Source organism: Schistosoma mansoni, chromosome 4 (assembly GCF_000237925.1).
Source record: "Schistosoma mansoni strain Puerto Rico chromosome 4, complete genome".
NCBI lineage: Eukaryota > Metazoa > Platyhelminthes > Trematoda > Strigeidida > Schistosomatidae > Schistosoma > Schistosoma mansoni.
The window spans coordinates 17,616,300-17,675,685 of record NC_031498.1 but is presented as its reverse complement, the minus strand read 5'-3'; the positions used below and the strand labels follow the sequence as shown (position 1 = coordinate 17,675,685).

Below are 59,386 nucleotides of genomic sequence, written 5' to 3'. Positions count from 1 at the left end.
TAAAAGAGAGCACTCAAAATATTCACTAAACAGTGAGACGTTTAGTACAGCAGCCCGTGATCCGGTTTATAGTTTAAGAAAATGCTTACCTCAAGGTTACTTAAAGTCGTCAAGGTCAAGCTATTGATTTGCTTCACTGAAATAAGCGTAAATTACAAAAATAAAATTTTTACGACCCACCTACATTCTGTATGACTGAAGATTCGGATACATTATCATTATTTTATTCTTAAATCATGTAAATAGAGTTAGCAAGGTAGCATGCTTCGGGTGGTAGAACACAAAGTTTACATACTTTTCACAAGCTAGTATAAACCAGTTCATTTCTTTCCGCTGCCTTTATGTTGTTTTGCAATGATTCCCGGCATTTAAAACTGTCGGATGGGTGACAGTTCAACTTGCTGACTGTGTTAATTTTAGTAACTTTGGTGTTTACTCGTGGATTTGCATATTTTCGAGCTTGAGTGACTGTGTAGGATTTCTAGATACCACTGTAGAGGAAAATAAATCCCCAAAATCAATAGCTCTGTATGTGTTCGACATTCAATGCTCACCAATTTTGTTTTGATGGACTCGCCTAGCTGAAGGCGCTCGGTCATGCATCCGCACCAGATCGTAAGTGGGAACGCCGTGCTCAACGTCTCCTGTGATCACTATCCAGTTTACATTAGTCACTTCTCGATATATCGATAATCTATCACATATATCTTCTGACTTTTTATTTCACTATGTGAACACGATTCAATTGTAGAAGGTGTTGCTGGTAAAGTGTTGTCAAACTGCCGAATACCTGTAGCGCCTTCACCACCAACTACCAAGTTTTCTAACAGAAAGTTTTTTGTTTTAATGAGAAACTTATACAGTGATGCTTGGAGTGCTAATAAAAGACAATTTGTTCAAGAATATCAAATGAGTTAATTACCCAGTAATGTGTAAGTAGAACTCCGCCTGTAGCTCCTCCAGGGGCTACTGCCGGTCCCAAGCCCGGGTAAAGGAGGAGGGTTGGGCATGGGGTTAGCGACCCCATCCCGTAGAAAATCAACTCGCTAAAAAAACGCTAACCAGAAAAAATCATTCAAACCATTCAAACTCTGCCCTGGGAGTAGAAGGAAAAATGACGTCTCATGATGAAAGCCGAGTTCCTTCGGAAGTCATGAGGCCGATGCACCTTCTTACATCCAGAGCGACAATTTTTATAGGTACATGGAATGTACGGACAATGTGGGAGACCGGCAGAGTCTTCCAAATTTCTGCGGAAATGAGGAAATACAACCTGGAAGTGCTTGGAATCAGTGAAACACATTGGACGCAGGTTGGACAACAACGACTGTCTTCAGGAGAACTTCTGTTATACTCCGGTCATGAAGAAGAAAATGCCCCACATACACAAGGAGTGGCACTGATGCTGTCTAGAAAAGCACAAAATGCACTTATAGGATGGGAATCTCATAGACCGAGGATCATCAAAGCCTCCTTCAAAACAAAGAGAGAGGGCATTACAATGAACATCATCCAATGCTATGCGCCGACCAACGACTACGATGAAGACGCTAAAAACCAATTCTACGATAGGCTGCAGTCAATCTTCGAGAAGTGCCCAACCAAGGACCTGACCATTCTAATGGGAGATTTCAATGCCAAGGTTGGAAAGGACAACACTGGATACGAAGACGTCATGGGACAACATGGACTGGGAGGAAGGAACGAAAACGGTGAGAGATTTGCAAACCTATGTGCCTTCAATAAACTGGTCATAGGTGGCACCATATTCCCACACAAAAACATACACAAAGCCACTTGGATTTCACCGGATCACACTACACAAAATCAAATCGACCATATCTGCATCAACAAAAAGTTCAGGAGGACGATGGAGGATGTGAGAACCAGAAGAGGAGCTGATATAGCATCCGATCACCATTTGCTGGTCGCCAAGATGAAACTAAAACTCAAGAAGCACTGGACAATGGCGCGGACAACATCACAAAAGTTTAACACGGCCTTTCTTCGAGATGCTGACAAACTCAACGAATTTAACATAGCCCTCAGCAACAGGTTCGAGGCCTTTCATGACCTACTCAATGGAGAGGGAACCACCATAGAGAACAGCTGGAAAGGTATCAAGGAGGCAATCGTTTCAACATGTCAGGAGGTTCTGGGCCAAAAGAAGCACCATCACAAGGAATGGATCACTGTTGATACACTGGATAAAATTGAAGCAAGGAGGAACAAGAAGGTAGCAATCAATATCAGCCGAACAAGAGCAGAAAAAGCCAAGGCACAAGCCGAATACACAGAGGCAAACAAGCAAGTGAAGAGGAGCATCAGGACCGACAAACGTAAATATGTGGAAGATTTAGCGATGACAGCGGAAAAGGCTGCAAGAGAGGGAAACATGAGACAACTGTATGATACAACAAAGAAACTTGCTGGAAATTACCGTCAACCAGAAAGACCAGTGAAAAACAAGGAAGGCAAAGTAGTCACCGACATTGAAGAACAACGAAACAGGTGGGTAGAACACTTCAAAGAACTCTTGAATCGACCAGCTCCACTGAACCCACCCAACATCGAAGCAGCACCCACAGACCTCCCAATCGATGTTGGCTCACCAACAATTGAAGAGATCAGCATGGCCATCAGACAAATCAAGAGCGGCAAAGCAGCGGGACCAGACAACATCCCGGCAGAGGCACTGAAAGCAAATGTAGCAGCAACTGCCAAGATACTCCACACTCTCTTCAGCAAGATTTGGGATGAAGAACAAGTACCAATAGACTGGAAAAAACGACTTCTGATCAAGATACCAAAGAAAGGCGATCTGAGCAAGTGCGACAACTACAGGGGCATCACTCTTCTCTCAATACCAGGAAAAGTCTTCAACAGAGTATTGTTAAACAGGATGAAGGATTCCGTGGACGCTCAACTTCGAGATCAACAAGCTGGATTTCGTAAGGATAGATCGTGCACAGATCAAATCGCAACTCTACGTATCATTGTGGAACAATCAATCGAATGGAATTCATCACTGTACATCAACTTCATCGACTACGAGAAGGCATTTGATAGCGTGGACAGGACGACACTATGGAAGCTTCTTCGACACTACGGCGTGCCTGAGAAGATAGTCAACATCATACGGAACTCCTATGATGGACTAAACTGCCAAATCGTCCACGGAGGACAACTCACCGACTCGTTCGAGGTAAAGACTGGTGTCAGGCAAGGTTGCCTACTCTCACCCTTTCTCTTTCTCCTGGTGATCGACTGGATTATGAAGACGTCAACATCTGGAGGAATGCACGGGATACAGTGGACAGGCAGGATGCAGCTTGACGATTTAGACTTCGCGGATGATCTGGCTCTTCTATCACAAACGCAACAACAAATGCAGGAGAAAACGACCAGCGTAGCAGCAGCCTCAGCAGCAGTAGGTCTCAATATAAACAAAGGGAAAGGCAAGACTCTCCGATACAATACAATATGCACCAATCCAATTACACTTGACGGAGAAGCTTTGGAGGATGTGGAAATCTTTACATATCTGGGCAGCATCATTGATGAACACAGTGGATCAGATGCAGATGTGAGGGCGCGGATCGGCAAAGCAAGAGCAGCATACCTACAGCTGAAAAACATCTGGAGCTCAAAACAATTGTCAACCAACACCAAGGTTAGAATTTTCAATACAAATGTGAAGACAGTTCTTCTGTATGGGGCAGAGACGTGGAGAACTACGAAAGCCATTATCCAGAAGATACAAGTGTTTATTAACAGCTGTCTACGCAAGATACTTCGGATCCGATGGCCAGACACTATCAGCAACAAGTTACTGTGGGAGACAACAAACCAGATTCCAGCGGAGGAAGAAATCAGGAAGAAGCGCTGGAAGTGGATTGGGCACACTTTGAGGAAATCACCCAATTGTGTCACAAGACAAGCCCTCACATGGAATCCTGAAGGTCAAAGGAGAAGAGGAAGACCAAAGAACACATTACGCCGAGAAATAGAGACAGACATGAAAAGAATGAACAAGAACTGGAAAGAACTAGAAAGGAAGGCCCAGGACAGAGTGGGTTGGAGAAAGCTGGTCGGCGGCCTATGCTCCATTGGGAGTAACAGGCGTAAGTAAAGTAAGTAAGTAATGTGTAAGTAGACAGAATTGAAAGAATTAGCGACATAGGAGGTAGTTACTGATAGTTGGTAACGAAAACTGTAGTAATTTAGGAACACGCATTAGGCACACCTGGTCAGAAAGTGATATAGTAATCAATAAGCGGGTATATGTCTGTCAATTCTCCTCTTGAACAGATCTACTGGTGTGGCTGTGACCACTTCGGTAGAGAGGATTCCGAATGGTATCAAATGTTGATGGGGGGAGTAAGAGCACACCTTAGTGTTTGCTCTTTGCTGTGAAAACTTTTGAGGGTTGTTTCAGGTAGCATTGTGTTGATTTTCTGGTTTTCGTGTTGCGGTTGCTTGGCATACTTAATGTGTTGTGTTCTATTATCGGATCACATTTTATTCTCCTGTGGCTTGGCGAGAAAATCTCAGGTTTTTAAGTTCGTCTTGGTAAGATTTTTAATTTGAGCTTGTCAACCACTTGGTCTCACGCCCCTGTACTTGGTCTAAGTGTTTTGCGTCTCTTTGAAGCAGACAGGACGGAACGACATTGCGGGCTTCAAGGTGGAATCGTGAGTGCGAAGACCAACTCAAAGGTGATTGCGTTAATTTATCCTTGCGTGAAGTAAAAGGTAGCGTTTGCCTTGGCTTAATAACCTACGTAGTTTGAGCCAGTATCTAAGCTTAACGTGGTTACGGGCACGAGATCATACTCTGAGGTGATGACCAGGAGGGAGTTTACTCAGAGAGTGTAAGTGGTTTGTCTCAAATGAGACAGGAAGTTCACTACAAGGCATTTCAAAAGTTCTAGTTTTCATCCGTAGCTTATTGTCTATTCTTTTATTAATATGTCACCCTTTAAAAGCTCATTTTAATCCTTTTCACGTTCTATGGATCTTCAGGTCATCACATCGGCTTCATAGATCAGTGTCATCGAATTATTTTTTTCAAACAAGTTGTTAATAAAGATTAAGAACAGGAGTGGAAACAAAATTGTAACTCGTGCGATCCTTGATGTTAGGACCTTCCGATCTATGTGAAATCTATCTGTTTTCGTAAAAAGAACATCAGGTAGTGTCAGTGCCAGGATAAAAGTGATCCTGTGAGACCCATCTTGCAGCCTTCTCTATGAGAAGTACATAAGAGACTATGTCATGGGCTTTTTTGAAATTAGGAAATTTTACATGCAATGGTATCTTATGACCCAAACAGTTGGTTTAGCTTTTCTATGCTAAAAGTAGGTTGAACACACGGGACCGCCATTTCCTGGACGTGTGTTGGGTTTCAATTATGTATATCCATAGAATTGTGGTCTAAGTTCGTTATTAGTTGTGCTGTGATAATAGACCCAATTCTAAAATTTTATATTTGTCAAGACTTAACCAACTAATCGACAAGATCATACATGAAAGCTTCATCATTGCTTACACTTTCTTGCTGTATCGTAGTAACCAGTAATATAATCTTTGACGTTTCCGAAGAACATATTTAAGCTAGTGATAGAACAATATGTTTGATGTGAATAAAAGAAATAGGTTATGACCAATATCACCAAATGTCATTTATTTACTACCCTTCCTTCAATCACCTTCGATAGTATAGGGATTGGCCCGTTTCGTCTGAAACGCGCTGGGTCTTTTCTATTTTTGTAGTGTCTTTTTTTTGGAGTTCAGTACGGCCTACGATAATGAGGAATAAGAAACCGAACCGACTGAGCTTCTCTAACACCATCAGTTCTCCTTGGAACTGACATTAGTTATTTATGCTCAACACGTCAAACCGCGACGGCCAAGACAGGAAGAAGACGGAATTGCAGGTACTTTGATATTTGTTGCGGAACATTTGACTCAATCGGAGTTGGTATAAAAGTGGTTACTGTAGTAGTAGAATATGACCTTCGAGCGTGTAGCAACTTAGCGGACTGAAAATCATGACAACCGATCAGTGGGCAAATGTCGTGCAGAAAATTGAATTGGTAGAAACTATGCAGGCGGTTATCGTTCCAGAAGAGATCTTAACCCTTCTTACAAAATCTGACTATTCCTGCGACCGCCTTATCAATTTTCCATTCTGATGATCTAAGCGAGTGCCTTGTTTCCGTTCTCTTGGGAGTTGGCAAGAATGTAATGAGTATTTACTGATGGCTTCCTTATACTGTTTCGGGATTATAGGTGGGGTGTTATCACATCCTGGTGATTTTCCTGAGGTCAGGAATTTCGGTCCATTTAATACTTAACTGGTATACTTTTACCTTTAAAACGTGATTCCTATGTTTGCAAACATAGGTTGTTAATCGATGTAGACCGATGCTTAAGTAAGTTTCACTGAGCTACTTTACTGTTGCTTTACCGATTTAAGCGTTCTTTCACTACTTTTTGTGTGAGTGAAGAAGCTGTTCATCGTGTGAAGTTCGCAGCCATTAAGCGCAGACTTATTGGTCGTGGGCTGCAATGGACGCGGTAGCCTGAACACGCTCATTAGAGTGGTGAGATGAAGGTATGTGCTATGTGATGGCAAATGTTACAGTTGCATATCGTGTTTACCTGCCCTATCCCGACTGCTAACAAAAAGCCCAGGAGCTCCTCAAACCACCACAACGATTTGTTACCAGGTATTTGGTAATGATCTAGTAGCATCTTTTATGACCAACTCTTCATCGCATCTAACTTAGATTTGAGTGAATCACTTAACTGATGGTCTCTAGAATTTCAGTACAATCCCTTCTACAACGTGTGATGAATCCAAGGCCACTTGTTGGATGGGTTCACTTTTACCTACGTTTCGGTCCTTTTGCAGGCGGCACGGCATGGCTGAAGTGACAATGTAGATTTATGGTGTATTTCTGTATGAGTACATTTATCTTCGTTACCATTATAATGAGCATACGGTTTCCTCTTACATAGGAATGCGTGAGAACACCATGGAGTTCACTATCATGCTAAACACAAAATCTATTTGTATTTTGAGTTTTAAAACACTTAAATAACCTATAGTTACGTTCGATGAATAAGCTTCATAATACAAAAATCTCTCAGGAGATGTTCCACAGATATGTAACATTAACACCCCTGATCATCACTGAAAATTAGATCGGATAACTGAACTGGAAGAACAGTAAATTTTGAAAACAAACACTTCCTGGGGTGTTTCAATTAACTCCATGGCAGTCTTTTGAGAAGAAGTATAACATTTCAACTTAATTAATTATGCCTTTTACTCCTCGTGGGGGAGCTTGGGCTGTCCATCAGCACTCTCAATCCAACCCTGTCTGAGTAACCCTTTCCAGTCCTTTGAAGTTGCTATTCATCCTCTTCATGTGTACTTCCGATTCCCAACAAATTATGTTCTTCGGCTCTCCACTTTTCCGTTTACTCCTAAGATTTCATGTTAGAGTTTGCCTCGGGATGCAGTTTGTTGATTTCCATAATGTATGTTCTATCAACTTCCAATATCTTTTCCTAAGTGCAATATTTTACCTACGAATCTATTATATTGTCATTCACTAAGTTAAATGTCTTCTTATCCTAGCGGTACAAATCTATTCACATCAGTGACTTGCAACCTTAATATAGTTTTCCTCGAATACAAAGTTCTTCCCTTCTGCTAATCATAATTTGAAAAATATATAGTAACAGACATTTCTGTTTTATCAAGAATAATAATATTGAAATATGTAATCGATAGTTATAGTGTTTTGCATTATCTCTATCACGTCATCGTCGTTAGTAATTGTAAAAATTGTAGGTATTACAAAATCATCGTGTTTTAGTGTTCTATAAAGAGTTACCTTTGCTAAGGTCACTCACATCGCTTTACTTGTTAGTGGCGGACGGATTATTAGAGAGGTTGGGCGTGGGATTCCTAGATTTATTGGTTTCATTCAAGCTATATGTATGGATTTCATCTTTTTCTTCCAATTCGCATAATTTTGTAATGTTAAGTGTTATTCATCCGTCATTAGTGAGCAACTTGAGTAGTATAAATTGCGCTACATTTTAAATCACGTGGCTGTTGTAGCTTATTATTTCACAAAACGTGCTGTCAATTCTAAATCAATTTCTTTCTCATTAAGCATAATTTTATGTCAGAAAGTATGTTTCATGTTTGATCGCGCTTTTCTGGTCGGTCTCCTGATTTGAGTTTTGTCAATAAATATAGACGGATTTCTCCAGTGTTGTTAGGTTCACTGATAATATTAGAGAAGATCCAAAATTCTTGGGGATCTCTCAAAATGAACTAATTTTTTCTCAAAATAAGATTGGGGTCCTTGCCTGATTGTCGTATACTTTTTTTGTTGACACGCGACGTTCATAAGTTTCGTACCACAATAAAAAGTGCATTATATAAGGCTATATAATGATTTCTGGCTTGACGAGACTATTATTTTTGGACAAACCGATCAGGTAGAAGACAACAGGTCTCGGATTTCGGTGCGCAATTCACTTACCCATTTGGCTAAATAAAGTTTAGACATTATAGCGGATATCAATTCGTGATGAAAACCCTAAATCTTATTCTTAACCTTAACCATAAACTGTGAATCATAATTTAAATTCATCACACAGGTTTTTATAACCCTCATTTGGTTGTAGATATTAGGTGGACATTCCCAAGGTCATTGTAGCGTCTCTTAAGGGTCTTCCACAAATTATAGTCACCCAGAATAATTCGACAGAAATTCTTTACTTTCACGTTGTTTGTATACTTTTCTTGGTTGCTCACAGGCTATCAACCGTTTTATTTTAGTGTTGAAATCGGGTTCAGTGGTAAGATAAAAATACAGCGTCAAAATAATTCTTAACACTAATACTCACTTAAATTCCTCGTCCTAATACCTGAAAATCTAATTCAAAGCTGTCAAAGAATGACGTGAAATGTCAATCCACCCAATTTGTGTTCATATATGTTCGTAATTATTTCTTTATTAGTCTCACAGTTAAGTGTTTTCTTGAATAATTCGACTTTTCGGGAATATTTTATACTACTAAATTTACTTATTCTGTAATCGACATCCTGGTTTAGTATACGCGCCATGACCCTGATGTCGCTTCCTCACTCGTAATCCATTCACAACTATACTTTAGCTGTATCGTCGTATCAGAAATTATATTCAACAATTATAAAGAACCTTTGCTGCTGAAATAATAATCACTTAAGTGATATCAAAAGGCATCTTCTTACAATTAATTAGTGCGTCATGTTAAATTGACTGACACTCAAGAATTGTTTTGGGGTCATACGCTGGGAGTTTCAAAGTTTGTCAATACTTTTTAAATGTCCGATTTAGTCTCGTCATTTGCGGCCATAACATGTCTGAGGTTGCTTCATATTATCCTTAGCATAAAGCTTTGATGTTTATTAAATACGACTATTCATATCAATTATTTCAGATTTCTCAAATACACGGGATATTTGCGAGAAGTTTACATGTCAACACTTTGCAGAATTTTGGGTCGATTTCCTTCTGTCTTTTGGAATTTCAAGCAAGACGTTAGGACGTTATGCAATCCTAAATTGCTTCGGCAAGAATCTTTGTCATATAGTACAAACTTTAAGACTGTTGAGGATGAAGGTCATAAGCACACCATCATTGATGATAATGAACGGAGTTGTGGTCCAAAGATAAAAGTAGGGTTTCAAGCTGAAACACAAAAGTTACTGGATATCGTCTCCAAGTCTTTGTACTCAGACAAAGAGGTTGGTGATGTATATAATTGTATTTCAGTGATTAAATACTAACTTTTTAAACTTATCCACGCTCTACAAGAAGTTTTGACTTAGTGTAACTACCTAGCCAAATAAAGGTTTATATACTCGGCTTTGAGCTACATTTTGGGTAGGGGCTAGTAATACTACCTAAACCACACAGAGTTGCAATAAAATTCGACCCTGCTATCGAATAGTTAAAAGACGATTCCTCTAACCACTATCACTTTCTTAAGTTGGTATTTATTTCATTTCATCTACTACATTATTTTTTACAGAATACATATAACAAATTAAATAAAGGCTTTATGTAGTTCGTTTATGCTCGTTTCGTTGTCTAGAATAGCCTCTAGGTATATAATTTTGGTATGTTTTGTAGCACTTCAAATATCACCACATTATGTGACATAATCGAGTATAATTGGAGTTCTGCTTTATGCTCATCAAAGCTCCGGATATTCAGCAACTCTGTTTGATCACCATCGTCTTAGAAAGATTGTGGTCGTCTAGTGGCTACACCATGTTAGTAAAGTGGTGTGGACCCCTAAGAAACCCATTTGCTTCGGTTCGGGCACCCGAGCAGTATGTCAGCCTTCACATAAATCGAATGATTTATCTGGCGCATATCTATTTGGTACTTCCTTGTAAGAATGTTTGTGTTTAAGTAAGTGAAATAAGGAATGTTAGTAATGCTGAGACTCAGCAGTGTGGTTGGGCACAGTGATAACTCAGCTGATGTTGTTTTACAATACTGACTTTTATTGCTTTTACATCTGTCATAAATGTCATCCTAGTGGGTCAAGCGTTCATTATTTGTCAATCCTGAGACTGGTTGTTAAAAGCGTACATGTGGTTAGTTCATGGCATGATGTCGGGGTATTAGAAAGATGTATAGGACTCATCTGTTTGTCCATCACTACTCCTTCGAGTTCTCTAAATAAGTTACCTTGTACATATTTGTGTACTTGGTTTCGAGCCACAGTATAGGTGTGAGGGTTAGTGCCACTGCTCGGTTGCCCAAGTCGAAATAGATGGAGCGTATGGAAGATAAAAGTTTGTTTTGATTTTTTTCATTTTCCGAATCTCGAACCGGTTATCGAACAAAACTTTAAAATTTTATTAAATTCTAGTTTCTGAGATTATTCACACAATTTTTACACATATCTTTTACGTACTAGGGACCAAAATTCTCGTCCAACTTCGTTCACATTTTGATGAGTGTTCATATAATGTGAATGAGAATTGTGAATAATTTTATGTCAACAACCTCATTTTGGATAATACGTAACATATATCTACTTGTGTAAATTATCATCCAAAAATTTCCAAGTCTGTAGATGGTTCCGAATGTATAACCTTGTCATTTGAACGAAATTATCCTGGTTCTTACTATTCTATGCCCAGTTCTACAGAGAGATGCATATAACCTATGAGATACTTCACCGTTTTTCTCAAATACATAGGGTTTATTCTTCACCAATATATAAGTTTCTCATACTATCTGGATATATTGCTCAAATATTTACTACTTGCAACATTTTCAGGTGCCACTAGAGAATAGTTGTACGCATTCTCAGGGTTTACATTACTGATTGATTTTAGCTAGATAAGCATCCGATTCTGGATATTGTCTACTTTGATAGGGTCGTCGAGTTGTATCATTAACTTCTCACCTGGAAACTGACTACAGGCCGAGAACAAACATTTGTTTGGTAAACAAGTTTAATCAAAAATTAATTTTAGAATTGCTACACAAGGATGCATTTAGTAATGGAAAGTAAACACTTATCGTTAAATTATTCCAATTGTGCTCAAAATGTTCACAATCTCCCTTTGAGATGGATCATTTATAGAATGTTTATTCTGTAGGTTTTGCAGTAAGCTGATATCACCGTCCATATTCATCCTGACGAAAGCAGTTTTATTGGTTTTTCCTTGTTAGTTTTCAAGCAGTTAAACATTCTGCGAATGAGTCTTAGTCATTTTAGCTTTATCCTCGTTGAAGTTCATTGGTTTAAAAAGTAATGTGTTTGTGCTCTGTGGTAATAATTTTGTTTACTATAAATGCCCTGGTACGGCCGAGAGTGGGGAGAGTCTGCTCTCCCCCTCGAAATGCTCTCACATGGCCACGCGAATATATAGCCTCTGCCAGGGAAGTCCTACTCACTGCCTTCTCGTGGCGGGGGTGTTGTTTACGAAATTGAGAGGACGAAAAGCAAATGTCCGGCGCTATAACCTGCTTCAGTTTGGGCACCTGAGCAGTATCACAGCCCTCTCGCAAATAAATGAAATGGAACATTCAGCTGACAATTATATTCTCGTTCATACTAGAAACAATTCAATTTGCATTATTACTATTATTATTATTATTAATACTATTATTATTATTATTTTTGTTTACCATATCGCTAATTCACCCCCTTTTATCCCCAATTTGTGTAACCTTACTTTTCAACTTATGCAGCAGCTCGCTCTTGGTGGAAAATCTGTCCTATCTAAACGATCTCCAGTCACTGTCTGGTTGAAAGTGAATGCTTCCACCGATTACGAATACTGAAGCAGTCTTTCTGAAACCACGTACGCCGTTCAAGCTGGCTTCCTTCAACGTTCGCACACTAATGCAGATTAGACAACAGATAGGGCTGGCTATGTCTTTGGAAGGTCTTAATGTTGACGTTTGTTGTCTATCCGAGACCCGTATTCAAGACTCTAGTGAAGTACTACAAATCCGCTCTCCATCTGTCGCCTCGAAAAGCTTGTTTCATGTGCGCTTATCCGGGGACCCTGTGGCATCTTCGTCTGGCCTTGCTGGCGTTGGTGTCGCACTAAGCGCTAGAGCTGAGGCAGCACTAATCGATTGGATCCCCATTAACAGTCGGTTATGTGCTGTTAGATTAGAAAGTTCCATCAAAGTGAGAAGAAATCGGCGTGAGAATCGGTGTCTTTTCGTCATCTCCGCCTATGCCCCGACAGATTGCAGCCCGGATGCAATCAAGGATGAGTTTTACCATCAGTTAACAGTTCTTCTCCAGAAAGCGTGTTCGACAGATATTGTAGTATTAGCCGGAGACTTGAATGCACAGGTCGGGCGTCTAGGCACAGAAGAGAGTCGTTTAGGTGGCCGATGGGGACTTGTTGGTCTCAGGACAGATAACGGGGACCGTTTGCTGCAACTGTGCACAGACCACAACCTGTTTCTGGCCAGCACTAACTTCCGGCACAGTCATCGCCGGTGTGCCGCCTGGCGTCCTCCCTCTGCATCCCAAGCCTGGACTCAGATTGATCACATCGCGATCAGCTACCGCTGGCGTGGTTGTGTACAAGACTGCCGCTCCTTTTGGAGTACCTATCTGGAGTCTGATCATGCCCTGGTCTGCGCCAATCTCACCTTACTTTTCAGTGGCCGAAGGATTGACCACCACCAACGGATCGATGTTAGTAAACTGGCTGCAACTTCTGTTGCAAGTAAGTATCGAGCAGAGCTAGCTTCTAGGCTAGCTACCATCCCACCGAAAAGTATAGGTGAGCATTGGTTGCATCTTCACAACGCCATGAAAATGGCGAGTAAAGCCGCTTGCGGCTTCGCGAAACGTCCCGCTTACAAGCACTGGGTTTCTTCTGGCTCCTTACAACTGATGGAAGCCCGTCGGTCTACTCCGGGTGACCGTGAGTTTGACCACAAACGAAGGCTGTTACGTAATGAAATTGGGCAAAGCTTGCGTAAGGACCGAGAAGCCTGGTGGTCGGAGCGTGCTAATGAGATGGAAGCAACAGCTGCATCTGGTAACTGCCGGAAGCTCTTCTAACTCATCTGAGCCACTGGCAGCAAGAAGTCTGGTGTGAGTGAAACAATCTACGAGGATGACGGGATGCCAATCACTAACATCTCTCGACGTCATGGACGATGAGCGGAATTTTTCTAAGGACAGTTCAACTGGCCTGCTGCTCCGGCAACATCAACCAGTTTGTCCTGCCCCCCATGGCCGGTGACGACTGAACCACCAAACGAGGCGGAAGTCCGCAAGGAACTCCAACTCTTGAAACGCTACAAATCACCGGGCCCAGATGACTTACCTCCGGCTCTTTTTAAAGATGATGGTGTCTTTCTGACTAAGGAATTGACTGTGTTGTTTGCAAAGGTTTGGGAGCAAAAAAGTGTCCCAACATCATGGAATGAGTCAATAGTCGTCCCTATCTTTAAAAAGGGTTCACGTTGTTCCTGTAACAACTATCGGGGGATAAGTCTACTTCCGATTGCGTCCAAACTATTGGCTTCTATCATTCTTCGTAGGTTGTTTAAAACCCGAGAACGATTGACTCGCGAGGAGCAGGCTGGTTTTCGTTCTGGTCGAGGATGCATTGATCACATCTTCACCCTCCGCCAAATGTTGGAACACCGTCATACTTATCGCAGGCCAACAATTGTAGTGTTTCTTGATATCAGGGCTGCCTTCGATTCGTTGGACAGGACTGTTCTCTGGGATTGTCTATTGAAGAAGGGTGTGCCTGAGAAGTTCATTGACATCTTAAAGGCCCTGTATACGAACACCTCAGGCAGAGTGAGGGCATACAACCACCTTTCTCCCTTGTTCCATTCGAGCAGCGGGGTTAGGCAGGGTTGCCCAATCTCACCATTCCTCTTCAACTTTGCCATCGACGACATTCTGGAAACAGCTCTGATGGATGTAAGTAATGGCGGTGTGGATATGTTGCCTGGAGAACGACTTCTCGATCTCGAGTATGCGGATGATATTGTCTTACTGTGCGATAATGCCCAAGGCATGCAATCCGCACTTAATCAGTTGGCAATCAGTGTCCGCAGGTACGGTATGTGCTTTGCACCCTCCAAGTGCAAGGTACTCCTACAAGACTGGCAGGATTCTCATCCTGTACTCACCCTAGATGGTGAGCAGATTGAAGTAGTTGAGAAGTTCGTGTATCCAGGTAGCTACATAAGTGCTGGTGGGGGCGTGAGTGATGAGATTGATGCACGTATAAGGAAAGCCAGAGCGGCTTATGCCAATCTGGGCCATCTTTAGCGCCTTCGTGATGTTAGTCTGGCTGTAAAAGGTCGAATCTACAACGCGTCCGTGAGAGCAGTTTTGCTCTATGCTTGTGAAACCTGGCCTCTCCGAGTTGAGGATGTTAGACAACTCTCTGTGTTCGATCATCGTTGTCTCCGAAGGATTGCTGACATTCAGTGGCAACACCATGTTAGTAACGCAGAGGTTCGGCATCGTGTGTTCGGGCGCAGAGACGATAATTCAATTGGTGTCGCCATCTTGAAACATCGACTTCAGTGGCTTGGACATGTTCTACGAATGTCGTCCCAGAGACTTCGACGCCGTGCATTATTTGCCGACTCTGGGACTGGTTGGAAAAAGCGGAGAGGAGGTCAGTGTATGACATGGTGTCGTGGCATGAAAGAGAGCTGCAAAGGGCTAGCTTCTGTTGGTCCTTCACGACTCCCTGGCTGGGGTCCGAGAGATGGTGCAACACAGTGGCTAGAGACGTTATCAGATATGGCTCAGAATAGAAGCCAGTGGCAGTCCTGCTGTAACCTTCTTCTACTTTCTTCATAAAGAGTGGCTATAACTTTCCTAACTGAGAGAGCTCTTCTGGTTGTACATTCAGTTCCCCCCATCACTACTCTTCTCCTTTTCTTTTTTTTCCTTCTTATATATATACGCATCTTCTTCCTTCTCCCTTTCTCATTATTTTGTGTGGCGCATATGTATCCGGTGCCCTTTGTACCAATATATATGTGATTAAATAAATAATAAAATAAACAAAACTATTGTTTCCTCTTTTCCCCCCTCACTAACGAGAGTAAAAATGCCAGTTTTGCAAATGAAGCTATTTGATGTTGACCCTGTGTACTCAATAAAAATACATTAGGTTGTCGATTATATATCACTGGAAAATGAATAGAATATTTAAGCTGAGTATTTGCCATTGACAAGAATCATCTTAAAATGTATTAAAATTCCATAAATGGTGTTCACACTAAATAATTTACTACTACAGAATTCCACCCTAATTATATGGACTTGTTTGAGATTGCACATTCCCAACAAAATTGTTTTTCAGATAACGGGAAACAATGCGGATTCATAAAATTCGAAAAAGGATCTGAACTAAAATACACTTAGTGTTTTTCTTGCACTAATCATTTTCTAAATTGTTTACTTTAAGACTTTGGGCATAACATGAAATATGCAACGTCATTTGAATGGAATTTCAGTTTAACAGTTTCAGCTTGTATGTTATAATAGTCCATGTATCATCAAATCGTACATTTCTCTTCAGTTTGATACAAATCTAGCTCCTGAAGTAAAAATAAGTATTTTTAGCACGATAGCTGTCCTCACTAAAATAATTCTAAGTGTTGTATATCTATCGAATCTATTACAATATGGCACATGATTCTATTATTCAACATCATGTTGATGTATATGAAGTACACACTTAATGAATAGATTCCTAGAAAATCTAAGATTTACAAAAAAACATGATTTGTGTTCCTGCGGCGCCTTTGGGACTAATGTGAATGTGAAGAATTTAATAATTAGTTAATATCAAAAAGTTAGAAATCTCGATTCAGTTTCATGATGAATTCTCTTTTAAACCTTTCCTTAAAACCGACTAAATTCTTTGAAAGTAGGTTATGTAATTAAAACTATCAAAGGATATGTTTTGCTTTTTTGTATCTTTATTCAGGTGTTCGTTCGTGAGTTGATTTCAAATGCAAGTGATGCTATTGAGCGTCTGAGATTTCAACGACTTTCTGGTCAAGTTTCACTAAGATTAAGTGATGAACCTTTAGAAATACACATAAAAACAGATGAAGCGAAGAAAATTCTCGTCATTCAAGACACAGGAATTGGAATGTCTAAAACTGAGTTGGAAAAAAATCTTGGAACTATAGCCCATTCTGGAAGTCGAGAATTTGTTTCTAGTATAACTGGTAACAAAGACAACCAAAAATCTATTGATATTATTGGTCAATTCGGAGTTGGTTTTTACGCTTGTTTTATGGTAGCTGATAAGGTAATCGATGCTCTATCCATTTAAGTCATGGATTTTAATTATTTTTTCTGAAATACCTCATACAAGATGGTTAGTAATAAATTTATTTTTAATCGAATGTAAGATATTAGCTTTAGTTGTTTTTAGTAACCAATATTACACTTTCCTGTCATTCGAGATCGAAAATAGTATTCTATCAGAACCGTTGAATTAATTAAGGGACAAACTTCCATTTTTGAGACAACCTCAGCATTGATATGAATATAAGCTTGGTATATTATTGTGCTACGCGGCAGTTCGTTCCGTTCTACTTTGCAGCTGCGGAATGTGGCCATTGGAGGTAGAAGTTACTAGTATTTGGTCACAGATGTCTTAGAATTATTGCCAGCATTTGCTGGAATCACCGGGTAAGTAATAGTGAGGTTAGACGCAGGAAATTAGGAAGTGATGGTAAATCAGTTGGTGAGGTTGTGAATCTTCACCAAGTGAGATGGTTGGGTGACGTGTTACGTATACCAGAACACTGATCACCACGACGCGCAATGCTGACTAGTGTTGGAGACAAATGGAAGAAAGTTAGCGGCGGCGAAACTAAAACGTGGCATCAGTCCATAAAGTCACCAACTTCTGGCCTGAGCCATGTTGATAGATGCAAACTACATGGTTGGGGTCCGCACGACTATCATAACCAGTGGTTGGAGACTGTGGGTGACACGGCCCAGAACCGATCACAATGGCGTAGGTGTATACACTCTCTGTCCTCCCTTAAACCGTGAGATCAAAATCACTTTATACCTTTCCTTTCTACAAACTAATTCTTTCTTTCTGTGTTATATTCTTATACACAATCTTTCTTTTATATATTAGTACCATTGAAGTAACCACTTCTATGAATTCAGTGTTCATCTTGTTGTGCTAATGAGGTGTGGCAACTTCGACCGATGCATATGTGTGCCTGGTCCTATGTTATAGCTGACTGACTGACCCTACCACACACTATTGTGAACTAAGGGCTTAAGGTTTCACATGAGCTGCCTACATAGGTATGGTGTAGTGAGCGAGAACGCAAGTGTAGACAATCGAATGTGAACACAAAATTACAAAACATCTTAGTAAAATCTGAGAAGCATAAGGTAAATACTTAATTTGCAAAATGCCAATCAATTGTCTCAAACTTGGCTGTTCCTTTTGTAAATGTCAATCAATCTTCTGAGACTTCATTGTTCTTTCGTTTGCACACCAATCATTCTTTGTCCTCTTTCTCTTTTCTTTGATCTTTTTAATCTTCTGCCTCCAGGCATTTCACTTTAGATTGATGACACATACTATTTATATCTGTCGGCATTCATATCGCACATCACAAATGGTATTGTGACTTAGTAGTTTTTAGCACCAACACCATTCTATCTAATTCGTTATATTTACAGTGTAGTGTGGTCTACTTATATCCATATAAGTAATATATGGCGATGGTCAGACATAGAATGTATTTTGGCAGAAGACCGATAAGGAAAGAACTGAAATGAAGCGCAATTGGTAGGAAAATACATGAACAATGGAATTAGAGAAGATGAACTGATATTTGCAGAAAGAACAGTTAGGATTGAGACAATGGATTGTTAATTTGCAAATCAACCGTTCACTGAATGGTTATCAGAATAGTCTGTAATTTGTGCTTAGATACATTCGATTGTCCCCAGTCGTGTTTTGTTCACTACAACAGGAATCCCGAATTTCATGAATCAATTAGTTATTTTGATAAAAATAGTTAAATATAGATTGATCATTGATTTTATTTGGTCCTCACGTTTGGATATGCTTTTATATACTATCTTTCTTTATATACTACCACCACTAAATTAATTACTTCTATGAATCCGGTGTTCATCTTGTTGTGCTAACGAGGTATGGCAACTTGGACCGATGCATATATGTGCCTGGTCCTACGTTATCGCTGACTGACTGACTGATGCTTTTTTATAACATTTTCCTGTTATCTGTTTGTGTAGGTTGATGTTTATTCCCGCAGTCACAGAGACACGAACCCTCAGGAAGTTGGGAGTCATTGGTCTTCTTCTGGCCTTAACGGAGAATATGAAATTTGTGATGCAGAAAATGTAAATCCTGGTACAAAAATTGTTCTCCATCTGAAGGATTCAGCTTCTGAATTTTCTAAAGAAGATGTAATGGAACGTATTCTCCGTAAATATAGCAATTTCGTTAGTACCCCTATTTATTTAAATGGCCGACGAATCAATGTAATTGAACCATTATGGACTAAAAATCAATCGGAAGTAAGCAGATACATATTAGGTTGATCCTTCTCCCCTTTTTTAATAACTGCTGTACTTTTTTCATCATTTTAAATAAAAGAAATTTATAATTCCAGACCTTCAAGAGTACACGTTCTGTTTCATAGTGCAGCGGATTTATTTTATACTGAACAATATGTTATAATAAATTCAAATTTTTTCGTAAATCTATCCTGATGGTTTTATTTATTTATTTAAACACATAAATATTGGTACAAAGAGGCACCAGATATATATGCGCCACACAAATCTCATTTGATTTGTGTGAGGGCTGTGATACTGCCTATGTGCCCAAACTGAAGCAGGTGGTTTTCTTAGGGGGCCACAACCGGAGCCTTTGACCTAAAGGTCTGATCCACGAGGCAATGGAGTATTGTGAGGAGATGCAGTCCGATTGTAGACGGTGACCAACGATTGATTCGTACGCCATTTGTCCCCTCAGGATCCTGTAGCCCATGTGCACCATTGGTTTGGAATCAGGGTTTTCCAACTCCCCTAGGTGGACCCTCCTTGTCCTGATGGTTACGCTTATAGCAGCTGACGTACAATTGAGTTCATATTTGATTTAGTTAAGCCCCTTTGTTAACTTATATAATGAACGGAGTCATTCGTACTATAACAACCTATCTATGCTATTGTACCTTTATTATCGTTGCACTTGTACGAATATGTATGCTTGAGCATGGCTTACTATCTACGCATATATTCATTTTTCTAGTCTTACTATTAATCGCTTAATTGATTCGATGACTCATTCATTTCACTATGTATATATATGTACATTTTAATCCTGTTCGCTAACTCACACACTCGTTCATTGACTCGATCACTCGCTTTCTCTTCGGCACTACTCTTTCATGCTTCCTTAAAGTGTCTGTAATTTTGGATATCTGTGCTTGGTTCAATAATAAACGTAATCAACACTTCGTATTCGCCGTTGGGGCGTTATCTAGTAATGGTTATCAGGCCGAACTGTATTTGAAGTTTAAGGATAATATCGAATACCGACCACCACACGTTTATACCTTAATTGACCGCTTTTAGGATGGTTCTACCAATGGATAAGAGCGATAACATATAGACTTTTCTTAGGCAGTCATAAGCATCGCAAAACCTAAACCATGTGCCCATTAGTTCAACTAGCAACGCCATAGCTCGGCGAAATAAAATATCAAGGTAAATGCCATAGCAGCAGAAAACGTTAGGCATTTGGGCATTTGGGGGCCATTCATTGTCGTTCCGTCTTGAGGCACGTCACTATTCATATTTAATTATTGGTTTTCCTGTTATTCTTTAATCCTCCAGGTATCTGATGAAGAACATAATTCATTTTACCAGTATCTTTGTGGTAACAAGTACGATAGTCCACGTTACACTTTTGCGTACAAAACGGATGCACCGATAAATTTGCGAGTACTTTTGTATGTTCCAAACTGGAAGCCTAGTATATTTGATATGGCGCGTGATTCGGACAATGGTGTGGCACTATACAGTCGGAAGGTATGTTATACTTATTATTCCCAAATTAATTTAAACCACCTAGTCAATATTAAATCTATGGAGTCACTGTAATTCGAATAATAGCCACTGCGTATAATATTCCAAAAATCAATTTCTCCACTCAGTAGGTCTTTTCTGAAGGTTTTTATGACTTAAAGCTAGTCACCATCACAGACTGACATGTGTTAATTATTTGGAAATTGTCAATTTTCTTTCTTTGAACTGATTTATTTTGCTTCCTTTGCTTAATAGGTTATGATCATGAATCGTACAGAAGTACTTTTACCGAAATGGCTACGTTTTCTGCGTGGTGTTGTTGATAGCGAGGACATCCCCTTAAACTTGAGTAGAGAATTGCTGCAAGATAATTCACTTATACGTCGCATTAACCGTCTGATAACTGTCAGGTTCCTTAAATTTTTATCTGTAAGTGGACCATAAATATTTTCTGTACATTTTGAAATTGTTTCTTAATTGTATGAAACAGGAAGAGGAAAGCGGGTTAATAGTGATCATGATCGACTAGGATCGTAATCGTAGGGCCAAAAAGATTGTCTCTTAAGCCCAGTCACGCATGGCCTTCATGTGAATTGTTTTGCCTGATACTTCTCAATCCTTGCCACCGCACCAGAAATCCATGGAGAAGATGAGGCGTGCCATTTTGGGGTCGACCTTTTCTACCTTGTTGTGGGAAGACACCATCACTCGAGATGCTGGTTATCTTACTACTACAACACTAGTATTTTTGAGATTTCGTCTTTACTTTTGAATTCTAGATATTGTGCTTTTGGTCCTACGGCTCTTCAACTGACCTGCTTAGCTCATTAGAATCTCAAAAACAAATGTTCTGGTCATTATTGCTTTACTGGTTTGTAATGACAGAGCATCCTGACAACCACTTCATGATAGTATATATGTTTTGTCTTAATCTTGAGGTGAAGTGACAAAAATGTATGTAACGTCGAGGTGTTAATTTAGATACTGACCAGATAGACATTCAAGGGATTTAATGAAGTCCATCCATCCATTAAATTCACATATGTGGAAGAAAATCGCCTTTCTAGATGTATCACTTACAAAGAGAATAGATGGGTCACTAAGAGGAAACTTAGGCAAGAAAATTACTTGAACTGGCCAATATACAAAGTTTCTTTGTTTTTTTCCTCTACAATATAAGAGGAACCTGATTAAGATGCTTCATTTTTAAAATCAAGACTATAGGCTCCCTAGATGCGGCTGAAGAAACAAAGGCATTCAGTCCTACTCCAAAAAATGGATGTCCGGAGAAAGTTATAAATAAACATCTACCTACGAAAACAAGCATAAGGAATGCCTGACTGTGAGCAAAACGTCTCTGTATATAAGCTTAAAATTTAGAGATGGTGCACCCAGCGAAATGCTAATACTAAGGTTGCAAAGAGCAACCCAAAGAACCTTTAATGCAAGTAAACTACGATAATGTTTTTAAAACACCCGATGGTCACTCTGAGATTAAAAGACAAATTACCTAGACTAATTACTTTCTGTATCTATCAGTTTAACTGCTCTTGTGGGGCAAGTTATATTGGCAGATAATCTAGAAGTTTGTATTTTTGTGCTCTAGAGCATCTCCCAGTGTCTTTAAGCAAAGGTGCAGTTAAAACTGCCAACAGCCCGATTTTAGCTCATTTAGTGCAAACACGGCATACAACCAATATGTAGCAATCATTTATAATAATACATGTTAACAGAAATCTGCCTAAACCATCAGAATAACAACCCTTCAGACGGCTAAAACAACAGCTATTTGAACCAAAATACGGAGCTTTGCGTCCAGAAAAAAATATGTCCAATCGAATCATTTACTTTGGCAAACTCCTAGCCTAATCAGTTGATTATCATTTTGACGTGATCCGATTACTGCTCATACAACCATTCTCTTTGCATTTTCATAGGTTTAATTTGTTTTAATCACACATTATATGTGAAAATTATATTTGAAATGATCTGATATACATTTTTTTTATAATTTTGGTTTGCTGGACGAAACGTTGGAATTATTTCAATTTCAATTGCTGAGATTATTTCAGATATAATTTTCACACATAATGTCTTCCTTATACTCGCCGCCAAATTTCTGTCAAACTATTCGTACCATTATTGACGAATATTCGTATAAACACCCGTTATTATTATTATTATTATTATTATGAATTATAGCTATTGTTGCCGTTATTATAAGACTTGGAACACTTTGTGGAATTCAGTATCCACCCCTATTTACTCACTCAATCAGTCGGCTATAACATAGGACCAGGCACACATATGCATCGGTCGAAGTTGCCACACCTCATTAGCACAACAAGATGAACACTGAATTCATAGAAGTGGTTACTTCAATGGTACTAATATATAAAAGAAAGATTGTGTATAAGAATATAACACAGAAAGAAAGAATTAGTTTGTAGAAAGGAAAGGTATAAAGTGATTTTGATCTCACGGTTTAAGGGAGGACAGAGAGTGTATACACCTACGCCATTGTGATCGGTTCTGGGCCGTGTCACCCACAGTCTCCAACCACTGGTTATGATAGTCGTGCGGACCCCAACCAATGCTAATGTGGGCCATCTTTGGCGCCTTCGTGATTCTAGTCTGGCTGTAGAAGGTCGGATCTACAACGCGTCGGTGATAGCAGTATTGCTCTATGCTTGTGAAACCTGGCCTCTCTGAGTTTAGGATTTTAGATGACTCTGTGTTTGATCATCGTTGTCTCCGAAGGATTGCTGACATCCAGTGGAAACATCATGTTAGTAATGCAGAGGTTCGGTATCGTGTGTTCGGGCGCAGAGACGATAATTCAATTGATGTCACCATCTTGAAACATCGACTTTGGTGGCTTGGACATTTCTCACAAATTCCACGTCGTGCATTATTTGCCGACACTGGAACTGGTTGAAAAAGCGGAGAGGTGGTCAGTGTATGACATAGTGTCGTGGTATGAAAGAAAACTGTATATGACTGGCTTCTGTTGTTCCTTCACAACTCCTTGGTTGGGGTCCTAGAGATGGTGCAACATAGTGGCTAGAGACGTTATCAGATATGGCTCAGTATAGAAGCCAGTGGCGATTCTGCTGTAACTTCTAATTTCTTACTAAAAGTGAATATGACTAATTCAACTGAAAGTATTCTTTCTTGTATCTTTGCCAACTGAACTGCTTCTCCCGTTATTATTATTATTATTATTTCACTCTCATATACTAATTTCTGTTCGTTGTTGTTCTTCTTTTTTACGCACTTTACATTCTCTATATTTTCATAATCTCAGAGTCATTGTGTGGCGCATATGTATTTGGTCCCTCCTTATACTAATGCTTATGTGTTCAAATAAATTTACATATTCTAAGTATTTCCTCATCGTAATTCCCATCTGCAGCATTACGAAATTGTTATAGCTTGTGTCTGTGTGCCCTATTTAATATATAACGTGACGATGCCGCCAATTAGAGAGCAGTGATTTATTGATCGAACCATTGACACATAAAACCCGTACGAGCAGTCTAAAACACTTGTCGGTCCTGCTTTCTGCCTAGCCCAGCCAGTTAAAGTCCGAAACACCAATAAAAGCCTCTGCAATATGAATCATTACTCTCAAACATACTAGGTTTATATACCAAACAAACTGACCACATCGTACCATAAAATAGAAAATAACATTTGTACAAGATTCAGCCTAGTGTGGCTGTGAATGTGGGAGGCAGTAATCAATAGACCGAGGATAACTCAAGAACGGCAAATCGTATAGTAATAGTCTATGGGTCAAAATAAAGCTTATAATAAAAGGAACATGAATATGAATAGTCAAGTTACTTAACATTTATACAATAGGAAATATGCGTATCATATTGGCCCATAAATAGTTCTCAAAAGTTACTATTCATAATCCTCTTCAGGATATAACACAAATCTTGAATTACTTTTTCGAATTGAAAAATAGAGTAGAACATCTCTGTGTCAAGTGCGAACATTGTAGTAAACTGAGGTGCATTTACATAGTGTTCTGTATATTCATTAAGCCTTATTTCATTACTTCGTTAAAATTATATAGTTCGCATGTACTAACAGTATCTCAAACAGTAGTCTACACAGTTATATAATAGGTTTCAAAGTTTTAAGTTATAGACTTTATATTTTATTCTTTACTACAGCAACAAGCATCGCGAGAAACAGACAAATTCATTAGCTTTCTGGATGACTATGGTGTTTATTTGAAAGAAGGCCTAGTAATTGAGGGAGATCAAGAAATACGCGAAGAAATAGCCAAGCTATTACGATGGGAATCTACTGCCTTACCTCCTGGTCAAACTACTTGTTTGGATGAATATGCTAACCGAATGCATCCAGGTCAGAGAAATATTTACTTTTTATCATCCCCCAACAGACAGTTGGCCGAGAGTTCTCCATACTTGGAAGCTGTCCGTAAGAAAAATCCAGATATTGAGGTAAGTACTGTATTGTATTAATTTTATGTGAATGTTAAAATAACGACCGTATATTATGTTATTATTGTCACCTAATTTCGATGAAAACCAACAGTTCATTCTTCCAATAAAAATTTTAAATTTATCTTCCCTTCTAATGATTAGAAGAATTATTTTGTTCTGGTATATCAGTTTTCCTTATTAATACTTTATCAATCGAATTGATTACAGACTGATACTATTGTTTGATAATAGCCACGGATTCCAAAATGTCCGTTCTGTCTTGTCAGATGTACATTGTTCCATCCTAAAAATGCTCTTCTGATAATTCATTCTAAGGATCACAGTGTTGTAGATTTCGTTGCACTAAATGTGGATCTTTCATGTTAAGAATCCCCATCTCTTGAATGTACTGTTAAGTGGTATGAACAGTTAGTTTTTCATCATGTAGATAGAGAATTATTATTATTATTATTATTATTATTATTATTATTATTAGCTTTATTCAATATTATATTTTTGGTACAATATAGAATTCTCAGCACAAAGTACTTCAACAAATTTCCGTTTCTTACTTCTTCGTCCTTCCTAACGATAAATATTGAGTGATCGCCAGTTAGAAGTTAGCAGCCCAGTCAATCGACATCTGGATAATGTACATTCTTCTCGCTGCATATTGCCAGCAACACGATATCTCTGATCAGGCCTTCTGTAACTTTTACAGCGGAATGTTTTACACTTTTCAGAAACGCACCTGAATAGGTTGTGCGATAAATAGGCATAATGATGTATTAAAACAAACGGAATTAGATAACTTGTTGAAATATCTAGATGACAGGAACAGGTAGCCCAGATGTTTAAACAGGCCGCCTTAGTGTGACTGTAAAGTGACTGTAAACTAACTTGTTTCTGAAGTTTGATCCTGGGTAGGTTAAAGTACTAACTATAATTTAATGTGAACAGTTAAACTGACTTTGTGGACAACTTGTTGTCAGTTTCATTTCATTAAACATTCCAAACGTCAAATAAAGCTTTCAGTGTTTGGTTTTTTCTGTAGTGTTTACATATAAATGTAGCTATATACCTAGTAAAGATTACAATAAATTACTAACACTCATGATATTTCATGCTTTTCAATAGAGCACAACATCTACGTTCAGAAGTTCATCAGTTGATACTCAAGTTTACTTGACTTTTTGATCACCTTGAACTTTCATTAATCGTTTTAGAACTCCAGGGCTATATAAATGACCAGCGAGCTACCATTTTGTACGCTTAAGCTTTATTAGTTGCTGATCATTCTATACAAATAATCATTTAGGTGTTGATGGATATAATTCAATCAGCACTAAGGATTTAAAAAAAACATGACATTGATTATCATTCACAAAATTGTGGAATAATTGTCATTAGTGTCCTTTCAATTTCAACCAAGTCATTCAGAATTCACTTTTTAATGTTTGCAGCAACTGTATACAGAAATCTTTTAAATGTATAAAAACAGGTCTATACATTTCTGTTTACACCAGTGAAGTGTATAAAATTTCCTTCAAAAATGATTTAAGTGACTTGCATCAATTCCGATCCCTCATGGTTATTGTTTCTTGAGTGTAAGTCTTTCGTCGATTAAAATAGTGAAGTCCTCGGAGATACTCTGAATTTTTTAAATAAACATTTATTTTCTCAATATGAATTGACTTAAGTAGATATCAAAATCTCACACTTTCAGTCGATGCATTAGACATTTTTCACTACGGATATATATATAAATTGTATTTTCTTCAAGTAATAATTCTTTACAATCACAGATCAGGAATTGTCTTTTGGTATTCCTACGATCTAGTGGGACGTTATATACTAGGGAGACTATTGTGGTTGTTTATTCACATTGTTCAGTACAATCCGTTTGTTAATATCGTTACTTTAGAGCCGGGTACAATACTACGAAATACCTACTGAGGAATATGTAAGACTAATTCACTAACTATTTACTCCATACTTCAGAAAGTGATAAGATAAAGAAGAAAGAAGTTTCATCTCCGTCATATTATCTGTTCACTCGGTAACATCAACTGTGTTGTCCTGTCGGGTTTCCATTCCTGTATTTAATAACCTCTGCAAAATATTGTAATATTCAACACCATTATTGTTAGAGAGTTTTTATAAACCATTATTGTTATCCTAAATAAAATCTGTTAAACTACAAATTTACCACATTAGTGTTGTTGTATTACTTAATTACAATGCCTGATTTGTTCGTTTTTAATTTCAGGTCCTGTTTTTGTACGAACCGTACGATGAACTTGTTCTTATGCAATTAAGTCAATACGACAAAAAAACGTTGACATCGATTGAGAGTATGATCGCTGATGATATGGCAAATACTGACTCAGTTGGATGTGAACGCCAAAATTGCTTAAAACAGGACGAGGCGTCGGAGTTGGTAGAATGGGCAGAAAAAGTCCTTGGTTCAAAAGTCAAGAAAGTGAAAGTAAGAAATAATGAGAATGTTGGTTTCGGTAAATTAAGTAATTCTCAGTTATCTGGTTGTTCATATTCCATAAGTAGTCTTGGTAAAAGTTTATTTGAATGAACAGGCTGCGGGTGTATTCATTTTTTAGAATATATTGCATAAGATAGATGCTTCATATTTTAATCACTTCACATTAAAAATGCACTTAGGTGAACTCTTAAAATATCACAAACACTTTTGTAACGCCTTATTGTAGTTAACGAGAACACAGGCGGGGACAACCAAATGTATTTGAACACAAAATTACAGAATCTCAGTAAAATCTGAGAACCATACGGTAAATAATTCATTTGCAAAATGTCAATCAATTATCTAAGACTTGATTATTCTTTCGTTTTCACACCAACCACTCTCTGTTCTCGTTCTCTTCTCTTCGATCTTCTTGACATTCTCCCATCAGGCATTTCACTTTAGATTGATGATACATACTATTTATATCTGTCGACATCAGTAGCGCACACCATATAAATATTTGTCCCCATATTTTATACACGATCCATATTAGAAGATTAGTTATTACCAATATTACCTACATTCATCAGTCGCAACATCTTGAATATATACATTTTTGTGTTAGGTTTGTAGTATCAGTTTATATGTTAAGCCCATATACTTTATTCTAGTTGCTGGCCAAGCCAATTCACCTGTACATTGAGTCATCTTTTGATCTTGTTCATCATTTGCTTATTAACCTTGAGTGCTTTTTATATGAGCGTATATGTGTACACTTCTTATCTTATTCATCATATGTCTGTCACTCATTTTTGCCTGACTATAAATGTTGACTAACGCTTGCTTAAATCGAGTTGGCTTCACAGCCAATCTCCAATACGCATTGTTTTCGCTTCGCTCTCGAGTTGGCTTCTCAGCCATCTCCACTGCATGTCATTTCCGCCTCGTTCGCTTCCTTCGCTTATTCGCCTGTTCACTCGCTCGTTATTATTCGCTCAGATGTTAACTTTGTGACCTGAGTTATTCGACAGTAAACTGTAGTTGCTGCTATCCTTTGTCTATTGATTTTACGCGCCGTTAAGATTAGAATTATATCGATTATCGAAACGAACGATTAACGAATCGCGGCACTACAGGTTCTTCTTTGATATTTCCCCTCTTGATGTCTGCCTCGAATTCCCTGCTCAGTGTGTTTTTCGATCTTCCTCTTTTCCTTTTCCCTTCAAGATTCCAAGTTACGGCTTGCATCGTGATTCAGTTTGATGGCTTCAACTATGTATGTCCTAACTACCTTCAGAGTCTTTTCTTAATTCCCTCTTCTAACGGAAGTTGGTTTGTTCTCTCCCACAGTAAGCTGTTGCTGATAGGATCTGCAGGACAGATACAGAGTATCTTGCGATGAAGATTGTTTATAAATACCTGTACCGTTTTGATAATAGTTCTAGTAGTTCTCTATTTTTCCGCTCCGTACAGTGGGGCCTTCCTGACGTTCACATTGAGAATTCAGACTTTGGTGTTGGCTGAGAGACAGTTGCTTTAAGTTCCAAATGTTCTTCAACTGTAATAATGCTGCCCTTGCTTTGCCAATCCTTGCCTTTACGTTTGCATCGGATCCTCCTTGTTCATCGATGATGCTGACCCAAAGCTTCTCCATCAATTGTCATTGGGTTGATGTTCTCCGTGTTGTATTTAATGATCTTGCTTTTTCCTTTGTGTATGTTGAGGCCTACTACTGCAGACAAAGGCTTCTGCTACACTGGTTGTCTTGACCTGCATTTATTGGTGTGTATGAGATAGAAGTGTCAAGTCACCTGTGATGTCCAAACTGTCCAGTTACACGCAAACTGTCCAGTTACATGCAAACCGTCCATAGTATTTTGTGCTTCTCATCAGATGTGGACGTCTTCATAATCCAGTCAAACACTGGAAGAAGGAAAAGGAGGAAGAATGAGCAGCCTTATATGACTTCAATCCTCACTTGGGATACAGCTGTCCTCCATACATCATGACCTTGCAACGTAATCCGTCGTACGAATTCCTGAGGGTGTTGAACATCTCAGGTACACCATAGTGTGGAAGAAGTTTCCATAATGTTCTCTTAGCCACACTGTCAAACGCATTTTCATAGTCGATGAAGTTGATGTACAGGGACGAGTTCCATTCAATAGACTGTTCAACGACTTTCCGTAATGTCGTGATTCGGTCTGTACACGACCGATCCTTACGGAATCCACTCTGTTGATCTCGAAGTTGGGCATCTACTGAGTCTTTCATCCGGTTCAGCAACACTCTGTTGTAAACTTTTCCTTGTACTGACAGTAATGTGATGTATTTGTAGTTCTCACATTTGCTTAGATCTTCTTTCTTTGGTATCTTGATGAGGTTTCCTTCTTTCCAGTCTGTCAGTGGCACTTGTTCTTCTCTCTGAAATATTCCTGAATAAAACGTGGAGCATGTTTGCAGTTGTTTTATGTATGACTTCAGTGCTTAAGCTGGTATATTGTCAGGTCCTGCTGCTTTCCCAATCTTGAATTGTCCACCTTGATTACCTCCGTCGTTTGTGAAGTTACGTCTACAGGAAGGTCTGTTCCTCTGTTCTTGAATCCCAGTGATTGGCTTGCCTTCTTTGTCCTTGACCGGTCTCTCTGGTTTACTATATTTCCCCTGCTAGTTGTCTCATATTTCCTTCCTTTGCAGCTTTTTCCTCTGTTATTGCTAAGTCTTCCACGTATTTTCGTTTGTCAGCTCTAATGATCTTCTCCACGTGCTTGTTTGCTTCTGCGTATTCGTCATGTCCCTTGACTTTTTCTGCTCCTGTTTGGTTCTTAATTGATGTCCTCTTGTTCTTCCTATGCTAAATCTTGTCCAAGGTTTTGATAAAGATCCATTCCTTATGATGATTCTTGCGGCCCAGTATCCCTTGGTACATTGACGTTAATGCTTCTTTGATCTCTTTCCAGTTGTCGTCCATAGTAGTTTCCCCATCTATGAGTAAATCTTGTGAGACTTGCAGCTTTTTGCAGAGAACCATTTCAAATTCGTTGACTTTATCGGTATCTTGTAGGAATCCTGTATTATACTTTTGTAATGCTGTTTCTCGAGTTGTCCAGTGTTTCTTCAGTTTCATCTTATCAACCACCAGCTAGTGGTGATCTGAAGCTGTATCGGCTCATCTCCTGGTTCTCACGTCTTCATTGATTGATCTTCTGAATCTTTCAGTGATACAAATATGATCGATCTGGTTGTCTGTATTGTGATCCTGTGAGACCCATGTAGCTTTGTGTCTGCGTTTGTGAGGGAATATTGTGTCACCCATAACCATCTTTTCGTATGCACATAAATTTGCGAATCTGTCACCATTCTCTTTCCTTTCTCCCATTCACTCCATGTCTTCCTATGATATCTTCATACCCGTTGTTGTCCATTCTGACATCGGGATTTAGGTCTCCCATCAAGATGGTTAGGTTCTTTCCGGGGCACCTTGCTATGATCGATTGCAGCCCTTCATTATTCTGATATTTATCGTCGTCGTTATTATCATTGGCAGACGCATTATACTGAATAACATTCATTGTAATCCCCTTTTTTGTTTTGAATAATACTTTGATGATTCGGGGACCTTGAGATTCCCGTTTTATAAGTGTTTTCATGCTTCTTTGAATAGCATCAGTGGAACTCTTTGGTGTGTGAAGCATTTTTTCATGACTAGAGAATAAAAGCACTTCCTTCAAATCTAATCATCCCCATCAAGCTTTTTTTCTCTTTTCAAATTCATTTCACCAGATTACACTCCTTCGATAACATCTTCAAACCATAATCTTTCCGATTACTGCTTATACTCTTACTGCTTCTACCACTATGGGATTTGAATCGACAACTACATCTCTGTGTTAATGTGGTATGGCAACTCGAACTGATGTACGTATGTACGAAGTTCTACGTTGTGACTGACTGACTGACATCTAGCTTGCATCCAGGGAGTATCATTCTAATTTCCGCAGCTATTTGACTGGTCCTCCCGGTCTTCCATGTTATCCGGACATTCAATATGCTTATGTTAATTGTTACTCTGATTACTAGAAGGGACATCGGCCTTGTGGCTTCCGAAGATATGTCGGCTTTCAATATGAGAGGCGTCATAATTCTTCTAAGGGAAGGTCCTTCAACCCCCAGGGTAGAGTTTAAATGGTTTAAGTGATTTTTTTCTGGTTAGCGTTTTTATTTAGCGTGGTTCTTTTTACGGGATGGAATTGCTAACCCTATGCCCAACCCTCTATTTTTATCCGGGCTTGGGATCGGAGAGGGCTACAAACGGAGCTAACTTTAGATCAAGGTTACTTTTTTCTAAGATGTTTTGCTATAGTAAGTGCATGTATCTATGACAAGTTTACTGTACCTGAAATAGGACTGCAATGGATATAAATCTCAAGCCCTAGCATAAATGTCATCAGTCATAGATTGTACCATATTTACTCACTCTTTTGGAAACCGTTCATTTGAGTCATTCTCTAACACAATGGTGAATAATTATGTATTTAAATCGCTGATTCTCGGCCACATATTGGTGTCATATTTTACTAAATGGTTTTTAGTCACTAACATTTGACAACGCATATATTTTGGTCACTCATTCTCTATATCACCAACTAACTATCTCTATTTATCTGTGTGCAAAATATTCTTTGTCGCCGTTTCTGTTACTCCACTTATAGGTTTATACACTCAGCTTTTTATGAAGTCTAGTGATACTACAAATTACTCAGATCAAGGAAAGGTAAATGATGTTTTAATCGACTACAAATTTGTTGGAAGCAAAGTGTTGTAACTACTAAGTCACTGCTGTATTTTGTGCTGAAAACACAGACCTGCCAACAAAAGTCTATTGTTATAACTTCTAGGTTTATAAAGGGTGATTATTAAATTATATTCTGGATCTCTTTATATTTTGCGCGCTAGAGAGTCGTTTAGGTGGTCAATCGGGACTTGTTGGTCGCAGGACAGATAACGGGGACCGTCTATTGAAACTGTGCGCAGACTACAACCTATTTCTGGTTAGCACTAACTAACGGCATAGTCATCGCCGATGCACTACCTGGAGTCCTCCCTCTGTATCTAAAGCCTGGACTCAGACTGATCATATCGCGATCAGCTACTACTTGGCGTGGTTGTGTACAAGACTGCCACTCCTTTCGGAGTACATACCTGGACTCTGATGATGCACTTGTTTGCGCTAATCTTACCTTACGTTTCAGTGGCCAACAAATCCATCGTCCTAAACAGATGGATGTCAATAAATTAGTTGTAGCTTCTGCTTCAATTTAATGTCGAACCGAGCTAGGTTCAAGGTTAGCTACCAGCCAACCAAAAACTATGAGTGAGCATTGGCTGGAGTTGCATGATGCCTTAAAAGTAGCGAGTAAAGTCGCTTGCGGCTTCGCGAAGCGTCCCGCTTATAAGCAATGGGTTTCTTCAAGCTCCTTACAACTCGTCGGTCTACTCTGGGTGACCGTGAGTTTGACTACAAACGAAGACTGTTACGAAATGAAATTGGGCAAAGCTTGCGTAAGGACCGAGAGGCCTGGTAATTGAAGCGTGCTAATGAGCTGAAAGCAGCAACTGTATCTGGTGGCTGCCGGAAGCTCTTCTAACTCATCCGAGCCACTGGCAGCAAGAAGTCTGGTGTGAGCGAAACAATGTATGAAGATGATGGGATGCCAATCACTAACATCCATCGACGTCTTGGACAATGAACAGAATTCTTTGAAGGGCAGTTCAACTGGCCTGCTGCTGCGGCAGCATCGGTCAGACTGTCATATCCACCATGACCTGGGACGACTGCCCCACAAAATGAGGCGAAAGTCCGCAAGGAACTCCAACTCTTGAAACGCTACAAATCACCGGGCCCAGATGACTTACCTCCGGCTCTTTTTAAAGATGGTGGTGACTTTCTGGTTAAGGAACCGACTGAGTTGTTTACAAAGGTCTGGCAATTAGTGAATGTTCCAACATCATGGAATGAGTCAATAGTTGTCCCTATTTTCAAAAAGGGTTCACGTCGTTCCTGTAACAACTATCGGGAGATATGTCTACTTCCGATTGCGTCCAAACTATTGGCTTCTGTCATGCTTCGTAGGTTGTTCGAAACCCGGTAAAGATTGACTCGCGGGGAGCAGGTTGGTTTTCTTTTTGGTTGAGGATATATTGATCATATTTTCACCCTCCGCCAAATGTTAGAACACCATCATACTTATCGCAGGCCAACAATCGTAGTGTTTCTTGACACTAGGGTCGCCTTCGATTCATTGGACAGGACAGTTCTCTGGGATTGTCTATTGAAGAGGGGTGTACCTGAGAAGTTTATTAACGTCTTAAAGGCCCTATATACAAACGCCCCAGGCAAAGTGAGGGCATACAACCACCTCTCTCCACTATTCCATTTATACAGTGGGGCTAGACAGGGTTGTCCAATCTTATCATTCCTCCTCAACTTTGCTATCGATGACGTTCTGGAAACAGCGTTGGTGGACTTAGGTAATGGTGGTGTGGATCTGTTGCCTGGAGAAAGACTTCTCGACCTTGAGTATGCGGATGATATTATCTTGCTGTGCGATGATATCCAAGCTATGCATTCCGCACTTAATCAGTTGGCAATCGGTGTCCGCAAGTACGGTATGTGCTTTGCACCTTCGAAGTGCAAAGTAGTTTTACAAGACTGGCAAGAACTCGAACCTGCACTCACCCTGTGTAATGAGCAGAATGAGGTAGTTGAGAAGTTCGTGTATCTGGGCAGCTGCTTAAGTGTTGGTGGTGGCTTAAATGATGAGATCAATTCACGTATAGTGAAAGCCAGAGCGGCTTATGCCAATGCGGGCCATCTTTGGCGCCTTCGTGATTCTAGTCTGGCTGTAGAAGGTCGGATCTACAACGCGTCGGTGATAGCAGTATTGCTCTATGCTTGTGAAACCTGGCCTCTCTGAGTTTAGGATTTTAGATGACTCTGTGTTTGATCATCGTTGTCTCCGAAAGATTGCTGACATCCAGTGGAAACATCATGTTAGTAATGCAGAGGTTCGGTATCGTGTGTTCGGGCGCAGAGACGATAATTCAATTGATGTCACCATCTTGAAACATCGACTTTGGTGGCTTGGACATTTCTCACAAATTCCACGTCGTGCATTATTTGCCGACACTGGAACTGGTTGAAAAAGCGGAGAGGTGGTCAGTGTATGACATAGTGCCGTGGTATGAAAGAAAACTGTATATGACTGGCTTCTGTTGTTCCTTCACAACTCCTTGGTTGGGGTCCTAGAGATGGTGCAACATAGTGGCTAGAGACGTTATCAGATATGGCTCAGAATAGAAGCTAGTGGCGATCTGGCTGTAACCTTCTTATACTTTCTTCATAAAGAGTGGTTATAACTTCCTTAACTGGAAAAGTTCTGGTTGTACATTTCTGTTTCCTCTACTATTATTCTTATTACTACACTAACATACACTAATCTGTTGTTATGGTTCTTTTTTTCTTATATTCATCTTACCCTCTTTTCCCTCTCTCCATCCTCATTGTTTTGTATTGCGCATATATATATCTGGTGCCCTCTTGTACATATGTTTGTGTCAAAATAATAAATAATAATAAATTGCGTGCTAGAAGAAAATCCTAATAGTTTCATGTGTTCTTGGAAGTTAATATTACAGATTTGTTCTTCGAAATCCGTTTGATTTGGTCACAAAAGATCAATAATCTTGTTTGTTCTTGAAGCGAGCAATAATAGAACGGCAGTTGCATCGTTAGGAGATCTTTTGTACTGACCATGATACCAGTTCATGATATAGGAGCGTCTCAGTGCCTTTTCGATTAAAAATAGGAAAATCACAAAGGTTAGCTTAATATATTTTCTATTGGTCATTCGGGTATTGCATTTTCAATTTACCCTACTGCTGTCATATAATGTATGGTTTTCCTACGGTTCTTATGTCACCAAATCTGAGACTCGTTATGGTTTATAAATATGCTGCTGTAGTTTCCTGTGTTTAAATCATTAGTTTTCATAAAAATCAAGTCATTCTGTCTACTATTTCTGTTTAATTATTTTATCTTTTTCTCTGACAAATAAATATCACATTCTTTCCCATTATTCAGGTTACACAGAGGTTGAGCACGCATCCATGCTTTGTTTCTGTTCGTGAAGCTGGAGCAATGAGACATTTTTTGAGGACATCTTTGGCTGACAGACCTGCTGAAGAAAGATACCGTGTTATTGAACCAATACTAGAACTTAATCCAGAACATGAACTCGTTCGATATCTGTATAATTTAGTTCATGCTTCCAAAGATTCTGAACAAAGCAAAGATTATTCTCTAGCAATTTCTGTCTTGAATCATTTGTATGATACGGCTATGGCTCAAGCAGGTCTCTTAGATGATATTCGTGGACTTGCGTCTCGAACGACAGATTTAGTCGAAAAATTAGTTGAAAGGACTAAATAAATACACTTTTTTTTCTCTAAATTTTAGCATTTTGTTCATATATTTATCCGTTTATCAAAATGTAAAGTGAACTTTTCTATCTACTACAATATATAATTATCTATATTTATTTCGTTTGTTTTCAGTATCTTTTTATATGGCATTAGTTATGCTGCAAAAGTGAAACTGTATTAAATGTTAGGCTTTCTAGAAAGATTACGAAAACGTAGTACCAGTAGTGATGTATATCGGTTAGCTTGATCTTATTTTAGAGTAATCATTTTTCCGAACATCAATTAGCATTTCGTAATATTCCTATTATTTTAACTGCTGAACGTATCATATATTTCTCGTTTCATTGGAAAGGTAAAATGCGACTACATACAATGTTTCTTTTAAGATCGGGAATAAACCTTCTACACATCAAGCTCTTCAGTACGTGGAAAGAGAATTGCTCTTATGTAATGTTTTAAATTTTTGAGAAATAATCCACCAGAATCATATTACTAATCAAAGTGGTTCTTTAGGTATCAATAGTTATAAATTATTATCTTTTATTTTTTCTGACTGTTTCTTCGGGTAAAACTCGTCTAACAATAATGAAGACTAAAAATTTCCAGTAAAACGTACCGCTCATAAATTGTGCGCATTGATAATATGTGATAACTTGTTATGAAATAGAATAAGCGAATCAAATTCATATTCAAAATATTCTGTCATTACAAGTCATAACAGAAGGAATATCACAATTTAATAATGTCGTTTTCGTGCTGATATACTACCTGATTATTTTTGACACAATCAATAAAATAATTGAATAAAATTGAACCAACTCAAGGTAAACAACTGCAAAAGTATGTACGTTAAATGATTGACACATTTCCGAATGCCCTAGTTAAGATAAATGGGAAATTCAAAAGATCCTTTTTAACTGGGGCTCTAACGGATCTTGATGTAGTAATTGTCTAAATTAACTTTAACCGGTGAAATAACTATGACTCAAACAAATAAGAGTAATAACCTAAATAAGTAGATGTCAGGAACTAGATAGGAAAACTTATCTTTCACTAAATTAACAAACTGATATTCAAGATAATGGAAAAATAAGAATTCTCAAATAATTTATCCGCCTGTTATTACACTAGTGTTTTTGTAGGCAAATCATCAACTAAGGAAGTCGAAATGTGGTCACTGAATTTATCCTCCATTCCATTATGATCTGACGTAGTCATTAAAATTTCCCATCTGTCCTCTCAAAGGAATCATTTGGTGTACATAGTGCAGCGTAAAATTTTAGACTTGAACTGACTTAATAAGTATTAATGAGTGGTTTACATCGTTTGAATTATCAGAATGTATTTTGGCGCAGTTACTAACTGACATGAAAACTGTAGTAAGGATTTTCAAACAAAAATACTGTAAGCTAGTTTTATGTTACTCATAAATATGCCCACTCATTTGACCGACTGAATATCTATGAGCTGATGGTGTAAACTGAGCTCTCACCAGAGAATTCATATTTAGTTAGTCTAAATATACTGATGCTTCACAACTTCTATTGGCTGGCCGTTATTATTTTCCAATTAACTCTTAAATAAAATATTAGTGTGAAATGTATTATTTAGGAAATATACAGTTCATAGATGTTCATCTGGTGAACTAGATTTCACTTCCCATCATATGTGTTAAAAATTGTTTATGAACTTATTGTTCTCAAGAAATCACTGTTGACAGTTATTTGACAAACTATGTTGTCCAGTGTTTACTCATCTGCTTATTTTCTAGTGGAAATAGGCCGAGTAATGTCACTGTGTTTATTAAGTCCATCAGTCAAGTTGCATAACACTTTAGAGAGAATAGATCTGTGATAACTGAATATACTGAGAAGTATTTTGCTGGAGAAAAAGGATCTTTAAATATCTACTTCATAACACCACTTCAAGTCCTTTGTGACTAAAGAAATAAAGCAAGTATCAGTAATTGGTGTGAAAACAATGATTATTCAAACGAACAACTTTAGGCTTATGACACTACTAAATAAACTAGTCACTCAAATAAAAATTGTAATTGCTTTATGTGTCAGAACTTGTATAACCTGTCGTATATTTGAAACTAATGTAATTTGAATAAGTTAATTGAAAGGATGATCTATATGCTGTGTTTCGCCTCAGATCGGCCTGTCGATATATTTTCATGTAATTGTTATTATTATTGACAAATAATTCTGACTGATCAATTATTTTTAAACCATAATACATGTATATGCAAATAATAAACAGATTGAAGGTAGGATAAAGCTAATAACGGTTGAATTCGACTTGTGGTACTAACTTTCATTTAATTGGCTATTCTTCACTACACTGTCTCTTCAGTATTCCTTCTTAAGTTTATTTAATGCCAATTCTATTCAAAATAAACAGTATGAAGGTAAGTTTATTCAAATTGTCAACAATTTCTGTAAAAATGTCATTGTCTTGTTATGATACCTATTCATCTTGCAATAAATATTTGTAGAATAACTGAATTCTACCTAACTGGTTTGATTATTCTCTTTGAATCAACAACACGTCGTAGAACTTAATATTTTTAAACCAGCTACTAATCAATACTATATCTAAAAATAACTTCATGGAATCTGTCACTTTAGATAACTTATTCATTACAAAACTTGACAAAATATAACAGGTTCCTCAAAAAATTGAGCCAATACATTAGGTTTTATGTGCTATATATTATGTGATATCTTGGTCCAGTTGTAATGTAACTAATCTGTGAAACAATCTAATGTGGTTATCAGTTGTAATCGCTTAAAATATACCAGATTCTTAGAATAAACTCAATTTAAGCCCAATCAATACTATTCATCGTTAAGAGGTATATCATCATTAACGTCAAATGAATAAACAAAATTAAAATTAATCTCATTAAACGTCATCATTGTATTCATTGATATTAATGTTTAAATAATTAGTGTATAGAGTATTTCTATACATCATACTGTTCGTGGTTTGTCCGAGCTTATATAGAAAGTAAGTATGAATGATGTTTCTTCTGACCTATACCCGAAGTTAAATTTCCAATACCTAGTAAACTTGGATGTTAAAACTCAGTGAAAACGTCGCTTATCTACACAATCAAACTCCTCACTCACTTGAGTAAGCTTCAATGATAAGAAACATCGGAATTTGTTCAAGTTGAATTATGTTCTCTTACAATTGCACTCTGGACAGTACTTGAGATAACGACTCTATGCTTCGTGTCTGTTTACTTCATATGGTTGTTTCCATTGTAATGGTTTAATTTGAGCCCAAAATTTTCTGTTATTAATTGTATAAATTATATTTGAAGTAACCTTAAAAAGTGAAATTTAAATTATTACAACGATTCATCTGCCAAATAATGTCTTCTACATGCTTTGCACCCAGTTTCGGTCATATTGTTCGTTCAGATTTTGATGAATATTCGTGTAGATTTCCATCTCTGTCATACAGACAATAATTTGAGTAATGATATTCATAAAATAAGCACATTTCAATACTAAAAATAAGCGTTTGGAATGAAGTTATTCTGTTTTATATCGAAAAGCAAATAAAAAGTCTCAACTGTGTCATAAACAGTCTTGATGGAGCGATACTTAGTAATGTAGGTTAATATGCCGTAGCACTGAAGACGAAGAAGAAACTGATTAACACGTGAAGGATTACATTTTTAATGGGATTCAATCGTTATTCATAAGCTAGTGTTGACGAATTGCATGTCACCTTATTAGTTACTTCTTTTGCTAATCTGATTTATTGTATGGAAAAGTCCACTATAGTTAACACATATGAAAACTGAGATAACTTATTTATTTGTCAATCATCACATAAGTAAACAAAGAAACGTACATATTAGAGAGTTCAGTAATTTTTTCAAATGTACATGAAATAAGACTTGTATACTTAGTTCTTATGAGATTATGAAATAAAGGAAAATTCCAAACATGCAAAAGAACTGACTAACAATGAAAATTTTAAGATATGGATTCACAATTTATCACGACAAAACTCAGGACTTTACACAAAAGGATATTATTGCTATGGAGAAAAAGGAACCACAGGTTCTCATGAATGAGAAAAAATCATGTCTGATTAATACTAAACGAATGTGATCACTACAATGTTTGCTTATATTAATGTGCAAGACTATGCGAAACAACTGGTAGTAAAAAACATTAGTTCAAAACAATGCAAAATGTTTTTAAAAAAGAAGAGTGTAAGAAATGGTCTCCAGCCTTTGTGACTACTTTGAAAATGATGAACAAGGTGATTTTGTGGATGGTCTAGCACAATCAAGAGTGAGACGATAAAAATGAAACTAATTGGTCTTCTAGTTTTTAAAATAGTTTCTAGTAGATGATAGTCTTTGACAACTCATAATTCTGATTTGAAAGTTACTTAAAAGCGAGCTAGATATTAAATCAACATCTCTGGGGATCGATATCGATCACTATTCTATTGTCAGTGTACTCGTATGTGAGTGTCAGATCATAAACCAACCCTGCGTAACTGAATACCGATAATAAACGCGACATTATCGTTCTGGGAAAGGGCTCTCTTAACGATGCATTTGAAAAACCGATTGCGCGCTTCGAATGACAACAATTAACCTTCAACAATGACGAGATAATCTTGATCCTCCAGAGGCACACTATTCCATATTATTATGTTTTCAGGCACTCAGACATATACATTGCCAAATCACATTATATAATAAATAAGAAATCATACTTTCTACACAAATAAGCCAGAAGTTAGAGAATAGAACAAGCTGTAAATGATTGGCAAAAATTGAAAGAATGGTTAAACGGATAGTAATAGTCAATGAATCTAATGGAAACTTAAAATAAAGGTAATGTAAAAATGCAACAAACCAGTTATACAATAAAAGCTTACATATTAGTAATCTGTAAAGGTAACCACTTCCTCAATATTCATCCAGTTAAAATAGTACAGATTATCTTGATCTTAACTTTTAGCTATTAAACTTCATGTGCATCGCAATTTTATACCGGACCATTTCATTTGGTTTCAAATCTACTGATGAAGCAGATGAATACTTTTATTCTAACATTCTATATGACATACCAATACAGTATCAATATCTAATGCGAGCTGGTTATTCACCTGGTCATTTTGGAACAGAACAAAATCCCATAATTATACCACCAGAAAGTCATGGAAAAAGTAAATTAATCGAATTGTATGCCAATATAAATGAATTTGCAAAATTCATTAACACTAATCATATAAGAACAAACAATTTTTATTATAAATTTTATCAAACTTTAATTAAACTTCATAAATTAAAATTACAAACTCATGAAATAAACAAACCATTTTATGACTATTTAATCCCTAATCGATCAAATACAAGAATACAATTTATAATGTATTACTGTACAGCGTTGTTGGACTTTAATACGCATTCAAATGAAGATTATACCAATAGTAGTACTAGTACTTCAGCTAGAAAATTTCAACTAATTGTTCGACAGGATATACATCAGTTTTGTCCTAAAGCATGTGCATATCGTGGAGGTCCAGGATTTAATGTTAAGCATAAAACTGAATTAAACCGTTATACCAGTTTATGTAATTTCCCAAAACATTTTATGACAGTTTCATCACAACGGTGTATTGAACAAAATAATGGTAATTTTATATTTATGCATAGAACTAAGCGAATTTTTTCTTCAGTTCAATGTGTAACTGAATTGGTAGGAAAAACTGATAGATTTAGGTTAGAAAATGAGAGCTAATGTAAGATTTCAAATATGCTTTTCATCTGATAAGATAGATTAAGCGGGCTGGGAAATGAAAACAGTGTTACAAAGGATTATTTTATGAATGTTTTAAGGTGTATAGACTATTTAGAATATCCCAAGTCAAATCAAAACCCCATAAGAAAAAAAAACTATTGCTAAGTATTTTTACCTAATAAAACTATCTTTGTTTAAATTACTTCATTGATAAATTCATCCTATTATATTGATAAACACATTGATTTAAACAAATGGAACATGTTATTCATGGAATGACATTCATGAGGACCATAAAGATAGCTATCCAATCTGAATCTAAATGTACATTTCCCATGCCTTTTGTTTTTAATAAAGTGTTTAATTTAATTATTTCTTCAGCTATTAAGATATTCATTAAGGAATGTGTTATAACTTGTGGACCGAGTGGATGTCCTGTTAACGTATAAAGTGATAAGACCGCCAATCAGAGAGTAGCGAATTATCGATTGGAACAGTGACACATGGAAACCGTACGAGCAGTCTCGATTACGTATTGGTCCTGTATCTGCCTAGTCCAACCAGTTAAGTCCAGAACACCATCAACAGCCTCTGCGGTATGAATCATTGTATTTCAAACATACTGAGTTTATATAACAAACAGACTGACCACATCATACCATATAATACATGTGTACAAGATTCGGCCAAATGTGGTTGTGAATATGGGAGGCAGCAATTAATAGACTAGGGATAGCTCAAGAACGGCAAATCGTATATTAATAATCTATGGGTCAAAATAAAGCTTATAATAAGGGGAACATGAATATGAAGTTTAGTTATTTAGCGATTATACGATAAAAAATGCATAATATCGGTTCATAAATGGATCCCAAAGTTACCATTCACTATTGTTATCGGGACATAACAGAATGTAAAGAGATTTGTATATATTTTCAAATGCAAACAATTACAGAGTACCCCATCAATATACAATTTGAAATAAGAAGTTGGATTCCATAAATAAAACGAGAGATTCCACAATAGAGCTTTTAACATGATCATGTATTTTTTATTGTTTGCAATCCACCTGATATATATGTGAAAATAATCGGTATTGATCTCCATCGTAAGGAACCTAACAGTACTATGGACTCATTTTTTTATTTTCATGATATAGGATGAATAATGAAACAGGCTATCACAAAATTGGTTCTTCTTATGTAAGAAATTAGTACACAGTGATCATAAGCTGGTTTATACTTTAGTTTCAGTTTGTAGAAGAATACTTATTATGAAACATTTATATAACAATTCAGTAAAGAATTCATTTTTGTATTGGTTGTTCGACTCTTCCCATTGATGTTTAGAACTGTAATCGATCACTCTCATATTGACATATGTGTACCCTGTGAAGATTGCCTCGATATTTAGTAAATATATATTAATCAGAAGGGGTTTTGTGGAGATTTCAGTACTTTCGTAGTTGAAATCATGAGTCAATTGAAGCTAGACCACCATGGAAAACCTGGAAGTACTGGACAGCCGTTTCGTCATATTGTGGGACTCCTCAGTAGTGCACATCCACGACCCTGCCCCGCAATATTCGAACCCAGGACCTACCAGTCTCGCGCCAGAGCACTTACCGACAGACCACTGAGCTGGCATCCTATTGTGTTAATGTCTAACTCCAACCAATCCACGAAGCTGAGCAACCGTTCACCAATTGTCTTCAGTGAGTCCCTATCTCACTACAGACGTCGTTGAACTCCACTGGTCACTGCTTCTCACTAGAACTCCAGGAAATATCTCTTGAAGTCAGCCACTAGTGAGCATATGGTTATAAGCAGAAGGGGTTTTGTGGAGATTACAAAATATTTGACATTGTAAATTAATTAGTCAGAAACCATTCAAAACATAGAACTTTATAAATGTTTAACTCATGTTATTTTGTTACATTTTATAATTTACATTAGTTGGTTTAGTAAATCTTCAAAGCTTTAAATGTGATTGTTCAAACGGTTTTATATGGAAAGAACAATTGAAAGCATGTTATTTACCATATGGTTGGAGTCAAAAAGCTGAAAGAACTAAACGGATAATTGATACAAAAAGAAGTGATCAATTTATATACTATGCACAAAATAATTGTTCACGTATTGGAACAAAATTTGTACAACCTATAGAAATTAGTACCAGAAATTCAAATCAACCAAATTATGATAAATTACATCATACTGAAAGATGTATTTGTAAAGATGAATTCTATGGAACAAATTGTAATCAAGTATTTCCAATTAACTATTGATTCTTTTAAATTATCATTTCTAAATTTACATACATAGTAAAATATTGAAAGTAATAAAAAGGATACTAGATATTAAAATAAACCTGAAATATTCGTCAGCTATGGTACTAGTTTGATTGACTTTGATTCTACTGTTACATCAGCCCACCAAGATACGGGGGGGAATTCGTCTCTATCTAGCTTATGGCCTTGGCATGACAGGCTAGTTAGACCAACCTTGAAGGCAGTAATGAGTGAGTCCGATATGACTAAACGATCCTGGATCCAGGAAGACGAATACTATTCTACCAACTGATTGGTTGAGAAGTCGGATAGAAATAGAAGTCGAACACTACTTGATTCTCAGTATTGTGTTATGGAGACTCGAGTTTCATTGAAATCATGTACCGATTACTGTTAGACAACCATCGAAAACCTGGAAGCACTGAATGACCATTTCGTACTCTTCGTATCGTACTCTTCGTCAGCGTCCATCCACGATCTTGCACGCAGGACTGGAACCTAGATCGTTCGGTCTCGCCCGAACGCCCGAATTCCAGGCCACTGAAATGGAATCCAATGGTATTTGTCTTATCTCATTCAATCCACGATAGTGAGCGACCATCTTCCATTGTCTTCCGTGGGTAACTGCCTCATACGTACTACTTGATTTTCCTCTGATTCAGATCAACACGAAAAGACATGTGAATAAATAAATAACTAACACGTTCACAACATACAAGGAATTAGAAAAATACGATTATATCCAAACCAGGCATTAAGGCAGAAGAATGGAGTGCCAAAGATCATGTTTAAATTATAATAATTTTGTAATTGAAAAGAGTATGGTGGTGAATCATGCAGCAAACGAAAGCCTATGATTTATAGAATAAAACAGGAAAAGAACTAATTGTTAGTATTTTACAAACTTTGAATTAAGTGAAACAATGTTCCCAAAGAATAGCCTCCATTGTTCATCATAGCTTATTTATTTCTTATTCCACATAAGGTATCGTGAATGAAATTTTTTACCCTTCTTTTTTTCTCAGCCCCGCTAATGAGAGTAAAACCACTAGTTTTGCAGACGAAGTTATATAATATTGAACTAGTGTAATCAATCAAAATTGCGTCAGGTTGCCAATTATATAATAGTGAAAAATAATTAGAACATTCAAACTGAATATTTGTCCTAAACACAAAATATCATAAAAATGTATTGAAATTCAATCAATGGTGTTTACACTGAATAATTCACTGCAAAAGAATATCATCCTAATCGACAAAGATTTGGTTCTCATAATTTGTAATTTAAGATTTCATACCCCCAATAAAACCTTCATAATTTAACATATTCGTTAATATATAAAGATTCTAGCCAACATCAATGCAAATGATCACTGAACCATTGAACTTTTAATAGAATAAAATGAGGAATAGTCGTATTGATATGAGAAAACATAACAGCAATAAAGTTAATAAAATGTGCGCTAAAAACTGACCAATGACAGGTTATTAATAGTTTTGTTTTTAATTACATTGCTAACATTATTAAATTGATCTCTAATTAACTGGAATTATAGATGGTATTCAGTATGATGAATAATTATTCATTCTCCATCATTATGTGTATGAATGCACGTACATGAGATGGTAGTTTTTAACTGGCTTAAAAGGATCTAAGAATAGGTCATATACGGGAAACAGTTGAGTTTATCAGTCAGCGAAAGAAACATGTTTGCTTGATTAAGAGATTGTAATAGATACCATACATCTGAAAATAGATATCCAAAAGTTTTGACGTATATTTTACGGTTGTTGGTGCTCGATGAGAAAACATAACCGGAAGTTCATTGGAAGTTCCAAAATATTTAATACGTTTTACAAGAATATATCCTCGTGTCCTGAAGTTTAGCATTTTACTAGTAATATGATTACCAACATCCATGAAGTATTTGTTCAGTTCCTCATATGCTCAGTCTCAATGCTTAACATAATTCTCCAAACGTTTTTCAAGCTTTGATAATGAGAAGCTGATGACAAAAATTTTCAAAATGGTAGGTATGAACAAGATTTGGGCTAAAAATCTCTGAAGTTGAAACCTGATCAATTTACAATTTCAATGACTAACAAGATCCCAGTAATCACCAAGATAAATGTAAATAATTTGATTACTGACAATTTTCAAAATTAATTCTGAATATGATCATGTATTGTATTTGTAAGAATATTTCAACTTACTATTATCTTATTTTCATTTACATAGAGAAAAGATCCATGTAAGGTGCGAATTGGAGATGTAATCATGGGTGATATTGTTTGCCGAACAATAGATGGAAATATATATATATATATATATATATATATATATATATATATATATATATATATATATTCTCTCGTGAAAATTGACTTTCAAAAGGGTAATCAATGGACAGAATCATATATTCAGTCATATTGTGGTGTGTGCTACTCATGGTGATAGATATAAGTAGCTATCATGCCTCACCTACGATAGGAACACATTTAAGCATTGCAAGAGCAATACGTTTGATAATACATAAAGTGAAGATCGGCTAATGAGGCTGTGAATGTTAATCAGTTTAAGTGATCTGGACACATGTAATCCATCTCTCGTCACCACCTATCCCGAGATAAAATGCCTCCTGATATATGAAGAGACAAACTAAAACACTATCATTTCATGATACTAATAATTGTTGGTTTGAGTTGTAGAAAGAGTTGCCAACTAATTGGGTGCCACTCTTAAGATAATCTTAATCTATGGGTGGAGATGGCCTGAATCGGTCGAAGTAGCTCAAACACATTTAATTACTATCTTCCAAATCCTAATGTTTTAGACCAGTTCGTATTTCCTATTCCTTATTTTTAATTATGCCAATAAGACTGATATCGCTTCACGTCATTGGAATCACGGGTCGTAGCTCTCGAAAAAGTCCTAACTAGAAAGTTGACACCTACCGCCATACCTCAGATAGACAGATTTAATTTTATTAAAAATGCTATTATCATAGATACTGTTAGTTTACAGTCGCATAATAAGTTAGATATCATAATACATTCATTTTTGCCAGAGTGAGTACGGCACAGCCAAGGAAGCAAAAGCCAGATTTAAAGATACTTCATTTTCATGGTTTGAAAATAAACCACATCTAATTTCTCGTTGTGTATGCAACCATGGATGGAAAGGAGAACAATGCGATTCTCCCGTATCAATAAATGTTTGGTCGTCTTGGTCACAATGGTCTTCCTGTGCACGATCATTTTATTCATCATTCAAACAGGTACCGTCAAATTATTTTTCCGAAAATAAGGCATACAGTATGATTTTAAATAAAGGGGAAATCAGACAAAGGAGTCGGTACAGAGAATGTGTGAGTAAAGCATCCGACTGTGAGCAAGAAGAAATACGTAGTGCTGGTTATCGAGGGGTGTTTACGAAGAATGAAGGGATGTGGCAACAGTATGAATACCAGACATGTAGAACGCAACCATATAATCACCACTTGTCTTTAACCTCGGGAATTCATTCAACTCAATTATCTCGTCTTTTAGGACAGTTAGTAAGTACAAATATTTGATGATATCATTTCTTTACTCTTGTCCAAAGTTAAATTAACTATTATTTTGCTGATAAAAAGTATGTATCGCACACTGTTTATTTTATTCCCACAATGAAAATGAACCAGCGAAAAAACAGTAGAAACCACTTTACCTTCAATCAGATAAGAACGAGATTTCAAACAGACCATTTGCACGTAATATTCATCAATTTGAACTATATCATTTAGTATATATTGATCATTTGTTTACCTTGATCGAGTTTCCTACTTCAGTTTGTTCTGTCGTGTTCACGATCTCAATTATGAATATTTTGTGTTCAATTTCTTTTGTTTCGTCCATAACTGTATTACAGTGTTCAAAAAGCATTGTTTAACGTTGCTGTTTCTAAACCCAAACTTCATTTGAAACGCTACTTCAAAAATATTCACCTAGTGAATTTTATTAGGTGTTATTTCATGTAGAAGATTTCTTAGCTTTCAAAAACACTTTCTGTGTGAATGAGTATTACATGTCAAAGAATGGTAGCGGCTCACCAAATTAGATTATTGATTTAACTCTACCCCGAAATGAATTGACTGGTTATTTTTATGACAACTAAAATTATTTTAAATAATGACTGAAATATAAACATTTTTGATGAACGATCGACCGTTAGTTGTTTGAGGAGTAAAAGATCACTGAAAACATCACGTATTTATCAGTGATGTATAGTTATGGCAACTGTTTCCATCCATGAGAAACACTATAAACGAATAGATATTTTCAAACATTCTTGAAGTACATCAACCATATCGAGTGGTTCTTTTCTATCAATAATCATTTCTTCAGTGGTATCGTGTTGAATTATTCGCTAATAATCCGGTGAAAAAATGGTGTCTCTTAACACTGGCAACAAATACAACTGTGGTGGTGGACTAGTTATCATCCCTACTCTTTATTGAACGATAAAAATTTCGTCAACTTGAGCTGTGGAGCCAATATGAAAGAGATTAGGAAGTCATTTGTTAACATATAAAACACATGAACTGTTGTACAGTTGAATTAAATATTTAATTTACAACACTGATGATAATATTTATGATCTCTAGTTTTCACTGTTCCTTTACTGTAAATAGATTTGACTGGAAAAATCATTTGAACAATCAACCCTTTATCTGAATGTAACTCTCTTTTATAGATTTTACTTTCCATAAAACTGCCATGCTTAACTTAATTTGATTTAGTTCTTAATACCCTTTATATCATATAACAAAATAAACTGAACATAGAGCGCATTCAGTCCTAGTGGTCATACTAAGTAGAGTAAGAAAGGAACTCAGATATGATCATTAGCACTTTAGAATATTTAACTTGTTCTTCGAATCACATCTACTAATCAAATATATAATTATTGAAAATTCATATAGCGAAAAATCGTAGATGTCAATTTTTGGTTTAATTTTCTCTGGAGTCCAACTTTATTTGCTATAACAAATGCTGCAAACAGTTCGTTGGTATTAAACTTGTAATTTGTTGAGATCTACATTTTTCACTTCTGTTGTTTGACACAGATGGTGTCTAATCCTATTTTGTAGATCCGTGGTGAATTAGATGGGTTTTCTTATTATGAATCCTTCTTTCTATAAATTCTAGGATGAAATCCTGTATCAATCTGAAACTACTTTGCTTTTGACCATGTTGACATATCTAGTTATTTTCATCGTATTGAAAATTGTACTTAGCAGACTAACCGGTCAAATATGTGGTCGAAATACATGATTTTCGGATTGCTTTTATACATTATCAGTCAAATATCTGTTAAGTGTCATATTACAGCGAAAACACCTTTGAAATCTCATATAATATTATTATCGCAAATGAAATGAATTGTCTATAATCAAGTTAATTCTGATAAATTATGCTTTATCTGGTTTTAAATATTTTGAAATTAGTTTGTTATGTTCGTCATCTTTTTATTCGATTAATCATGTAAAAATTGGAATAAAAATGTTCTTGAATATGCACTTCAGTAATTGAATTCTCTAGCATACACAACAGTGATAAAAACCGAGGTATGGTTGGATTGAATAGATACAACAAGATTGGGATAATGGTAGTGTACACCATCAACGTAGACCATCTGTTTCGATGATTTGAGATTTAATAGATTTTGAGGGGAATGGCATGACTTCCAAACTTACGTCGAAATCATTCTTTGAGGTTATTACCGGATATGGATTACCTTTTCCATCATATCCGGGTACTGTGAATATTTCGACGACTGCACTGAACGAACATAATGATATTGCAGAAATATTTAGGCAAGAGTAGGCATGAAAAACTAAATGCGACCACTGCCTCATGTGACAGTCCATGGCGTGCAAAACCATTGGTGCACGTCGGTTGTCCTTGACCTTGGCAAGGATCGGTAAACTGTTCGAAACTCAGTGACCCGACTACCAGGTGATTCAGCTAGGGTGCAGCGACAGTTCACTGACCTTACAGTAGTATTGTACTAACATTAGAATAAGATCGCCTTATAAATTAATTGGATTTATATTGACACTAGGCTTTGGAATCACCAGCAATTGTATCGTGAAGTAAATTCAAAACTGTATTACGCTGAATTCATTCAGTATTGTTTGTTTGAATCTTCCCATCGATTTGTTAGGACTTCAACTGGTCAGTTTCTAATTGGCATATGTGCATACTGTGCCTATTGCCTCGATATAGCCTTAATTCATTTCTGCTTACCATGTATTACACTGGTCTAATTTGTATTGTATTGAAATGAATTCAAACTATCCACACAGTCGACCAGTCATTGTGTATCAAGTATTTATACATCATTATTGTAGTGGAATATAAATGAGCAGGCAACCACACAAGGGAGTAGTGATAAGATATACGTATAAGGCATTCAAATCAACGGAGCACATGTTAACGAAGAGAATTGAACCAGTGCGCTTGACAGTCCCACGCATACTTGGATATCATGTTCCAAAATGAATATACAATTATGTCCATTTACATGATTGTATTAAACGTCGAATAGCTATAAAAAAATAGTGATTGGTCCGCACAGTTTTGACATTTATTTTCAAGTTCTTAAATGATAAACTTGGGTGAACTTTCGAATTACTGATTTTAGTAATAATCATGTAGATATTATATGTCTCAGTAAAGTCGATAAAAAGCTAAAATAAAAGCAATACCATACATTTGTTTGTCAAATGTTGATTATTTCAAATTCACAAGTTACAGTGATGAGACAGAATCCCCAAGTTCGAAGCTACTTCGTCCTAATAACTTTGCACAGAGCTCCCTATGGTTACCACTGGTCGTAAACCTGGATGAATAAGAAGGGTGGGGCTTAAACTTAGTAACACTACATCTTAAAATGAACCTTGCGAAAATTCTTTGACTGAAACAAACTCATAAGTTCATTAAAACTATGCTCTGGGAGTCAAATTGTCTGCATAAAGAAGGGTTATAACTTTTCATGGTGAAAGCCGATATTTAAGGAAATTACGAGGCCCATATCCCTACTGAAAACCGGAACAGCATTTTAACAGGAACATGGAATGTTTGGACAGTGTGGCAGACCATTAGGGTTATTCAAAAAAGGAAGGGAACGAGAATAGACAACGTTGCCCTGTTTGAAGTAAGTGAAACCCTATGAGCATACGCTACATGAATAACTAACTACAGGAAGGCAGTTATTTTACTCCAGTAATGACGACGAAAATGCTCTCCTCTCAATACACAAGTAGTCGTGCTGATGCTCTCTGAAGAAATTGGGAAAGCACTTAGAGGATGGTAATCTCATGAATCTAGGATCTTCAAAACAATGAAGAAATGGATTACGGCGAATATATCTTCCAACCTCCGCGCTTCTGACTTTTGGTTTCACTGTGTGGGCACGATCCAATTAAAGGTGATGCTGGTAAAGTTTTGTCAAACTACAATACCTGCGGTATCTTCAAGCGCCTCCCATCACTTAAGCTTTACCCATTAGAATAAAGGCGTCTGAGCGGTCACCTTCTAATGGTTTAAAGTATCTTTATTACCTCTGGACATATTTTTAAACACCTAATTAAGCTTTCTGTCTTACTTATGCCTGTTACTCCCAATGGAGCATAGGCCGACGACCAGCATTCTCCAACCCTGAGATTTCCTTTCTAGTTCCATCCATGTTTCCTTCATTCTTCTCATGTATGTCTCCGTTTCTCGGCGTAATGTGTTCTTTGGTCTTCCTCTCCTCCTTTGGCCTTCAGGACTCCATGTAAGGGCTTGTCTTGTGACGCGGTTAGGTGATTTCCTTAAAGTGTGTTCTATCCACCTCCAGCGCTTCCTGATTTCTTCCTCCACTAAAATCTGATAGGTTCTCTCCCACAGCACGTTGTTGCTGATAGTGTCTGGCCATCGGATCCGAAGTATCTTGCGTAGACATCTGTTAATAAACACCTGTATCTTCTGGATGATGGCTTTCGTAGTTCTCCGAGTTTCCGCCTCATACATTAGAACAGTCCTGACATTTGTATTGAAAATTCTGATCTTGGTGTTGGTTGACAATTGTTTTGAGTTTCAGATGCTATTCAATTGTAAATATGCTGATCTTGCTTTGCCGATCCACACCCTAACATCTGCATCAGGTCCATCGTATTCATCAATGATGCTGCCCAGATATGTAAAGGTTTTCACATCCTCCAAAGCTTCTTCGTCAAGTGTAATTCGATTGGTGCATGCTGTATTGTATCGGAGAGTCTTGATTTTCCCTTTGTTTATATTGAGACCTGCTTCTGGTGAGGCTGCTGTTATACTGGTCTTCTTCTGCATTTGCTGTTGCAATTGTGATAGAAGAGCCAGATCATCCGCGAAGTCTAAATCGTCCAGCTGCATCCTAGCTTTCTATTGTATCCCGTGCTTCCCTCCAGATGTTGACTTCTTCAGGATGCAGTCGATCACCATGAGAAAGAGAGAGAGAGAGTAAGCAACCTTCTCTGACACCGGTCTTTACTTCGAACGAGTCAGTGAGATGTCCTCCATGCACAATTTGGCAGTTTAATCCATCATAGGAATTCTGTATGATTTTGACTATCTTCTCAAGCACGCCGTAGTGTCGAAGAAGACTCCATAGTGTTGTCCTGTCGACTCTATCAAATGCTTTCTCATAGTCAATGAAGTTGATGTAGAGTGATGAATTTCATTTAATTGATTGTTCCACAATGATCCGTAGAGTTGCCATTTGGTCTTGAGGATACGGCTGTTGTTCTAGTTTGACAACTAGCGACCAGTAGCACCTTCTATATTCGAAACTTCTTCTGCCCAATGGAAATCAGAAGTCAGACGAGAAGAGGTAGGAAAGATATATTTGATACGTTACCAATATATCGAGAGGCGTTCGTTCTTAGCTAGCTAGTGAAACGTACGAGCTGTGTGCCACGCCGAGTCGAAACGTGATCTGGTCTGGATGCATGACCGAAAGCCTTCAGTTAAACAATTCCACTTAAACAACGTGGTCAGCATCCTATGTCGAACACTTAATGAGCTATTGATTTTGGGGAATTATTTACAGCTACAGATCACTCCCCCACTTGTGAGGTAGTGATGCCCCTAAGACGTGACCAGCCAGAAGTTTAAACCCAACGAGTTTGTCGTTGGTAAACACACCTTGATAGCTTGCTTCGTTTAACAGCGTCTGGTCGTCTTTCCCTACACTAAGGGACCATAATGCACAACATAGCAATAAAGAAATAAAATACAATGAAAATTTCGGTTCCTTGTGAAACTTCGTCGTTCTTTTCCAGCCGTCATGGAAAAAAGAAAAATAGAACGTGTGAGTGCATGTCGAAAATACACTCGTACTTGCGTAAGGACACAAGATGAGCGGAAGAAAAATAAACTAATACGTTTATAAACAGCGTAAAAGCGAAAGGAATCCGAGATTAAGTTTGTGTCCCACGTGCTATAGTCCTTAAGATGTTCTGGAAATCTTACTCGTCTTCCAGAACGCGTTGTTTTAGGTTTATCTATCGACGTTGACGAAGTATCAAGTTGTGTATTGGCTGTCGTGTGGGGTACTACGAGTGTTGAAGCCGTTTCGTTCGAATGTACTGAACGAAAATCGACGTAGCTAGGGTTTCCTTCTAAGTACGCTGCTTTGAGTCGATCGATGCTGATGCTATCGTTCGTACCGTTCTTATCGACTACATAGTACTCGGGTCCACGTTGAAGAACTTTGAAGGGTCCTTCGTATGCTGATTCGAGGGGTCGTCGATGTGAGTCTCGACGAACGAAGACGTGTGTACTATGTCGTAATTCAGGTTGAACGAAAACATCAGTTGATTGAGGTCGAGTGTGAGCAGATTTAACTGAACGCATTGCGTTTGTAAGCCTACTCGTGTAAGAGTTTAGATTCATGTTCAATGAAGAAGCTGAAGGATCCACGAATTCTCCTGGAAGTTGGAGTGTCGTTACGTAAACGAGTTGAGATGCAGTGTATCCAATGTCATGACGTCCTCATCGTAGTCGTTAGTAGACGCATAGCATTGGATGACGTTCATTGTGATGACCTCTTTCTTTGTTTTGAAGGAGCCTTTGATGATCCTTGGTCCATGGGATTCCCATCCTATAAGTGCATTTTGTGCTTGTTTGGACAGCATCAATGCCACTCCTTGTGTATGTTGGGCATTTTATTCTTATTCTTCTTCTTATTATTATTATTATGGCTGGAGTATAACAGAAGCTCGCCTGAAGATAGCCGTTGTTGTCCAACCTGCGTCCAATGTGTTCCATTGATTCCATGCACCTCTAGGTTGTATTTTCTAATTTCTGCAGCAATTTGGAAGACTCTGCCGGTCTCCCACATTGTCCGGACATTCCATGTACCTATAAAAATTGTTGCTCTGGTTGTTAAAAGGGGCATCGGCCTCATGACTTCCGAAGGAACTCAGCTTTCATCATAAGATGTTATAATTATTCCTTCAACTGTCAGGACAGAGTTTGAGTAGTTTGAATAAATTTTTCTGGTTGGCGTTTTCCTAGCGAGTTGAGTTTCTACGGGATTGGGTCGCTAACCCTATCTTCAACCCTCCTCCTTTACCTGGGCTTGGGACCGGTAGTAGCTCCCGGAGCGGCTACGGGTGGGGTTTAATTAAGCTTAGCTTCAACACAAACCTAAGGGGTAATGTAACACAGCAGAACGGACTGTCAACACAACTTCTACTCCTTAAGAGTTATCAAATGCCGGAACTCGCTGCCGACTGAGCTAGTCCAAGCGACGTCCCAGGAGTTCTTTAAGAGAAAACGTGACATATTCTTGAGCACTAATGATCATATCTTACTATGGTTTACTGATTTCTCTTTCCTCCATTATCGTTAATATATATCTAGATTACTGCCTGGAGGCATTGGCGATCCACTGCTACTAGACACGGAAACCCGTTAAGCGAAAGCTTCTTTTATTTCATTCATAACCATTTGAGCCATTTAACCCACCTTTTGTAAGGTCTGGCGATACGAAACAGTTGTTAAAGCCGAAGTAGTTGCGGAGTTGGGATCTTCTGATGTCCGCACTTAACTTCAAAATGCAGATTATGTTTCAGCAAGGTTAAATGATATTAATAGCTTTATATTATAACATGTGATTTCTAGTCGGTACGCGCTCAAAAAGAGCATTTCTAACGGGGCAGAAATCACTATGTATGGTGTTGTGAACGGATTCTTTTTTATTTCTATTGCAGGGCGACCAAATATAAACTCCTTGAAAGAGGGTGAGGAAACCCTGCATGAACTGAACTTACAAGATGACTCATAAGACTGTTTTGTAAGCTAGGTATTACTTTTGTCCATGGCCCGCAAATTTTAATTCACGAAAATAAAAGACTCGTGGCTACATTAAAAGGGACTACTAGAAAAGTCCTTCGTTTGTAATTGCGGTAATCAAATGACTTGTAAACCTCGTGCAGTTTACCGTGATGTTGTCCTTCGATGTAAAATATGTTGGAGGAGGACGCTTGCTAGAATAAAAAAATTTTTGCTCGATCCAGAATGAGACTTAGGCATATTATAACAATTGCCACAAACTCTATGATAGAAGCACCACAAACATAGGCTGAAATAATCGCAGATATTACTGAAACTTCGGCTGTTCAGGGGTGTGAGTATTATAGAGATATATCCATAATAAAAATGAAAAACTTACACAGCCGGAGTACACACAAACAATATTGAAGCTATGTGGTCGAGGCTGAGAGATTTTGCGACCTTATCATGGCTCCAGAGACCAACTATTATGGAGCCATATGGATGAGTTCCCCTACCTTATGCATTATGATTTTAGGGCCTTTGAACCTCTTTCTAACCTTGACAAGTTTTTGGACCATATAAAAGGAGTGTATCCATTTTAATTCCTTGGTTTTGTATAATATACTTTTGCTCCATACTGACTGCTAACTGATTGGCTAATATTTCTAAAGGTCACTTGAGATTCGTTCATTGTCGTCCATAAACCATAGTCTTGTCAAGCTTTTTTCTCCAAATAAATTCTGGTGCTACCCTTTTAGTTCATTTTTAAGATGGTTGGCTCTACTCACAAATATGGACAGCCACATTGCTTATTTCCTGGTACGAAGGAATGCAGTATGGTGGTGTAATAAGGGGTTTTATAAGATGTGTACTCTTTTGAATCCTACCGCATACAAAGGTGCTCAACGCCTAACTCTCACTGGCTTTGCATGTTTTGTTGTTCGAGCAAGACATTATTGATCCAAGAAGCAACTAGCCTTCTGCCGTTGGTCAACAAAAAAGTTGGTGAGGGTTGGGTTGGTGATATGGGAACTAACAACAGAGAATGTGTCAGCGTCGTAAGTGCTGTTACGGGATATGCCAAACACCCGAACTCGCAAATTGCAATCGACAAATCGCCCTTAAAACAACTGAAAATGAAACACCACTGAAGAATGATGGTCACGTTGTAAAAGCAGCAACTGATGACCCAAATAAAGCGTCATCGTCCCGATATGAATGCCCCGACTGATGGGGAGTAATAGTGTGAAAACAAAAGCGTTAACCAGAAGCAGATATCATTTGATGAATTTTCGGTGGCTTCATACTTTGCGTTGCAGAGTAAACGATATTCAACCCTACAGTAGTTGGGAAAATTTGGTTTCATCGAACATTATCGTAAGTAGTTCTCTTGACTCACACGATTCTGTTCCAAGAAAATCCAACGGAAAGCTCTCAGTAGTTAACAGGTAGGACAAGACATCACGATCGAAAACCATGACCACCACTTTCAAAAAAAGATAAATCTGTTCCAAGTTCAACTCTTTGGAGTCTGAAGGAGTCAAGAGATAGTGACTCTGCATGCATACAATTTGGATTCAGTAGAATCTACCATCTGAAAAGTATTGCCAGAAGAGTTCTCAGAAAAACATATCATGAAAGTAATAAGACTCGGCAAGCGGTTGGAGGCGAGTCCCAACGGTGAAAGATCTTGAAGTTAGTACTCGGAAATTATGGAGGAAGAGATGTCACACCGAATAACGTATACAAAACGTGTAATTCTTATTCTGCCAGACTGGTTGCTTGGAGATAGAATAAAATGGAAGAATGCCCCTACATAATTAAAAACTTGAGAACTAAATGGCAAAACAAACCTTAAGACTTAGGGTCTTTCGGTGGTCAGTTCTTGTAAACCTATAATTCGGAGACTTATGTGGGTAAGAAAAGTTATTCTAGAAACACTAAATATGTCCTGCACGAACTCTCATAGTTTTGGAAATGAAAGCTCTGAGCTAAGTTTGATGGTGGATGAATTAGGTCCCGAAATAATTGTTGTCAAAGAATGTTGTCTCACCGTAGATATAGACTGTCCCCACATAATTGCAGGCTACATCTGTACTAGAAGTGATGGAGTTATAAATTGCAAGGGAGGAGGCATAATAATATAGGTTAGGGGCCACTTTCGTGTACTTCGACCGTTGCTGCTACCTTGACGTGGTGGTCGGGCTTGCCCGTCGTGATGAACCATTAGAGTTATACTCTTTAGAACAATCTTTCCTCAAGGTCCTTCCATGCCAGATAGGTCGGTTGAAGAGTGCTAAGACTAAAAACAGCAAAATCAGGGTTTAAGGGCGAAGTCGCAATGATGATTGAACAGATGTGTAACAACAGTAAGGTGTTTGCTTCAGACAACCAGCATAACAGCGATGTTGCCTTCCCACAAGGAGGAGTGGGGTTAGAATAGGCCTACCCTATAAATGCACACCTCACCTTATCCCACGGATTTCCGTCTCCGGGGGTAATGTTACAACAAGCACGGAGCTAACACGAAAGTTACTTACAAAAGGTCGTGTGTGACCGACCTCAAGCAGTTGTCCGTTAGGCACTGCGGTCACACTCTCAGATAACTGGGATCACTCCTAAGCCAATTGTATTTCCAAGTACCTCTAGAAGAACCCTCCCACTGTGTGGACAACCTGGGAGTGATAACTACCCTCATACCTATCACAGCACTCAAGATCACTGTATTCATGACCAATCTCCCTCTTCAATTCTTATTGTTCCTTAATACCGACTTTCAACTCTCTCGTGAACTGGCGGGTGTAAGCATAACACTGAATTGAGTACGAGGGCAGGGTAAGCACTATTAGAATGTATCTCCGTTAACAGTCGCCTATGTGCTGTTCGGCTACACGGCTCTATAAGATCTCGGAAGGGTAGGGACATAGGTCGTTACGTTTTCATCGTTTCTGCCTATGCTCCTACTGGCTGCATCTCTAATGAAGTGGAAGATGACTTTTACAGAAATCTCTCTAAACTTTTTCAAAAAGCTAAACGCTCAAACTTATTACTGGTAGCAGGTGACTTTGATGCCCACGTAGGTAGCTCGAACCAAACAGAAAGAAATTTAGGTGGGTATCTTAGTATTCCAGCTCAGAGAACAGATAATGGTGATCGTCAGTTACAAGTGTGCTAAGACAGTCGTTCGCTTTTAGCAAACACTAGTTTTAAGCATAAGGAGAGACACTGTCTAATATGGCGACTCTCTGCGCCAAACCAATGATGGACTCAAACAAAACATATTGACATCAGTCATCGTTGGAGAGGCTGGATAGAAGACTGTCGCTCATTCCGGAATACCTGTTCGGACTTCGATCATGTTCCAATATGATCACGCATTTGCTTGCTCCTCACTGCAGGCAGAAAAGCCACATTAGGAAGACCCATTAGAGTTGAACTCAGTGATGGGAAAGCCAAAAGTAGATTCCAGGAACAACTGAGGTTAGATTTAGGAAGTTCTAAAAAAAAAATGCCCCAGATGTTACTAGGAAAGATATGCAAACAGCTGTGGAAACAGCAGCGACATCTATTGATGATTTGAACTAAAAAGTCACGAGAAACCAGTGGATTTCTACTAAGTCTATTTCACAGATAGATCCTCGTAAACTCATCCCATCAGGATCTGAACACGATGAATAGCTACTCTACAGCTAACAACCATTTTCGGTCAGCCTGAATGGAAGTAGGTCCCTCGACTCTAATTGAAATTCAAAAAAGCTATAGCTAGTCCTAAACGAGGAAGGACAACTGGTCCAGATGGATTGGTTCCAGAAGTCTTTAAGTATGGCGATTAAGTCTTAGCAATTAGGTTGACTAATATTTTAGGTAAA

The 59,386-nt window shown here is 37.8% G+C and overlaps 2 protein-coding genes across 2 annotated transcripts; both read left to right on the top strand.

The window, feature by feature from the left end:
* Window positions 1–9,549: 9,549 nt before the first annotated feature.
* On the top strand, window positions 9,550–36,211 carry Smp_155740 (putative heat shock protein; the record flags this gene model as incomplete). Its single annotated transcript, XM_018797021.1, has 8 exons — window positions 9,550–9,819; window positions 16,549–16,878; window positions 18,867–19,151; window positions 20,475–20,669; window positions 20,922–21,095; window positions 24,854–25,147; window positions 27,399–27,617; window positions 35,755–36,211. The coding sequence occupies 8 exons, from the start codon at window positions 9,550–9,552 to the stop codon at window positions 36,100–36,102; spliced, it is 2,115 nt and encodes a 704-aa protein (XP_018652104.1). The 3' UTR covers window positions 36,103–36,211.
* Window positions 36,212–38,502: 2,291 nt separating this feature from the next.
* On the top strand, window positions 38,503–44,168 carry Smp_155730 (hypothetical protein; the record flags this gene model as incomplete). The annotated part of the gene is made up of 4 exons (XM_018797019.1): window positions 38,503–38,508; window positions 41,099–41,306; window positions 41,526–41,774; window positions 43,837–44,168. 4 exons carry the CDS (start codon window positions 38,503–38,505, stop codon window positions 44,166–44,168), a joined length of 795 nt encoding a protein of 264 aa, XP_018652103.1.
* Between the last annotated feature and the right edge of the window lie 15,218 nt (window positions 44,169–59,386).